At 41.7% G+C, this 72,089-nt stretch overlaps 2 protein-coding genes across 2 annotated transcripts; both read left to right on the top strand.

The window, feature by feature from the left end:
- The first annotated feature begins 13,574 nt into the window (after positions 1-13,574).
- Positions 13,575-16,095, top strand: LOC111155432 (ribosome biogenesis regulator homolog). Its single transcript, XM_022515586.1, has 2 exons — positions 13,575-15,805; positions 16,006-16,095. The coding sequence occupies exon 1, from the start codon at positions 13,674-13,676 to the stop codon at positions 14,769-14,771; it is 1,098 nt and encodes a 365-aa protein (XP_022371294.1). The 5' UTR covers positions 13,575-13,673; the 3' UTR covers positions 14,772-15,805; positions 16,006-16,095.
- Positions 16,096-16,946: 851 nt separating this feature from the next.
- Positions 16,947-52,218, top strand: LOC111155429 (alcohol dehydrogenase, iron containing 1). Its single transcript, XM_022515584.1, has 14 exons — positions 16,947-17,031; positions 24,066-24,103; positions 25,946-25,992; positions 26,719-26,772; positions 26,961-27,115; positions 27,261-27,457; positions 29,024-29,101; positions 30,215-30,320; positions 32,826-32,978; positions 35,238-35,336; positions 38,460-38,538; positions 38,720-38,816; positions 41,418-41,575; positions 48,788-52,218. The coding sequence occupies exons 1-14, from the start codon at positions 16,973-16,975 to the stop codon at positions 48,869-48,871; spliced, it is 1,404 nt and encodes a 467-aa protein (XP_022371292.1). The 5' UTR covers positions 16,947-16,972; the 3' UTR covers positions 48,872-52,218.
- Positions 52,219-72,089: the final 19,871 nt, after the last annotated feature.

Below are 72,089 nucleotides of genomic sequence, written 5' to 3'. Positions count from 1 at the left end.
TAAACTAAAGAATTTGTAAACACCAAACCAGCCCTACAGGAAATACTGAAAAGTGGTCCTCTAAACAAAGACAGCCTAAAAGTAGCAAACCAGAATGGAGAGACAATATCCAGTAACAGTCACCTTACAGGCAATACAATGGCACTAAATTCATATCTTTCAATAGTTACCCTGAATGTAAATGGGCTAAATCCCCCTATCAAAAGACACAGGGTATCAGAATAGATAAAAAAACAAGACCCATCAATACGTTGTCTGCAAAAAATTCATTATAGACCCAAAGACACCTCCAGATTTAAAGTGAGGGAGTGGAAAACAACTTACTATGCTAATAGACATCAAAAGAAAGCTGGGGTGGCAATCATTTTATCAGGTAAATTAGATTTTCTAAATTATTTTTATTAAGATATAATGTATTATTTGCCCCAGGGTTACAGGTCTGTTAATCATCAGGCTTACATATTTCACAGCACTCATCATAGCACATAACCTCCCCAGTGTCCATTACCCAGCCATCCTATGCCTCCCCCTCACCCCTCAGCAATCCTCAGTTTGTTTTGTGAGATTGAGTCTTTTATGGTTTGTCTCCCTCCTGATCCCAGGACAAATTAGATTTTAAGCCAAAGACTATAATGAGATGAGGAAGGACACTATATCATACTTAAAGGGTCTGTCCAACAAGATCTAACAATTTTTTTTTTTAAGATCTCACAATTTTAAATATCTATGCCCCTAACATGGGAGCAGCCAATTATATAAACCAATCAATAACAAAATCGAAGAAACACATAAATAATAACAGAATAACAGTATGGGAATTTAAAATCCCCCTCAATGAAATGGACAGATCATCTAAGCAAAAGATCAACAAGGAAATAAAGGCTTTAAATGACCCACTGGACCAGATGGACATCACAGGTATATTTAGAATATTCCATCCCAAAGCAACAGAATACTCATTCTTCTCTAGTGCACATGGAACATTCTCCAGAATAGATCACATTCTAGATCACAAACCAGGTCTCAACTAGTACCAAAAGACTGGGATCATTCCCTGCATGTTTTTAGACCACAATGCTCTGAAACTAGAACTCAATCACAAGAAGAAAGTTGGAAAGAACTCAAATGCATGGAGGCTAAAGAGCATCTTACTAAAGAATGAATGGGTCAACAAGGAAATTAAAGAAGAATTAAAAAGAATTTATGGAAACAAACAAAAATGTAAACACAACTGTTCAAACTTTTTGGACACAGCTAAGGCGGTCCTGAGAGGAAAGTGTATAGCAATATAAGCCTATCTCAAGAAACAAGAAAGGTCTCAAATACACAACCTAATCCTACACTTAAAGGAGGTGGAGAAAGAACAGCAAAGAAAGCCTAAACCCAGCAGAAGAGAAATAATAAAGATCAGAGCAGAAATCAATGAAATAGAAACCAAAAGAACAGTAGAATAAATCAATGGACCTAGGAGCTGGTTCTTGAAAGAATTAATAAGATTGATAAACCCCTGGCCAGACTTATCAAAAAGAAAAGAGAAAGGACCCAAATAAATAAAATCATGAATGAAAGAAAAGAGATCACAACCAATACCAAAGAAATACAAACAATTACAAAAACATATTATGAGCAACTATACTCCAGCAAATTTGACAATCTGAAAGAAATGGATGCATTCCTAGAGACATATAAACTACCAAAACTGAACCAGGAAGAAATAGAAAACCTGAACCAGGAAGAAATAGTAAGGAGACTGAAACAGTAATCAAAAATCTCCCAACAAACAAGGGACCAGGGCCAGGCAGCTTCCCAGGGGAATTCTACCAAACATTTAAAGAAGAATTAATACCTATTCTCCTGAAACTGTTCCAAAAAATAGAAATGGAAGGAAAACTTCCAAACTCATTTTATGAAGCCAGCATTACCTTGATCCCAAAACCAGACAAAGACCCCATCAAAAAGGAGAATTATAGACCAATAGCCTTGATGAACATGGATGCAAAAATTCTCACCAAAATACTAGCCAATAGGACCCAATGGTACATTAAAAGGATTATTTGCCATGGCCAAGTGGGATTTATTCCTGGGCTGCAAGGTTGGTTCAACATCCACAAATCAATCAATGTGATATAATACATTAACAAAAGAAAGAACAAGAACAATATGATATTCTCAGTAGATGCCGAAAAAGCATCCTTTCTTCATCAAAACTCTTTAGAGTGTAGGGATAGAGGGTACATTCCTCAATATCATCAAAGCCACCTATGAAAAACCCACAGTGAATATCATTCTCAATGGGGAGAAACTGAGAGCTTTTCCCCTAAGTTCAGGAACAGGGCAGGGATGTCCACTATCACCACTGCTATTCAGCATAGTAGTAGAAGTCCTAGCCTCAGCAATCAGACAACAAAAAGAAATTAAAGGCATCTGAATCAGCAAAGAAGTCAAACTCTCACTCTTTGCAGATGATATGATACTTTATGTGGAAAAACCCAAAAGACTCCACTCCAAAACTGCTAGAACTTATACAGGAATTCAGTAAAATGTAAGGAAATAAAATCAATGCACAGAAATCAGTTGCATTTCTATACACCATCAGCAACACAGAAGTAAAAGAAGGAGTCGATCCCATTTACAACTGCAACCAACACCATAAGATACCTAGGAATAAACCTTACCAAAGAGGCAAAGAATCTGTACTCAGAAAACTATGAAGTACTCATGAAATTAACTGAGGAAGACACAAATAAATGGAAAAGCATTCAATGCTCATGGATTGGAAGAACAGATACTGTGAAAATGTCTATGCCACCTAAAGCAATCTATACATTTAGCATAATCCCTATCAAAATACCAACAATTTTTTTAAAAGAACTGGAACAAATAATCCTAAAATTTATATGGAACCAGAAAAGACCCCAAATAGCCAGAGGAATGTTGAAAAAGAAAGCCAAAGTTGGTGGCATCACAATTCCAGACTTCAAGCTCTATTACAAAGCTATAATCATGAAGATAGTATGGTACTGATACAAAAACAGACACATAAATCAATGGAAGAGAATAGAGAGCCCAGAAATGGATCCTCAACTCTATGGTCAACTAATCTTTGACAAGGCAGGAAAGGATGTCCAATGGAAAAAAGATAGTCTCTTCAACAAATGGTGCTGGGAAAACTGGACAGCCACATGCAAAAGAATGAAACTGGACCATTTTCTTACACCACACACAAAAATACACTCCAAATGGATGAAAGACCTCAATGTGAGACAGGAATCCATCAAAATCCTTGAGGAGAACACAGGCAGCAACCTCTTTGACCTCAGTCACAGCAACTTCTTCCTAGAAATATCACCAAAGGCAAGGGGAACAAGGGCAAAAATGAACTACTGAGACTTCATCAAAATACAAAGCTTTTGCACAGCAAAGTAAACAGTCAACAAAACCAAAAGACAACTGAAAGAATGGGAGAAGATTTCACAAATCACATATAAGATAAAGGGCTAGTATCCAAAATTTATAAAGAACTTATCAAACGCAACACCCAATGAATAAATAATCCAATGAGGAAATGGGCAGAAGACATGAACAGACATTTCTATAAGGAAGACATCCAGATGGCCAACAGACACATGAAAAAGTGCTCACTATCACTCAGCATCAGGGAAATACAAATCAAAACCACAGTGACATACCACCCCACACCAGTCAGAATGGCTAAAATTAAGTCAGGAAATGACAGGTGTTGGCGAGGATGCAGAGAAAGGGGAACCCTCCTACTCTGTTGGTGGGAATGCAAGCTGGTGCAGCCACTCTGGAAAACAGTATGGAGATTCCTCAAAAAGTTGAAAACAGAGCTACCCTACGACCCAGAAATCACACTACTGGGTATTTACCCTAGAGATACAAATGTAGTGATCTGAAGGGGCATGTGCACCCCAATGTTTATAGCAGCAATGTCCACAATAGCCAAACTATGGAAAAAACCTAGATGTCCATCAACAGATGAATGGATAAAGAAGATGTGGTATATATATACAATGGACTATTATGCAGCCATCAAAATAAATGAAATCTTCCCATTTGCAACAATGTTGATGGACCTAAAGGGTATTATGCTGAGCCAAATAAGTCAATCAGAGAAAGACAATTATCATATGATCTCTCTGATACGAGGAATTTGAGAGGCAGGGCGGGGGGGCGGGGTTGGTGGGTAGGGAAGGATAAAATGAAACAAGATGGGACCAGGGAGGGAGACAAACCATAAGAGACTCTTAATCTCATGAAACAAACTGAGGGGTGATGGGGGGTGATGGGGAGGGATAGGGTGGCTGGGTGATGGATACTGGGGAGGGTATGTGCTATGGTGAGTGCTGTGAATTGTGTAAGCCTGATGATTCACAGACCTGTACCCCTAGGGCAAATAATGCATTGTATGCTAATAAAAACAAACAAACAAACAAACAAACAAAAAACACTTCTCCATCAGAAACACGGACACAAGAGGGTATAAGCTCCCTGAAGGCCGCTTCCAGCACCTTATGTTCTGTACCCTCCTGAATTCAGAACAGTGCCTGACCCAAAGCCCCCTTAACAACAACAACAACAACAACAACAACAATAACAATAACAATAAAAAAAAAGAACAGGCAAATTTCTAGAAATATATATCCTACTACAACTGTTTTGAGAAGTCAAATGGCTTCATCTTTTAAAATGGAATCAGAACCTTAAAATCTCTTCACCAAGGTAATACCAAACCTAGATAATTTTATAGGTGAATTCTACCATACTTTCAAATAATCAGATGTTCCAATCTTATTGAAATTCCACCAGTGACCAGAAAAAGGAATACTCCCCAATTTAGCCAGTGAAGTTACTATATAATATTGATATCCAAACAAGACAAAGATAGTACAAAGAAGAAAAATTACAGACCCACCTCACCCATGAACATAGATGTAGAAATGTAAACAAAACATAAGCAAACCAAAATTAGCAGTATAAAAAAAGATAATACATCATGATCAGACTGGGTTTATACAGAATGCAAAACCTATGAAATATATAAATATAATTTACCACATTAACAGATTAAAAGAGAAAAAACTATATGATAATTGTTGGGATTAGACTAAAAAGGTTCATATCCTGGTTTACCATTTACTAACTGCAAGACCTTGGGTAAGCTACTTAATGCTGATGATCATCAATTTTCTCATCAATAAAATGAAGGAACTATTAATATCTACCTCTGAGTCCTATTTTGAGAATTTGTAAAGATGATCTGTGTCGAATGCACTGTATCTGCTCCGTAAACACTGGCTACATGTCTTTATTTCTCTTGTTACCATCTACAAGAACATCCACCCGTCTTCCTCCTCCCTCTGTTCAAACCAGACCCAGGCTCAAAGGCCAATTCCAGTTCCTCTTCCTTCATAAAGCCTTAACCATTACTCCCTTTAGCCTTCATTTATCTACCTCTTCTACACAGGATAATAGTTCTTAAACTTCTGAAGGAGGAGTAGAGAGTCACAGATGTCTTAGAGAACCTAATGGAGGATAAAAAGGATCTATTCACATTTGCATAAAACATAAGGGGATTCCTGTCCCTCTGAAGCCGATTAATGGAAACACAATTAAGAACTACTGTCTTGGGGCACCTGGGTGGCTCAGTGGGTTAAAGCCTCTGCCTTCAGCTCAGGTCATGATCCCACGGTCCTGGGATAGAGCCCCGCATCGGGCTCTCTGTTCAGTGGGGAGCCTGCTTCCTCCCCTCTCTTTCTGCCTGCCTCTCCACCTACTTGTGATCTCTGTCTGTCAAATAAATAAACAAAATCTTTAAAAAAAAAAAAAAAAAAAAAAAAAGAACTACTGTCTTGGGGACACCTGGGTTCTTGGGGACACAGTGGGTTAAGCATCTGCCTTTGGCTTAGGCCCTGATGGCAGGTTCCAGGGATAGAGTCCCAGGTCGGGGGGGGGGCTTTGCTCAGCAGGGAGCCTGCTTCTCCCTCTGCCTGCCATTCTTCCTGCTTGTGCTCATTCACATGCTCTCTCTTGCTCTCTGACAAATAAATAAGACCTTTGAGGGAAAAAAATAAAAGGAAAAGGAACCTCGGTCTTCAAGTATATGCTTCACCATCACCCACTCTTTCTACCTGAGACCATCTTAACAAAAAGCACAGGATGCTGCATGGAGCTAGAAGCAGCAGAGAGAAGCTAGTGAAGCTCAATTCACAGATAAGGAAACAGAACACAAAAAGGTGACGTGACTTACCAAAGCCATCCACAAGTACAGAGTAGCAGAGATGGAGCCAGAACCTGTCTCCTGACTCTCTCAAAGTTTCTCTGCAAAAGTGTGTTTGAATAATTTATCTCCAACTCACAGAACTCTAAAACTGAGAAATAATGTTAGCTCATTTTTGAGATGGAGCAATGATCCCTTGGGGAATCCATCCCCAGGTAATCAGGCCAGAAATTACTAAGACTTATTCTCAGAATGATAGTTACTAAACATACTAGCAACAAAATTATATCTTATTCTATTTTACCTTCCTTGTATTGAAATGCTCTCACTAGCTTTATCTGAAGCAACACCAAACCAGGAAACTCAAAACTGCCCCAATTTTATTATGTGAGGGGAGTTTACTTTGAAGCTTTTTAAAAAACTCTTCTACAACTGTAACAATCAAAGGACATCATAAGCCCTAGATCTTGGGCCCAGATAGACACAAATAAAGTCAATCCACGATCTTTCATTCTCATAAATAAATCTTCTATCTTCTTTCCTAGGAGAAATTTTTTCCAGAACAGCTAACAAATAGTAAAATGTACTATACCTTGCTCTACCCTACCTTTCAATTCTCAAAGAAGTTTAATGGTAAGAGGAAAAAAACAGAAAAAAAAAAAAGAAAGAAAGAAAACCATCATGAGTAACTTACAGAACATAATAATCCACCTCCACATTATTAAACACTGATTAGCACTTGTGTAGTCAGTCTCCCTATGCACGCAAGGAGCTGTTTCACTCTGTGGAGTCATACAACCAACCTGGAAATGAGACAATGACTCAGGAAGAGGGGGAGGTTTGTAAAATGGGATATATTGGAAATTATAGGAAAAACAATATTGGAGCATCTGAAGAGCACAGGTTTTTAACAAACGTATCTTAGAGATGAATGGTAAAGGCCACCTAGTCAAAACCTTTAATTTTCCAGGTGAGTAAACTGAAGCCAGAAGCCTGAAACCTAAAAGGCCTCACCTCTAAAATCCATAGGCTTTCCAGAGAAGGGAACCTGGGACCCACAATAAGAAGTCAGCTTGCCCAGCTGAAAATTCATACTATCTTGGATAATGAGACAAGTACTATAATAACTGGAAAATTCCAGGAACATTATTTATACATTCTAAATTCTAAATAATAAGTCCGTCTTAGGCTTTGGGGAAAAGTATACCACAGGCACTGGATCTTCTGCATTACCAAGTGGCTCACAGGGTCCTAAATGAGGCTGTGGTGCACTTCTGGATGCTGTCAAGGACAGTGTCACACTACTTGTCACAAAACAAGTTTTTTTTTTCTTTACTGTCTTTAACAAGGAAAAACACCTAGAAAATTGTAGACTACAGCATTTTCCCTATATGTGGTTATATTTTTAGTGTTTCTATCCATTGTTTTTATTTTTCATAGATCATAGTCTAAAAACAGTGGGGTTAACAATCTTTAGAAATAATTCTAAGTTAAGAGGGACCAAGAGGGACCCAAAAGGGTTCAGTCAGTTAAGCGTCTGTCCAGCCCCACATCAAGCCCCACATCAGGCTCCTCTCCTGCTTCTCTCCCTCTCCCTCTGCCAGCTTCTCCCTCTCCCTCTGCCTGCTGCTCCCCCTGCTTGTGCTCTCTCTCCCTTTCTTTTTCAAATAAGTCAATAAAATCTTTAAAAAAAAAAAGGAAGGACCAAGAATTAATGTTTATTTGGCATAACAATAACTTCATTATGTACTCTTGATATAGCTTATATGGGAAATTAAGCAGAAAAATTTTATTGGCAGATTAATATATGTTCATACATGGGTTATAATTGCAAAGACAAATTGAAATCTGCATGACAATGAAGTTACTTTCCTTAGGGGAAAGGAACGCAGGACTCAACTGCCTAATCTGGAGTAAATCTCTCTAAAGTTTTATGAAAACTGTTCAGACTCTATTAACTAAGAAAAACACAAAAAGATTTCTTGCTCATTGCAATTTTACTCTCGTGAGTTAAAATATAATTTAAAAATATTTTTTAAAACAAATAGATCTAAATTCTGTTGTTAGATTCTTCAAGTGCAAATATCCCTAAAGTTCTGGAACTTCAGTTTTCTCTTTTAAATCCCTCTTTCATTCTTATGTCGCACCTCTTATACAGGTAAAGTCTAGAGCCAAACACAAATCTCATTCCCTTGGGATTTAGTGAAGTCTTATGAAGGAAAACCATCAGCCAGTGGTGCTTACATATCTTACAGGTAGTCATAAGATTTTGGGAAATGAAGCTTTCTTGGAAAACTGCATTTGCCAATTTTTGAAAAACAGAAACTGTTATATATTTCATAGATAGCAAATCAACTTAATTCTAAAGTGCTACCATCATTTTTACTCTCCTCAAATCCAAAGTTCCCACTAGACAAATGTACAATGTTTAGTTATTATTCTATCTGCTTTTATACTATCTATACAAAATCTTGATGCTGTATCTTCTCTTCATTTGTAAAACAAAACAATGGATTTTTATATAGGTTTCTGACTAAAACTGAAGCATATGAATACACAGATTTTGTCTATGATTAAGAAATTTTCAAAATTAAATTTTCCTTCAAGTACTTCCAAATTAAAATTATAAATCAGTAAAAATGAACCATGTGGAAAAAAATGTAAGCATTTGAAGGGCCCCTTTCTGCTATTTTATCAAATTACTGGCACGTTGAACTTCCTAGACAAAAATACTCAAAATAACCATGTTCACAGCAGGATTAAAGATTGAATCATCCCTAACAATTTCCGCTACCAAAAAAGGGGCAACTGAGAATCATTTAGAAAGTAAATCTAAGTTAATGCACCATCAAAAAAAATGAAAAAAAAAATGCTTACAAAAATGTTTTGCTGAACAAAGTAGTTATGTTTTGGGGGAACATAAAAGTATCATTTTGTGCCTTTAACCTTCTAGCCCCTGACTGTACAGAAAAAAAAAAAAAAATCTCAGTATAAGTTCACTTTTGTTACTGAAATACTTCTCAGTAGGTGCTAAAAAAAATAATTGTTGATTGTTCTGTCTTGTGCCTTATTTTTGCCTTTCTTAAGGAATGTTCTCAGCTACCTCTAGAAAGGTAGTTAAGATAGAAAGATAGGAGTGGGGAAGAAATATTTAGAAACCAAGCATAAGGAGCACTATCATGCCAAGGAGTAAAGAGCTATTTGGGGCCAGATCATGACCATCCAAGACCAAGAATAATCACTGTTTTTGTTAAGTAGAGAAGGGAGTTTATGACAAGAGTGATTTTGCCAGATCAGGGGAAGCAAGTCTTCTGGACTGACTTGAAGAGAAAATGCAGGGAAGGAACCATGAAGATGCTTCTAGAATAGTTCCTAGGGTCCTGGCTGGAAATAGGTAGCAGTCAAGCTGGGTAATTTAAGAAAGTCAAAAAGGGACTATTACAAAGATGTGAGCACGGTTTAAGGAAACTCACAAAGAGGAGTAACACAACAGCAAGAGCCATACCAACCTCCAGGCCTGCAGGAACCAGGGGAGCAATTAGAGGAACTAAGAGCTGCCTGATTGGAGCTACGGCCTTTTAGAGGAACCAGCCAACCCACGGCAATCTACAGAGGGCTAGGGGCATACATGCCCTCACCTTGAACTCTTAATTCTTTACCCTCTGATCTCTGTCATTGCTTCCTGCTAACCAAATCCAGCTGGAAGCCAAATAGCAGAGTAGAGAGAGAAGCTGGAGAAATAGATGGAAAAGACCCAGTCTAGGGAAAAGGTAGTGGCAGTGGGAATGAAAAGATACAAGAACAAATTTAACAGAACTTTTAGACTGTTTGGATTTGGAGTTAAGAAAAGCTGGGGCACCTGGGTGGCTCAGTGGGTTAAGCCTCTGCCTTCAGTTCAGGTCTTGATCTCAGGGTCCTGGGATCAAGCCCCGGGCTTGATCTGCTCAGTGAGGAGCCTGCTTCCCCCCTCTCTCTCTGCCTGCCTCTCTGCCTACTTCTGATCTCTCTCTCCCTGTCAAATGGGTAAATAAAATTAAAAAAAAAAAAAAAAAAAGCCAAGGATGACATCATAGTTTCAGGCCTGAGTAGCCATACTAGAATGATGATAACATCAACTGAGACTGTTTTTACTAACCATTGTACTCTCAATGTCCCAGCACAGTACCTTGAGCATGAAAGGTTTTCCATAAACTTTTGTTGGGGAAAAAAATGTGAATGGATGGATGATGGAAGAAAGAAAGCAAATTTTCAGGAAAAGTACGCGTAATGTAGTCTTACATATACTGACTTTAGAGTATTGTGAAAGAGCCCACCAAGTGGTTGGAGATTTCAGTCTGGACCTCTGAAAAGGAAAGGAATAAAGCTGTACCTCTAAGAACCAACTGCACAAAAGTGGCAGCTGATAACAATGAGCGTGGATAAAATGGCATAGAACTGGGTATAAAGACAAAAGCAGAGTCTCATGACCAAACTTGGGCTCTAACTGCCTTATGGGACAAAAGAAGGTAGGGAAACCAACAAAGAGAAAAGACAAAGGGAAAAAAAAAAGAAGATGTACAATCATTTTCTGTACTGTTAAAGTATATTCACATACATTTGCGTATCTTTGGTAGGCTTTCTTTTTCTTGACACTCCAAAATCCTGCCTCACATAAGGATAATACAAATGCAAGCTGGAGACCACCACTCACCTACTTCCCTAAGAGTTTTTTTAAGCCACAAGTCCCAATCTTACTAATCTCATTCACCTTGAATCTAACAGCCAACATTAATCCTTTTTTGAACTTAGAAAAGTCTATTTAATAGGTTTATTAGTTCAAACAATTATGTATTGAATACCAACTATATATCCAGAATTATCATAGCCAAAGTGGAAGTAAAAATCAGTCTTCCATCATAAGGAAATTAAAATTGACTTGGACTGTAAAAAACTATTCAGCCAGCATTAAACAATTAGAGTTCAATTAAGAACTGACATATGATTCAAACCAAATAGCATTTCACACAGTGAGGATTCATTGTTTACCGTTTAACACCTGTTGACATTTACTTTTTTTTTCCCCCTAACTCTGAAGACTGAAAGAGGAGCCAAAACCTACAAATGTGTCCTTCCTGTCAAAAGCCCAATTGTGCCATATTGTAAATTTCTCTTAACCTTTCCTTCTTCCTTACTGTTCCACACAGTCTCAATAATGTTTGTTTCTAATGTCTGGAATATGTCAATCATTCAAATGTTGTTGAATGAATGAGATGCTAAGCCAAGCCCAGAATAACCGTGTCAATGTCTGTAACACTCTCCTAAGGCAAATCACAAAACCTTTTAGTGGTCAAGGCGAGGTTCAAGACAGTTACCTAATATGGCCTTTGACTTAGCCTTGACCCCACAATATGAGTGGTATTAAAGATTTGGTGCTGAGTACATAGAGAGAAAACCCCTGCAAATCCTAAAATGTTTTTAGTTTGTTTATGCGGCTCTATTCATAATTGCCACCTAAAATGCTTTTAGAAAAGAGGATAAAAAAAGATTATAGTATACTGTCTGATGCACAAAATGTGCTCACTAAATGTGTGATAAGCAAATGAACAAAGGGAAGTTGAGGAAAGATAGTGAGCTCCAGAAACCAAACTCAGGGGGGCAGGTACAGTAGATGGGACTGTGCCTAATGCCCTCTCTAGCTGAAACTCGACTGAATCTATTTCCTAAGGGCTATTATGTCCATTTCCATGGGTAATTTTCCAGCATAACCCCCTCTTCACTATTCCCAACTTCCCATTAAAAAACAAAACCAAACCTGTAAGCCACACAATCAGCCATGTGCCTTCCAAACTTGACATACATACTCATCGCCCAGAGATCTTGTTAAAATGAAGGTTCTGAATCATGACATCTGGGTTGAGGCCAGAGACTCTGCAATTCTAACTTCTCAGGTGATGCTATGCTGCTGGTCAACAGACCACACGCTTTTGTGTATAAAGGGCCTGAAAGACATTGCAGAGAATATGCCTGTCATCTTAAAGCAAGAATTAAGATCATTCCTGCTCCCACATTTCCTTGTTGTATGACCCTAGACCCTTAGACAAGTCATTTTACTTCACTGAGCCTCCTTTTGTGGAATATGGTGATTAACAATTGCTAACACTTACTGTTTACTGTATACTAGGAAATAATACTTTCAACTTATGAAATGGACTTAGGTTAAACAATCTGTCCAAAGTAGGTACTGTAAACCTAGATGTGATCCTTGGTAATTTGATGCAAGAACCTGGTGCATAATCACTGTATAAGATTGGGTCTTTAGGGGGCACCTGGGTGGCTCAGTGGGTTAAAGCCTCTGCCTTCGGCTCAGGTCATGATCCCAGGACCCTGGGATCGAGCCCCACATAGGGCTCTCTGCTCAGCAGGGAGCCTGCTTCCCTTCCTCTCTCTCTGCCTGCCTCTCTGCCTGCTTGTGATCTCTGTCAAATAAATAAATAAAATCTTAAAAAAAAAAAAAAAAGATTGGGTCTTTAGCTTACTCCCAAGGTGATTAGAAAGGTAAATAATTGGTATTTAGCTGGTATTTAGCTAACATTTGTTGGGTGCTATGTGTTGCAGACCAAGCTCCCTCAGAGGCACATTAACTCATTTAAACCTTACAACAGCCCTAAAAGGTAAGTACTATTACCACCCCATCTTGCTAGTTTTAAAATAGGCCAAATACCCGAAGGTCCAAGAGCAGTCAGGAGTGGAACTCAGGCAGTTTCACTGCAAAGCCCAGCTATCTTTTGCCACAAGCCTGGAGAGAATGTGATCCTGGGGCTCTGGGCTACCAGACCTAGGCTCGGCGGGATGGACGCACCCCCGTGCCCACTTATAGCAGTCTAAGTTCGCTCGCAAAGCAAAAAAACCTTCCACAACTAGCTTTATGTGCATCTTTGGGAAATGTCTTTCTCGGTCAACACCCAAGACCCCCATGAAAGGGTTCAGACTCTGGTAAAAATAAAATTTATGTAGTTCCAGAAAGCTGAGAAGCGAAACATCTAGTGAACTGATTTACCCTGAAATTGGTAACAGTCGCCCCTGGAACCCCCTTAAATCGCGACGCCCCAAATTTGCACCACCCCCCCTCCGCCGCCGCATCCTGGGAGAGACAGTCCCAATTGCGCCGTGGAATTTGCAGTCTACGCTCCTTGCACCAGCACCGCCTACCTCCGGGCTCACGTCAAAGGGCCTCCGGTCCTCCCATCTGCTCTCCAACACCGCTCTCTGCCGGCCTTTTCTCGGGTTGCCGGGACAGCGAACCTGTTCCGGCTGCCCCGGAAGTGAAGCTTTCTCTTCCGGAACTAGCTTCTAGGCGACCGCACGTGGTGGCGTTTCCCGGGCTTGAGCCGGCGTTGGCAGAGTAGTGGTTTGAACTGTCTCCCCGGAGCGAACGAGCCCAGGGGGGGGAGCCATGGAGGGCCAGAGCGTGGAGGAACTGCTCGCAAAGGCGGAGCGGGACGAGGCAGAGAAGCTGCAGCGCATCACAGTGCACAAGGAGCTAGAGCTGGAGTTCGACCTGGGTAACCTGCTGGCATCAGACCGGAACCCCCCGACGGGACTGCGGCGCGCGGGAGCCACGCCGGAGGCTGAGCTACAGGCCCTGGCGCGGGACAACACGCAGCTGCTCATCAACCAGCTATGGCAGCTGCCCACCGAGCGCGTGGAGGAGGCGCTGGTGGCGCGGCTGCCGGAGCCCACCACTCGCCTGCCGCGTGAGAAACCGGTGCCCCGGCCGCGGCCGCTTACGCGCTGGCAGCAGTTCGCGCGCCTCAAGGGCATCCGTCCCAAGAAGAAGACCAATCTGGTGTGGGACGAGGTGAGTGGCCAGTGGCGACGCCGCTGGGGCTATCAGCGCGCCCGTGATGACACCAAGGAATGGTTGATCGAGGTGCCCGGTGGTGCCGACCCCCTAGAGGACCAGTTCGCCAAGCGCATCCAGGCTAAGAAGGAACGGGTGGCCAAGAATGAGCTGAACCGCCTGCGTAACCTGGCTCGCGCGCACAAGATGCAGGTGCCTAGCGCGGCTGGCTTGCACCCTACTGGACACCAGAGTAAGGAGGAATTAGGCCGCGCCATGCAGGTGGCCAAGGTGTCCACCGCCTCTGTGGGGCGTTTCCAGGAGCGCTTGCCCAAAGAGAAGACCCCCCGGGGCTCGGGCAAGAAGAGAAAGTTTCAGCCCCTTTTCGGGGACTTTGCAGCCGAGAAGAAGAGCCAGTTGGAGCTGCTTAGGGTGATGAACAGCAAAAAGCCTCAGCTGGACGTGACAAGGGCCACCAATAAACAGATGAGGGAGGAGGACCAGGAGGAGGCTGCCAAGAGAAGGAAAATGAGCCAGAAGAGCAAGAGAAAGGGGGGCCGGCAGGGTCCTGGGGGCAAAAGGAAAGGTGCCCCGCCCAGCCAGGGAGGGAAGAGGAACCGGGCCTTGGGAGGCAGGATGAATTCTGGGCCGCCTCCCTTGGGCGGCAAGAGGAAAGGAGGACAGCACCGAGGAGGAAAGAGAAGGAAATAATTTTCACCCTCGGACCCGTCTGTTAACCCTAAAGCTATACTAAATGTTAAGGTCTAGTTACGGGGGAGTTGGTGGGACAGGAGGGTTGTTGAAGAAGGTGGCCGCTGCCTTCACTGAGGTTTAAGGAATAGACTGCCCTCCCTGCCAGATAGTATTATAAATGTTGGACTCTACAGATTGCTTTCCCACAACCAGGAATTTGGCTGGAGATTAAAAGATGTATTTGAGGACACAAGAATCCAGGAAAAGTTGGTGGAAACTGGGAACGAGTTGTATATTTAAACAGACATCTTTTTTTCTTTTTAACTTTGGACATACTGTGGGGGAGAGTTGGTCATCTTTCAGACTTAAAATTGATTTCTGCATTATTTTTATAACAAGGGAATGTATCCGATGGGAACAAAGATTATTTTCAAAACTGGACTTAAAAATAACTCTTCTGAAGGTTTTTTAATAAAAGTGTGTCTGTCTAGTGTGACTTTTGACATTTAGGCCATTGCTAGAAATTCTAAGTAAAGCCAGGGGATACAGGGTTTCAGATTATTTTTATTTACTTTCTAAAAAACATAAAGCAGGTAATTTATGATTTCAGTGACACCAAAAGAAGTATGGGTTTTTCTAATAAGTATCAGATACAATATAGAAAGTGTAGTACAACTGGTGTCTCTTTGAAAAAAGATTTGGTGCTTTTAATACTGTAAAAACATTGATTGGCTGTAAATTATAAATTTGGGTTTCACTAAATAATGGTAATTATCCTCATTAATCCAGAAAATACTTAAATCTTTTTCAGCATTTATGTCCCCAATTTTTTTAAAACTTCAGGTAGAGTCTGTTTTGAGAAGAGATAAACCCACCAAATCTTTACTCTGTTATCTTTGATTCATTTGTCAAACTGCCCTTAACTGGTTTGATTAGGTCAAATGTTGATAGCTTTTATGGATCTCTTTCCCTAATTGATCTCTGAAACTTGTCTTTGTAAAAATGAGTATCTCCTGAGGAGGATTCATAGTAGATCTAGAATCCAGGAGAGCCTTTTTTTTTTTTTTTTTTTTTTTTTTTGACAGACAGAGATCACAATAGGCAAAGAGGCAGGCAGAGAGAGAGGAGGAAGCAGGCTCCCTGCTGAGCAGAGAGCCTGATGCCGGGCTTGATCCCAGGACCCTGGGATCATGACCTGAGATGAAGGCAGAGGCTTTAACCCACTGAGCCACCCAGGCGCCCCCAGGAGAGCCTTTTTGCTGCTGTTACATGCCCATGAGTTACTCTGCTCAAGTTTTTGGTCTGACCTTTGATAGTATATTAAAGTTGGGAGTTAATCCTTTTTCAGTGTTGCCTCATTTTTATGTTATCTTTAGAAATTGCTATGGAAGAAAAGATTAATTCAAATTTCATGGTATGTTACTAAAAATACAGATGTTCAATTGTTCTGTCTTAGGATACTTTCTGATTAAGTTAAAGTTGAATTTTTGCCACCATTGATCAACTCTCCCCCTGGGAAGTGGAGCCCTTGTCCCTGCTAAGCCCTAGAGTATAGTATAATCATGGAAGATTTGTAACTACTGATGAAACCATTTAATAGTAACTTAACTTCATCAAAGGCTATTCTAGAGCACTTAACACCTTTTAAGTTCTCACCTGTCCAGGATGTTTTGTTGTTACTGTTTTGTTTTGGGATTTTTCTGTGTTTTTTGTTTGTTTTTAGACTTTAGATTTAGCAGTTGGACACAACACTGGCCCTGTTATAAAACAAACAAACAAAAAACGGACTTTTTGCAAGGTCCTTATTTACTATTAAAACAGTTTAAATGCAATGTCTTAATTTATTTGTTAACAGGAAGGCAAAGTAGCATTTTAAAGGCATCAGTGGAAAAAGAATACCCTTTTTTCCCTTTCCCCATATCCCCAGTATGTGAAATAAAGGGTTTTAAGTAGGGACACAAGGAAGCACCCACGATCCTACAAAGCAGTTACCTTTACAGCAATTTCAGAGGTGGTTGGTGGGACTGCTGGTAAGGCACTTGAGATTTTGACTCCTGGGAAAAAGGTCCTGATCCAAAGAGGGCTAATGCTGGGGCAGGAAAATTAGCATGGGGGTGGGGGGCCAGTCTCCGCCGAGAGGGCGGGAGCCGGAGGCCGGTGGCCGGGATTGGCTGGCGGAGGGGCGGAGGAGGGGCTACTGGAAGGAAGACTGTCTGGCCATGGCTGCAGCCACCCGAGCCCGTGTCGCGCACTTGCTGAGGCAACTGCAGCGAGCAGCGTGAGTGCAGGGCCGACGGGCGGGCGGGGGGACCAGAGGATGCCGCCGTGCCCACGCAGTCCTTCTGAGTGCGACCTGCCGGGCCCCGCGTGGTCTTACTCAGGTTACCTTCAAAAACTCGGGGAAGGAGATCCCACTGCGCGTGCCCTCTCCACGTCAGAGCCGTGCGCCAGGTGGGACCGCATTGTAGCGGGGTGCCAAGCAACCATGCACAGGGCAGCGAGGCAGGTTGCACCCTGCTTGTTTTATCGTTAAGGAAATTGGCGCAGAGAGGACAGTGCCTGGTCCCATGTCATGGTAGACATTGGAGGGCTTGGCACAGTGACCAAGACAAATGCATATATCCAATCAGCACATTTGTATTGGGTGTATGTTATGTGCCAAAAACTATCCAAGGTGCTTGAGATACAAAGGTGGAAGACTGGAGCAGTTTAAACTCCAGTGGGTAATTGGATGAGGGGACAGGGTTTGTGAAACGGGCCTGTGAGGAACAGAAGGGACAGGGAGTGCAGAGAAGAAAAACGGATGTGAGAAATTGCCAGGAGTTCACTCCCTGGTATGTACAGGACGTTGGGGTATTAAATGTTATGACATGGCTGATCCCGCCCCCGTCCAGAAATGGAAGGTATATCATAGACCCCTGATAATATTTGTGGGATGTACAAATGCACAAGTCAGCCTGGGAAAACATGTAAAATTTTGATCTAATAGAGATAAGAGGAAAGGAGGGGGACTAGAGAGGAATTTGAGGTAACTGGAAGGAGTAATGCTGTTGGCAAGAGATGTAGTTCCAGGATCTAAAAGAAGTTAAAATCTGGACCTACCTTCATGGAAGGAGGGGAGGGTGGAGAAGACAGGCCCTGAATAATAAGAATAAGAATATAGCACTTATGAGGCACTTACTATGTGCCAGGCACTGTCCTACATGCTTTACATATGCTGTTAATGGTAACTGTAATCCTTACAACCCTATGCCATACTATATTATTATCCTTAGACTACAGATAACAAGAAAACAGCATGAAGAAAAGGAGTCTGTCCAGTGTCACACAGCTAAGCAAATGGCACAGCCATAATCTGAACCCAGATATTCTAGCTTCACGGTCCTTGTTCTCAGTCCTATGCTAAAGAAATTGAATTATGTCCTGCAGATAATAGGGAATTATGGAAGCTATAGTTCTAATACTTTGAAATGCCCAATGGGGGGCAGGGAATTCCATGGCTAAATAAATAGGAAACTACCGACTGTTGCATACTGCTTTTAGGGTCAGGATAATTAGCATACAAAAGACTCTGAGAAGTCCTACAGAGATGGAGGGGGAAAAAAAGGTTAGCTGTATTTAAACTCTTTGTTCTAAATCTGTGTTACCACAAAAGTTTTTATCAAGCAACACTATTCATATCCCTTGGAACCAGTGTCATGAGAACATGTTTTTGGAATGGTTGTGTGACAAAGGAAGGTGGCATCATTAGAATATGTCCGTGCTTTCTGGTGGCAGTGTACAGTCAAAGGAAAAGCTAGAAGTAATTGTAATGCTCCAGCTAAAAGGTGATGGCTTTGGGTACCAAGGAGAGCCAGCTGGTACATGGGGTAGATGTGAGAAATACTGAGTCTGTCAAAATCAGCAGGATTTTGTATCTGATAAGTGAGATGGGAGGAGAAGTTGAAGTTTCTAGATGGGGTATTAGGTAAACACTGGGGTCATTTACCAAGATAAGACTATATGCACATTAGCTGTAGGAGGAAGATGATAACTTACCTTAGGAACTTCAAATTGGACATGTCTCAGGTGAAAAAGACCGTCAGCAGGTAATTGATTACATTGTTCTGGAGCTCAGAAGTGAGTTGGAACTCACCCACGTGTATAGAGGACAGGTGAAACTGTGGGTGTGGAAGCAAAGGCCTTAGCAAACTGTAAACCTAGAAGGGTTGAGAATGAGGTCTCCAGGAGCAGCAATGTGTTAAAGCAGGGGTGGCAAAATGGGGCTTATTTTTTAAATAGGATATGCATTTAGAAAGTTGGAGATTTGAGATAAAATTTTTGGAAAATTGGAAATGGCATCATTGGGCCCACATTTCATCTGGAAGGTCTGCCAGAGCTGACATGAAGTGGTGGCCACCTCCTCTGAACAGGGCAAGAATTCCGGCTTCCCAAGAGACCCTAGCACATAGCCTGCCACTCATTTGGCACACCGGCTACAGAGCCAGCCAGGAGCTCTGACCTCCCATTTACATTATCTACCAGCCGCCTTATGCACTTGCATTTGCAAATGATTTGCACTTTGAATGAAGGAAAAGGAGCAAGTATTAAAGGACAGGAACATGGCCAGAGAGGCAGGAGAAAGCCCAGGAGGGAAGGACTGCACAAGCTACAGATTTGCAGTGTTCTCATCCCTGGGAGTACAGCAAGAAACAAAACAACCTGATATCCCTGGTGCCTAACTGTGTAGGTGGGGCAGGTGGGGTAGACAATAAACCAGTAAAATTTAGGGTATATTACATGTTGATAGGTATTGAAGAGAAAGTAAAGGAGGATGGCTCGTTGCAGGAGGGGATGCAATTTTAGAAGACCAAACTATTAGAATCTTATTGCTGATATAATAAATTACCATGAACTTGGTGGCATAAAACAACACACATTTATTCTCTTACAGTTCTTAAGTCCAAAATCAGTTTTACTGGGCCAAAATCAAGGTGTAAGAAGGCCACACTCCCTTCAGAGGTTCTAGAGGAGAATCCATTATCTTGCTCTTTCCAGCTTCCATTGCACTTCTCGCAATGGTAAATCGTAGCTCCTTCCTCCGTCGTCACAGCCACCAATGTAGCCACTTGCTTCAGTGGTCACATTGCCATTATGTCAAATCTCCTTCTGCCTCCCTCGTATAAGGATGCTTCTGATTACATTTAGGGCCCACCCAGATAATCCAGGGTATCTTTCCATCTCAAAATCTTTAATTTAATCACATCTGTAGAGTCCCTTTTGCTTTATAATGTTCACAGGTTCCAGGTTATTAGGACCTGGATATCTTCAAGGTCTCAGCCAACCACACTTGCTGAGAAGGTAATGGTTACAGGAAGACCTGTGGAAGGTGGAAGGAAGAAGCAAGCCATGTGGCTCTCTGGGAAGGTACTCGGAGGTGGAGAATACCAGCATGGTTTCAGAACATGGTGAATGGAGCAGAGTGGGTGAGGGGGAGATGAGGTCAGAGATGCTGGGGGCTAGAGGGGGGCGGCCAAGGATGAGCCCAAGGTGTTTTGCCCTAACAAGTGGAAGGATGAAGTTGCCATTAAACTGGGGTGGGGAAGAGGCTTTAAGGGAAGACCAGGAGCTGAGTCTTGGGCAGGAGCTGAAATGCCTAACAGACATTCAGGTGGAGGTGTCGGAGGAGGCAGCTAAATCTGGAGTTTAAGCAAGACATGTAAACCAGAAAGATAAGAGCACAGAAGTCACTCAAGACCACGAGACAAGGTGAGTTCACTCAGGGAGTGAGAGTGGAAAGAAAAGAGAGGGATTCACAGGCCAAACCCCAGGACCCTCCAGCATTCAGAGTCAATGGCATGAAAAGAAACTAGGTGAGGAGCAACCTGGAAGCCAAGGGAAGAAGTTTTCCAGGGAGAAGGGAGTAGATAGAAGGATGCTGCTGACAGGTTGTACAAGATGAGGACTGAACTCAGAACTGAGTGGTATATTAGCAAGATGAAGGGCATTCGTGACTTGGCAAACTGTTGGTGGAGTCACAGGGCAAAGGTCAGTTGGAGGGGGTCCTAGAGAGAATGGGAGAAATTGGAGAGCCTTTACAGGACTATAGGCAAGGAGAGCAGTGGGGGCAGCATCAGGAGAGGGAAGAATAAGAGAAGGTTGTTGTTAATATAATAAAGGGAAAAACATGGGACGTCTGGGTGGCTCAGTCAGTTAAGCATCTGCCTTCGGCTCGGGTCATGATCCCGGGGTCCTGGGATGGATCAAGTCCCACGTCAGGCTCCTTGCTCCCCTGAGATTTAGTGCACAGGAGAGGTGCTGACCTTTACTAAAAACTTGGCCAGTGGGGCACCTGGGTGGCTCAGTGGGTTAAAGCCTCTGCCTTCAGCTCAGGTCGTGATCCCAGGGTCCTGGAATCGAGCCCCGTATCGGGCTCTCTGCTCAGTGGGGAGCCTGCTTCCTCCTCTCTCTCTCTCTCTGCCTGCCTCTCCACCTACTTGTGATCTCTCTCTCTCTGTCAAATAAATAAAATCTTAAAAAAAAATTTAAAAAAAAAAAAAAAAAACTTGGCCAGTTTATCCTAGCCAGTGATACTGGGAGGAAAGCCAGAATAATCAGGCCAGAACCAGAGGGTGGGTAAATGAGAGCCTTGCTCTACCTATGGTTTCCTCAGCTTCTCAAGAGTAGAGAAGCCCATCAGTGGTTTCAGGCTGTCCTAAAACAGTGGGGGAACCCACAGTCCATTCTTCTTACCCAAGCTCAGGTTCTCTGTCTTGGTACACCAGGAGATGAGAGAAGAAGCTCAGAGGATTTTAAACATCTGCATTTACTTACTCATTTCTTCAGTCAGTATTCCTTCAGGTGGTATTAGTTTGTGCCTGTTGCAATGCTAGCCATTACAGATGAGGTTGTGATAAATGGCAGATCTTATTTTGCCACCACAAAATTTACAATCTAGAGGCAGATGCAAACAGAAGAAGAGTGATAATGGTTCTAATCGGGAGGGAAGCATAGTACAGACCACAGAGGGAGAGTGCCTACCTGGGCCCAGCCTTAGGGAGGACTGCCCAGGGTAAGTGACATTTCAGCTGTCACTAGAAAGGATACTAATTACCTGGAAGAAGAGGCGGAAACATGTTTCAGGCAGAGGAAATAACAAGGACAAAGTTCTGGAGGCAAAAAAGAGAATGGGTGGCCCTCCCATTCACAGAAAAGAACGAACTTTCCAAGAGCTCCGGAGATGGACAGAGATGAGATTACCAGGCTAGAAAGATTAGCTGGGCCCATGAGGCAGGGCCAAGTCTGAACTTTATCCAAAGCGGGTGAGGGGAGAGGGCATCATTGGAAATAAGCTCCTGACCCCTGTGTGGCAAATGTGGAGCCAAGAGAAGCCTGTTAGGGGCTCTGTAGTTATTCAGATGAGAGAGGACACTGAAACCAGAGATTGGCAGAGGACCCACGAGAGGTGATGGATTTGGCTAGAGAAATACTGGGGGGCCTTGATGAGTGTTTGCTATAAAGGGTGAAGGGTGAGCCCAGGATAGAACCCAATATTTAAGAAACGAGCAGAGTGGTAAAGGAGCTGGAAAAAGAATAATTAGAGGAAGCCCAGGTGAGTAGGTAGTCCTGGAAGCCACGGAAAGCATTTCACCCATCCAAGGAGGGGGTGGCCCAGTGTTCACTCCTAGGAGAGCAAGGTGCTGGGGGGGGGGGGTCCTGAGAACTAGGAATACAGCAGGAAAGCTGGAACTTGTTGAGACAGCAGCCAGATTTCAGGGAGCCAGGCAATGTGTGGGAGGCAAGAAAATGGAGCCAGCAGACCTAGGCCAGGAGGGGAGACCTAGAGAAGATGAGCAAGCCAGAGGGGACAAGAGGTTGAGACTTTGAAGCATGAAACTCTTAAATACAATGACAAAGATCAAGTGAGGAGGAAGACTAGGAAACACAGGACAAATGGAGGCCCCAAGAAGGCAAGAGAGGATGGGACTCAAACCACAAGTAAAAAGTAGAAATGATTAATCAAGGCAGCCTCAGAACCTAAAAAATATAAAATAAAAAGGGGGAGGAGTGTAGGAAAGCATGTGCTCCCACATTCCTGGTCATTGGAAAGTTTAGAGTCTGGAGATTTTCTTCCCTTTGCCTCCACTTTCTTGTCCTTGGAGGGTGTAAAGCAGGGAAAGTTCTCCAAAGAAAGCCCACCGGTGAAGGACAACACCTTGGCGTTGCCAACTGTGTTTTCCCTGTGGCAGCCTGAGAATGGCTCACGCCGGCTGGGATGGTGGGGACTCTCAACACTTGGCATTTTCAGCCGTGTCCAGGAGGTGGCAGTCTTGACTCATGGTGGTGCTCACACCGGTTTCCTGGCGGCTTTGACTCAATCTTTTTGAGGTCTTGACCATTGAGTTGAACACTCTTCTTTCCTTCTCCACCTTCCCCCTCAGATGTTTTCACTCCAAATTTAAAGGGGGGATGGAGTGGTTGTCCACTCACGTATCTACTGGGACCCCACTAGGACAAGGTCCTCTGGCAAAAAAGAGAAACATACAACCCTTTGGTGCTGCTCAAATGCACAGCGAACAGGAGAAGAAAGGGACTATGCAGGAAACAGGAGGCTACCAATACTGAGAAGGGAAACGGAGCCAAGGGCAGAGAAACAGAGTGGGAACTGAGAAGAGGTGAGGGATTCGAGGAGGACAGAGTGACAGGCATGAGCCCACTTTAGGCCACAGGGGAGCGGGGAGAGGGGGACACAGCCACAGGCCCTGGGGAGGGAACCAGCACAGGGAGGCATCCAAGGGGCTGCAGGTCCCTGGAGCTGGGCTGAGAAAAGATGGAGGCGTGAGGTGGTGACCAGTGAGGACTGCAGGCCCACTGAGGGCTTCTCAGAGGGCCAGAGTCTGTTTCAAGAAAATAAACACATTGAAGACAATGAGAAAATACAAATTCCCCTGGGTGGGAGGAATGGGAGAGGAAGTGCATTGAGTAGTTAACCTTGGGTAAATTTGGTAGAAGTTCCTAACCTGGTACAAGAGCTGGGACCTCATAGACACTAAGACTCCATCTCAAACTTCCTTGTATCCCCAGAGGACTTATCTCAGCTTCCCATACACATGTATTGAGCACCAACTGAATAATTCCTGAAAGAATGATCCTGCAACACTGGAAAGACTCTGAGTGGACTTCTTGTCCATGATGATTTCTGGGTTTTCCTATGGAGCATTTGCCAAAGCTACTACTTTGATAGCATCTCAAGAGTAGAATGCAGTGTGAGTCACATTAAAGCATCCTATCTTCTGGCTTTCTAGTTTCACATTTTTTTTTTCTTTTCCCTAGATGCCAGTGCCCAACTCATTCTCATACTTACTCCCAAGGTAATAATACATTTTGTGTTTTTAAAGTGGCCAAAATTTCCAAGCCCTCCATTGGCACTCATAATACATTTGGGAAAATGATAAATCAAGGAAATCAAGGGATGTGAAAGTTGGAATGGTTGCCTTTTCACTTGCAACTGGTAATATGTAGTTCTAATTATATGACGGTAGCTGGACGTGTGCTGATTGATTATGTTTGACTCAAGTATATATTTAATGCTATTTATGATAATTTTCTATTTCAAATAGCATTATTTGCCAAAGCTAAAAATGGGGGCATAGATGAGATTTTAAGATCATCTGAGTTAATCAAATTAATCAAGATGAAATCTTTGGACAGTCTTAATACATCTCAGTAAAGAAAGAGGCTAAAGAACAAAGGTGGTTCCTAGAAGGAAAAAACTTGTTTGTATCGATTTAAAAAAAAATTATATTTCTTAGTAATTAAAAATAATGACAAAAGTTTTCAGTTCTCACAAACATCTTACTCCTTCCCAACTCCATTGTCCACAGAGCAGCAGGAAGCTCATTGTAGCTTCAGCGTGTCCTCAGAATGTCACATGAATTACTGACACAAAAACTGATTTCACCTCTTAGAAGGAAAGGTCAAATCTAAACAGCACAGTGAGAATGGAAACAAGGGGGGCTGCCCGTACAGGAAACTAAGCAGAACCCACAGAGGAGCCTGTTGGGGAGTAGAACAGAAAGAGTGACAGGGCTTTTTCCTGCCACGGGTGTGGTTCACCATTCAAGACAAGCCAAGGGACCTCCCAGTCATTAATGACCGTCTGCTAGGTGAAAACATGGCCAGCCTTTAAGGTCCTCGTGAACATATGCAGAATTTTGTCTTTAGCTGGTTCTTTCCAATTCTTAGTTGATTTCAACAAAGAATTAGTAGTCTCCTGTTTGGGAGCATAATATTAGTAAATTAAAGAAAGATAATCTCACTGTTTTCTAGATTCAATTTATGTCTTTTCCTAAACTTCAGTAGCAAGATTAATAAATTATTTCTTTACAGTAGATAAGGATCAAAGAAATTTGAATTTTGATTAAGGATACCCTTGCTCTCAAGAATCCAAAGGTAGATTGTTGTCTAGTTTTGGTCTCTTGTTCTTTAAAAAAAAAAGAAGAAGAAGAAGAAGAAGTAGTGGAAATTGTTGCAGACTTTTTTTCAATCTTATGACTGACGAGGAGTGATGAAAATAAGGATAAAACTCATTAAGTGGGGCTGTCTTGTTCTGATATGACAGGAAATCATTTCTGCCATAACTAAAACCTGATATTATAAAGAAGTATCAGTTTATAAAAATTTTTATTAAATCTTAACAAACAGAACTAAATTTTTACATACTTTAACTTGAAAACTATAAACATCTTACTGTGATAATTTTTTCTCTATGGAAAAATATTTTAATTCAAACTGATCACAGTTGTTATAAGAAATGTAAGCAGGACTCTAATTAATTAATTTACTAATAATTGTTCTCTAACAGTAATCTAACTCCAGAGTCTAGAGGGTATTTTTTCTAGAGGATTTTTAGACATTGTTTCAAAAGTGTATTTTATTTTCAATGAAGAAAATATTTTAAATAACTATTTTCACACAATCAGCATCAAGTTAGCATTACATTCTCTTAAAATGCAGATTTTAATTTCAATTTGATAGGCAACAATGAAACTTGAAAATACATTTGAGCTAAGGCTTTTAATTTTCTTTTAAAGGTAAGTCTTTTTAAGGTAGATGCTTATGTTCACTGCTGAAATACCAATTTACTATCAAAAACTATTATTTTTGCTTTGTTTTTGAGGCCTACTCTAACGCTAATTTCTACATTTCTGTAGCTCCTGGATTTGCACCTTCTGGGAAAACAACAGATTATGCCTTTGAGGTAGATATAATCAATCCATTCTTTCTTTTATGAATGACTTGAAAAAATACTAGAGTATTTTGCTAATGCTTTTTTTTTTTTTTTTTTTTTTTTAATTCATGAGGAACAGAGAGAGAGGCAGAGGCAGAGAGAGAAGCAGGAGGGACTTGATCCCAGGACCCTGGGAACATGACCTGAGCTGAAAGGCAGATGCTTAACCAACTGAGCCACTGAGGCGCCCACTAATGCATTATTATCTCATTTGAAATCTATTATTAATTGGTGTTCCCTAATCTCATTATTTGATCATACCCCATTTAGCAAAGTACCTTGTTGGGGTAATGGAATACAAATCTTCAGATAACATGAGTAATGTTAAGATATTGTCTGTCTTTTGTTCAGCCATCAAAACAGGACAAAGTCCCAGTTCTACAAACTCTCCAACTTACATATGTTGTAGGTTACAGCTTAGATTTGTAATTATAACAATTCTAAAAGAGGTCCAAGCAATCTTTTGAAGCAAGAACAAAGGAGCAATGAATTCTGATGAATTTTTATCACACTATAATTATATAATTATTTAAATCTCTGTCTCCTCCTAGTTCAGGAGTCATAAATTAAAATGAAGGACATGCTAAGGAATATATACTTTATTCTCTACACAATAAGGAACGATTCATTTCATTTATAGGTTTTTAGAAATGAAACACACATATATCTAAGTCTTTTTTTGTTGTTTTTCCGCAGATGGCCGTTTCAAATATTAGATATGGAGCAGGAGTTACAAAGGAAGTGGGAATGGCAAGTATTTAAGATTCCTACAGTCTTTTTGTTAGAAATGTTACCTGTCTTTTAAAACAAATGCAAACCGACAATAATTGAGTCCCTTGTTTTTAAAAATGTGCAGTGTTAAGTTAGCCAGAGAGAGAGAGTCTATTGCAGTTCTCGGGCAATGAAACCTAACTTATAAATTATTTTTGTTGTTTTAGGACCTACAAAACATGGGTGCTAAAAATGTTTGTTTGATGACAGACAAGAACCTCTCCCAGCTCCCTCCCGTACAAATGGTTATGGACTCCCTAGTAAAGAATGGCATAAATTTTAAGGTTTATGATAATGTGAGGGTGGAACCAACAGATAGAAGGTATTATTTTATTGCTGCTATTTACTTTATGTAGAAGCCAACACATCTCACTGTTGCTTAAAACTTGCTCCAGGCCTTTAATGGTGTGGCAGTTTATTTCTGAAAACAATAATGACATGATGGCTTTTCTTTTCCCTTCTCTAAGCTTCATGGAAGCAATTGAATTTGTCAAAAGCAGAGCTTTTGATGCCTTCGTTGCTGTCGGTGGAGGCTCCACCATGGACACCTGCAAAGCCGCTAATCTGTATGCATCCAGCCCTCACTCTGATTTCCTAGACTATGTCAATGCCCCCATTGGGAAGGGAAAGCCTGTGTCTGTGCCTCTTAAGCCTCTGATTGCAGGTAAAGGCTGTTTGTATGTTTTATTTTGCAATTGGCAAAAGGTCTTAGGAAAGATGCAAGCCAGGAATTTTAGGGTATGTTTCCAAAGCTTTCTAATTTCTTCATTTCAGTGTAGTACAGTGTTTGGAGAGCAGAACAGATAGCAGTTCATTTATGTTTTAAAATTCTGATCATTATTGCACAGACGGACAATTTGGGTCAGTGGTGGGAAAGTTTGCAGATTTATGCTAGGCAGTCATTGTGTGAAGGAGGAGGGAAGGTTATCGTTTCCATATTATTAGATCCCTCTGTTGGCAGGTTTGTCTTCTAAACCCCTCTCTGCTTTGTCCCATTCTGCCAGCCACCGTGGAGTTTAAGGGGAACATTCGCTATTATTTTTCTGGTGTTGACTCAACCCTTTCTTCCACACAATGGCTCTTCAGCTGACCTGGGGCTTTGTCTCTTCTCTAGGACATGTGGCCAGCATGCCCACATCTCTCTGGGCAACATCTGCTCTGTGGCTGCCCTGGGGACAGACACACAAGTCCAAGTCAGAATAGCTTTTCTGTCCCGCACAGAGCTTGGGATCTTTGGGTCTTTTCTTCCCTCCCTCCTATTTTATGGCTGTTAGCGTATTACTGCTTAAAGTTTTATAGTGAAAATGCACTAACTGGTAACTGGACAATATCTGTCTGAAGTTTTGTCCTCTCTCTTCTCCTCCTCAACTGCCCCCACCGTGAATGGGCCCCATGATGGTATAGGAGTAAGTTGAAGGCAGATGAACTGCTTTGATGTGAATGAGCAATCAGCAGGGAGCAACATAATTGATGTCTGGCAAACGGAACCCTCTGGTGAAACTGTGTCAGCATCACACAGAGGGGTGATTAGTAAAGTTTAGAAAGTTGACAGAACTACAAAACCATGGAGCCTAGCAAAGGCAGAACGTTACTGTGCTTGCTGCCAGGAGGGAATAAAGATGTCTTTCAGAGAAGGCATGTATGAGTTTTCTAACCGAGATGCCGAGCAGCCTCCTCTGAATGCCCGGCTGCAGCTGCATAAGCTCGGGTGCTCGAGTTCCTGGGGTTCCTAGCTGTTGTTGCAGAAACAGGACACATAACACATGGTAAACATACACACGTGTTAGTACAGGCATGGACACCATACATACATGTCATGCCTGTATACATGCTGGCGCAGGCACTGACATCATACGTATGTGTTAATACAGGTAAAGCTATCACACATACTCATCAAAGTGCACGTAGACGTTAGACATGCCTACACGTTACGCAGACATGAACACCGTGCACGTGAAATGTGTGCATATTAATGCAGACACTGCCATCACATATGCATAGGAAACGTGTTAATGCTGACAGGCATGCTATTACGCATGCATGTAAATGCAGACACGGACAGACATATGAAGCATACATGCGGATTAACATAGATACGGACCTCACGTGAGCAATAGGGGGATCAGTGCTTCCTTCTCTAACTTTGTTCCTTGCTTCCTAAGGGTGAATTAAGTATCTCCACTGACCTTTACTTAGATGCATTATGTAAATTAATGTTATTTTATTCAAGTCCCAACTACCTCAGGAACTGGGAGTGAAACTACAGGAGTTGCCATCTTTGACTATGAACACTTGAAAGTAAAAACTGGTAAGAACTGTGCCCATAAAAATCATGTTTAATTCTCTCTCTTACCTTTCAACCCCGCGGCCTTTTCTTTAATCCTAATATTTAAAAATCAAGGAGTTATAGAGCTAAGGGCATGTATATACACACATTTTCTTTCTTTTACCAAGTACATGTAAAAATATGAAACAGTCTAATCAACTTCTTTGAGAATTACCTACAAAGCATATTGAAATGCCATAATCTTGATTGGCCATTTCTCTGCTCAAGTTAGTAACTGTGCGTCAGTGCTGAATGATTATTCCCTTTCTTGGACATCTTTTCAACACTTTTTTCCTTTCAACATTTTAAATCAATTTCATTGAGATACAATTTTTATATAATAAAATGCATACATTTTAAGAGTCAGTCTGGTGAATTTTGGCAAATAGATATACCCATGTAACCACTATCCCAACCAAAGTATAAAACATTCCCATCACTCCAGAAAGATCCAAAGGTCCCAGGCCTTTGTAGCAGAATAAATTGATATTTGGCTGCACATTTATAGTAACTTCTCTTTTTAAAATTAAATGACATTATCCTTTGATGTTACTGAAGATAACAGTAGCCAATACTTGAATTTAATCTTACAGTTTTTCAAAGACTTTTACATAATACTTTCTAATAAAAGCCTTACATTAGCTATGTGGGATAGAAGCCCTATATGGTTATGATCTAATGGAGAACTCAGAGAGACTAAGTGACTTGGCCAAAGACACATAGAAGCTGCAGAACCAGCACCCAAACCACCAGTGTGCTAGTAAACCAGCTCTCTGGCATTCAATCAGTAAATAAGCCCCAGTTTCTAGTATTGGCCAATTTCTTTGGTGTAAATACTCCCACCATTGCCAGTGACATCATTCAAACCAGAGTTGGGAAGAGATGTGCACACTTGGCTCCTTCAAACAAGGAGCCTCAGATCCACTGAAAAACCCAGGTTTCTGACTCCAGATCTCTTTCCACTATTCTTGTTGCCTCCCTTCATGAGAATGAATCTCATATTTTTAATTTAAGAATAAACTGTTATCCTAAAGTAACTTAATTTCTTAAAATGGTGTCCATACCTTTGCCTCTGTTGAAAAATCCCTGTTTTAGGCATTGCTTCCCGAGCCATCAAACCCACACTGGGACTGATCGATCCCCTGCACACCCTGCACATGCCTGACCGGGTGGTTGCCAACAGTGGCTTCGATGTGCTTTGGTAAGTACCAGTGCCAACTGGAGGGGCTTTTCCAGGCCCTGTGTCTCTGGACTGTATTTTCTTGCTGAAAGTACTTGCTAAGCATACCTCAATTAGTGTTCCACAACCACCCCAGCTTTGGCTGTCATTATCCCCTTTCCTAGATGAAAACATGGAACCTATAAAGGATGGTGTTAAGATGAGCTCCTGGATGAGCCTTAGGCCACTGTTCTGGATCCACTGTGCCAGCCACAGCTGCTGCCACAGGGACACAGGGAAAGGAGTGGGTGGAGCTGCCGTGCAGCATCTCAGACCCTGCGTCTAGGGCTACAGGGAACAGGAAACAGTCAGGGCTGCCATGGCATGGAAGAGGGCAGGAAAGGGAGCTGACATCCCCTGAGCGGGATTGTGCTCACATGTCAGGACTTCGCACACATCACCACCTCACTACAGCTCTGCACCACACAAGAAAGAAACCTGCCGTGGAGATGTTCAGTAACTTGCCAGAGTCATGCTGCATGTTCCCTGGGCTTCAGCTGCCATGGCTCCCTGATCCGTGTTCCTTCCAGGGGCCTCAGGGAGACCCACAGACACCTTTGCATTCAGCATGTCCCAAACTACCTATTTCATCTACTTGCACATGTACATTTTTTCAAATTCTAACATCTCTGAACTCAGAACACGTCTTAAGATCTGTGGCGCAACGGTACGATTTTCTTCCTCAGTGGTATTTTTAATGATGCGTCTTATAATGCATGACATCTTAAATTCGATGAAATTCCAATTTATTCTCCACCTCCTCCCACCACCTCACAGCTTCTCCTGAGTCCCTTAAGTTAGTGAGCAGCAGGGCTTGCTATGAACTTCTTTCTTATGTCCGCACATGGCCCAGTACCTCCTACCACTTGTCTTGCTGGGCTCTCTCCTGTCTGCTCCCTCCACTTGAGCCTCATTGTTCCCACCGTGGTTCAGACCTGCCCAACTCTTGCTTGGATAATTGCAGTGGTTTCCTCATCAGCGTCTCTGTTTCCATCCCATAGTCCTTCTATCTGTCCTCCATACCGGCCTCAGCAAGTTTTCAGAATGCAATATAATCATCACATATACACATATACACACACGTCTACCTGACAAGTCTTTTAGTGCCTTTCCACGCCTACTGCCAGACGGCCAAATTTCTTTGCCCTGGCATGTCCCCAATGCTCAGCTCTTTATCTCTTTGGAGAATTCATATTCCAGTTCCACTGGAGCACCCTACCCTTGATGGAGCCTTTGCTGACAGCCTCTCCACCTTTCTTCTCCTCAGGTACAACTGACCACTCCATCCTTTGCTCTTCCGCATTGGGTGGACTTCCCTTTCACATGCTCATCTTCACTGCACTGTGAGCTGGATGAGGACAGGACCATCTTACTCCCCTCTCCATCCCTGCCCCTTGGCACAGTGACTCTCACATCATAGGTATTTGGTTAATATCTCCCCACATGGATACTCCATTCTTGCACTGCCCACAAATTGGACAGATTAAGAACCATAAAGCCATAGCATCCATCCACCAACTATTTAAAAGAATTTCCAATGGTTTGTTCAAAAGATGTTAACAGCTTCTCAGGTGTAGAAGAAATTCTCCATTCTAAGACCAAAAACCATACATAATTCATGCCTGAAACAGTTCATCTTACATTGTGTTCCCAATGCATCACTGATCTAGATGGTTATGTTTTGTTTTGTTTTGTTTTCTCTCTTCTGCATTTGATTCATTAGAATTGATGGCAGGCCATTAGGTGGAGGAAATTCTGAAGCTTGGTCCTTGAAATAGCCAACCTTTAGTTGAGGGAATATCAGAAAAAAGAACTGAATTTTATTTTTCAGGCCAAAATTTAATAATAATGATGAACTGTAAGTTTTACAATGTGCTGGTCATTATTCTAAGTACTTTATGTGTACCCCCTCATTTAATTTTTACAGCAGCACCAGGAAGGCATACTATTGTTTGTCCTTGTCTTAGAGGCACAGGTTAGATAGTGAGTTACCCCACGCCTGCTACAGGAAGGTCTGGTGCTAGGATTTACAGCTTACCCCGGCATCTGTGCTCTCACCCACTGCACTGTACTCTTAATAGAAGGCTCATGTAACTATGACCCTCCCTAGGTAACAGGAGTTTAATGGTAAATATATTTTACAAGGAAATCATTTTTTAGATTCAGGGCTTTTCTTCATGACCCAAATAATGTAAAAATTCAACATCATAAAGATTTATTTGCACTAGAAAGGGGCCATATGTAATCCAGCAACATATACTGGTCAAAAAATAATGCTGTTAATATAAACTTCACTGTGAATTTCTGTAATAAGCAATGACTATTGTAGGCAAGAGTCTGACCTGGTGGAACACACTGTGATTATCACTGCCACGGAGCTTATCTGCAGTGGAGTGAGTACTGAACATGTCCAAGAGAGTCTGTAATCTGAATGGAGGGGAAAAAGAAGGTGCTTTCAATCTGTGTGTTTTAAATATGTCTTGTTAGCCATGCCCTGGAGTCCTACACTGCCCTCCCCTACCACATGCGGAGCCCTTGCCCTTCAAATCCTATCACCCGGCCAGCATACCAGGGCAGCAACCCAGTCAGTGACATCTGGGCCATCCACGCACTACGGATCGTCGCTAAGTATCTGAAAAGGTATGTGTCCCAGAGGAGATAGAAACGGAACAGAACAGGTACCTTGCTGGCTCAGTCAGTCAAGCATGCAAATCTTGATCTTGGGGTTGTAAGTTCAAGCCCCACATTGGATGTCAAAATTATTTAAAAATAAAATCTTTAAAAAAAAAAAAAGAAAGAAACAGAACAGGAAAACCACATTCCACCCTCACATAAAATGTAGTGTGCCAGATCCTGAAATAGCCTGAGCACGCCTGTTCACCAAAAGATTAGTCAGTGGATATAGAGGAGCACCAGAGACCAGCAAGCTCTGGAAGGATGAAAAGATGGGGAGGGATGCATGTGAGGACAGATGAAACGTGAGTCCTTCAGTCTGAAAAGGCAAAGGCAAGGGAACAAAATATGAGCCCCTGATTTCTGAAGGATGCATCTAGAAGGATTATTCATCAAAGCCTTGAAACCAGAGCTCAGGTGAGGGCAGATGTCCTCTGAGATTTGGCTACACCAAGAGCTGAAATGAGACCCAGAGAGGCAGATGGCCAAGCCCATGCAGGCCCTGTCTGAAGGCAGAGTCAACCCAGTAAGCAAACTCACATGAAGTGAATTTAAGAAACCAATGTCTAGAGTTGTCTGTCCCAGGAGATATAAAAAGCTTTCTGTGGGGTGGCTGGATGACGGACATTGGGGAGGATATGTGCTATGGTGAACACTGTGAATTGTGTAAGACTGGTGAATCACAGACCTGAACCCCTGAAACAAATAATAACATTATATGTTAATAAAAAATAAAATAAAAAATGTGGCTTTCCTGAACTGAGATATAAGTACAAAATACACATCAGATTTTAAAGATAGTATGCAGAAAAAGAATGTAAAAATTTCAATAATTTTTATATTGATCATATCTGAAAAATGTTATAGTTAAATATTATTATGGTTAAAAAAAATAAAAATAAAAAGCTTTCTAAAAAATTTCAAAGGATTTATAAATGCTATAGCCACGATTGGCTCCTAAGAGAGCAAAGATGTACTTAGAGATAAAAGCTGATCCCTGAGACATTAAGACCTACGCAAACCCAGACTCACTCTTGTACACATAACAGAAGCAAAGAGCATGGCAGGTTGGACCTAGATGTAAACATGGTGCTTCCTCTGGCCCCAAGCTGGTAGCTGTACTGGAGAAGGAACTCAGACTGCATTTTGTCATAAAGCAAAGGGAAGGGACACAGAGCTATTTCAGGAGACCATCAGGGAGCAGGGAAGCACTTGCCTGGGTAGTCGCAGATACAGATAGTGGTCAACCAACATGAGACGGGGACAGAAGGCTTGGCAGAGCAGAGTGGAAGGTGAGGGGGTGTAAAGGACAGAAGGAAAGCTAAAGCCCCATCATCTGCTCTTTCATCTTGGCATTCAGGGAATAAGAAACGAACGCTGGGTTTGGAAAGGAGCCACAGATGCCTAACCATTCCAAATGAAAGGAGATAAAAGGCTGTAGCACGCTTACTGCATAACAGGAGCCCTTACTCCAGGCAAAATCGTGAAAAGCAAGCAAGGGGTGGTTTGTCATTCTTGGCAGTCTTCGGCTTCCTCCCTGGGGCAGGGTTTCTAAGCCAGCATGTGCAGGATGGCTGAGCTGCATGTGCAAGGGGCCTTTGAGAATTTGCTTTTACAGAGTGGTGTTGGGACATCTAGAGCAAGCAAAGGCTCATCCTGCAATAACATCCCACTTCCATAAGGAAAAATATTAAAATAGTACATGTGGTTTCAACAGATACTAAAAGAGGCTTCCAGAGGGTTCTATTTGGGGCAGTGTCACAGAAAGAAAGATGGCCGGGCAGGCTGCTTTTAGCCTGCAGGTAGCCCCAGGCGACAGGGACTCATTTCAGAGAACCAGTCTGGGCCCTGTCCATTCCGAGTGTGTGTTTACTCGCAGTTCATTCACAGCTGCCGTCAAGCTCACTGACAAATGAAGAAGAAGAATGAGTCTTGGGGCACTTTTCTAGAGCAGCTCACAGTCCAAGGGTCAGTGCCTTGCTTCCCCCAGCACTTTCATCACATGAGCAGCCCGACAGCATATTTATTATGCCTTTGCCCAAAACCATTGATAAGAAAATATGTTTCCCTTCAGTTTTCGTTGAGAAGACAAGGTGTCGTTTGAATAAGTTGCCTAATTTTTCTTCCTACCAAGTAGAATTTCTTTCTTCCCAAGTCTTTCCCTACGGCAGCTCTTGATTCGATAGGAAATGCCAATGTTGATGTAGGTATTTATATCATCCACAGGGCTGTCAGAAATCCTGACGATCTTGAAGCAAGGTCTAATATGCACTTGGCAAGTGCTTTTGCTGGCATTGGCTTTGGAAATGCTGGTGTTCATCTCTGGTGAGCAAACTTGAGATTTTATTTCTTCACCTAAGCTATTGCTTTTAATTTAAAAAAATGTTTGTAATTTAGGACAAAGGGGTAAGACCTAAATATTCTATAGAAAAAAGAAATTTAACTGAGGGTCCTGGAATGTTTTCTTAATTCAAATGTAATTTATTGGGTCATAGATTTTTGTTTAAGTTTTATTATATTTTTTTAAACATACTCTAACCCTAATGTGAGCCTCCAACTCATGACCCTGAGATCAAGAGTCACGTGCTCCACTGAGCCAGCCAGGTGCCCTCATAGATTTTTTCTTTTTTTTTTTAAACAGGCTTGAGATACACACTATAAAATTTACTGACTCAAAATGTATAATTCAGTGGGATTTAGCATATTCATGGAGTTGTACAGTCATTACCACAATCGATTTTAGAACATTTTATTGCCCTGAGAAGAAATTCCATACCCTTTGGCTGTCATCCATCAATCCTCCTACACCCCCCAGTCTTAAGCAACTACTAATCCACTTTCTGTCTTTATAGATTTGCCTGCTCTGGATATTTTATATTAATGGAATTAGATAATATGTGGTCATTTGTGCCTTTAACTTAGCAAAAGGTTTTCATGGTTCATCCATATGTGCATCACTATGTCGCTCCTTTTTGTTGCCAAGTAACATGCCACTATATGGATATGCCACATTTTATTTTCCATTCATCAGAAGATGGACACTGGGCTGTTTCCACCTTTTGGCCATTATGAATAATGCTGCTATGAACATTTGTGTACAAGTTTTTTGTGTTGATATACGTTTTCATTTCTGAGTATATACTTAGGAGTGGAACTGTTAGGTCATATGGTAACTCTGTGTCTAAATTTTGAGAACTACTACTGTGATCCACAGAAGCTCTACCATTTTATATTTCTATAAGCAGTGGATAAGGGTTTTGATTTCTCCACATCCTCACCATGTGTTGGGGATTTTTAGAACCTCAAATGCAAGATTTTTTTTTTCCTCCTACTAATCTCTCACAAAAAAAAAAGGATCAGAATCATTGTCTGTAGCCCAGAATTGACTTGTTTGATCAGAACTTTTTGGTATGATGCCTTAACATTGAATACCTATGATCACTGAGAATTAAGAATAGGCCTTTGCTGTGGAGGGTATAGTGGAGTCACCCCAAAACTTGGCTGCTGAGAACATAGATTGATAACACCTTTCTAAAAAGCAGGTGAGTGGGGTGCCTGTGTGGCATCACTCACCTGCTTTGTGGTTGGCACAAAACCAACTCTTGGTTTTTGAGTCTGGTCATGATCTCAGAGTCATGGGATCAAGCCCTGTGTTGGGCTCCACACTCACTGCAGAGTCTGCTTAGGATTCTCTCCCCTTCTCCCTCTGTCCCTCCTGCTAGTTCTCTCCCTCTCTCAAGTAAATAAATAAATCTTAAGAAATAAATAAATAATAAAATAAAAAGCAAGGGAGCAAAATCTCCCAAGAGCCTGAAAAATGTTTATATCCTTGGGCCCACTAATTTTAGTTCTATGAATGTAGACAAAAGAAATCATCATCATATGATCAAAGAATTTCTTTATAAGGATAGTCACCTAAGTGGTATGTATAATCGAAAATTTTAGAAACAATCTAATTTCCAACAGTTTGGGAATGGTTAACTGAAGTGCAGTACACAAAGAATAAATATGGCTATTAAAAATAATGTTTTAGGGGCACCTGGGTGGCTCAGTGAGTTAAGCCTCTGCCTTTGGCTCAGGTCATGATCTCAGGGTCCTGGGATCAAGCACCCCATGGGGCTCTCTGCTCAGCAGGGAGACTGCTTCCCCCTCCCTCTCTGCCTGCCTCTCTGCCTACTTGTGATCTCTCTCTCTAACAAATAAATAAATAAATAATCTTTTTTAAAAAAAGAATATTAAGTAACCAAAGCAATGTTTGAAACTGTATGCACATATGATCATAAATTGAAGATATGCATGATAAGACTAGAAGAAACATTGTATAATGGTTATCTTGAAGAAATAGGATTGTGGACCGTTTTAATTTTTACAAAGAACATACACAACTCTTAAAAGAAATCAAACTAAGATGTTGGATATCACTAGAAAGTTACTTTTGAAAGCTACATGAACCCTTTCACATCATGAAAGCACACTAAGCAATAATTTTCCACATGCTGTGAAGCCCAAGAAAGGTCAAGCATATTCCCAAATAGCAATCCAGAGAACCAATAGCTTCTGATCCATCTCACGAAAGGGATAGGCAAGGGATACCTTTTTGGTATCCCTTATACCATTCACCAAAATACTTGGTCTTCCTATGAAATGTTAAGTCTTTTGCTGAATAAGCCCAAAGTCATCCAGTAACCCACAGAAAAAGACTTACGGACCATTTTACTATTGTAAAGCCTTTCATTTACAACATATCAATTATAAATACATAAGCTTCTCACAAGATATATCTTCTGGGTCATCTAGTAAACTAAATTAGTCCTGTTTGTTCACCAAGAATTCAAGAGTTTATAAAAAGTGTTTTTTCATCAAAACAAATCAAACCCCACAAATAAAAACCATGATGCCTTTTCTTGATAGCCTTTCAGACTACAATAATCATTTATGAGTCAACTCTATTAGTATGTAACATTTGAAAAGATGTATCAATTATCGATGGGACAGATCACTGGAGGGTCAAGCTTGCATGTCTAACACAGCACATCTTGGCTCTTAAGACTCCCACCCATCGTCAGCTGTGCAGGGGCATGCTGCCAAGCCAGTGCAGAACAAAACCCAAAATGCATGCCCTGAAGCTTATTAAAGAAACTTCAAAGTACATTCTCGATTTCTTCAAGATCATCAAGTTAATCAATGTGTTTGGGAAGCAATTTCTGCATTTGACCTACAACTCTACGAGCATTTAAATTTGAACATTTCAGAGGTTTTGTTAGCGAATACACAAAATGTCCAATGCAAGAATATATTGTTGTATCAAAGAAAACAGAATGTATCACTTTGTGAGATAACTCTTTTGTCAAGAGACTGTGAAGGGCTCTCCCATAAAAGTATGTGTGTTTTGTTACTTTGAATTTCTGATAGCTATATGTCAACATAAGGACTTTTTTTCTTTTCTAGCCATGGAATGTCTTACCCAATTTCAGGCTTAGTGAAGACATATAAAGCAAAGGATTATAATGTGGATCACCCACTGGTGGTAAAATCATAACAAATTCTTTATTTAAATTTCATGTTCTTTGCAGTTGCCATAAATGTATTTGTTATGTGGATTTGTCAATTCTTGATTGCTTGGAGTATAAAGTAATTCAGTATCTAGAATAATGCAGGCTGAAGACCCAACTTTGCCCCAATGGTCACCACATTTTGTTTCTCTTCAGCCTCATGGCCTTTCTGTGGTACTCACCTCCCCAGCGGTATTCACTTTCACAGCACAGATGTCTCCTGAACGGCACCTGGAAACGGCAGAAATATTGGGTACGAACCATTACTCATGAATCTGTGACCTGCATATGTGGAGCATTTTGTAGGGTTGCTTCTGCGGATAAACTATAAAGGATAATAATACCCATAAAGTTTCTCTGAAAGAGTTTAATAATAAAATGTGAATGACCTGCCTAAAGTCCTATCTAGCACTAAAATTCTGTAATTTTGCTTCTAATAGTCTATTAACAATGAAATGGAACCAAATATTGCTTATGTTAAGGTTATAGTAATGCTATTTATCTTGTTTTCATCCCTAAGGAACATGAAACTCTTTACATAATATTAATATTGCAAGTGCCTTTTGCTACATTTAATAGGTAATAAAAAGAATCTTGTTTCAGGAAGTAACAGTACATGCCCAATTATAGAAAATCTAAACCACCAGAAACTTTATAAAAAGATCCCAAAAGAAGAATTTGTTTTGCTGCTCTGTAGAATAAATAATGTCTATAACAAGACACCCACAGTGCTTTCTGAATCTCACAAGCAATAAAATTATATGCAGCCTAGCTTCAATGTTAAGTAAAAATTTAGGGTATTTTTCTAAGATGAGAACTCTTTCAAGTAGACTTTGAGAATCTGATTAACTTTCCAAACATTCTATTCCCATACTTATGTTCAGGGTAGGAAGGGAAAAGCTAAAAAGAAACTTCATTATGCTCTTCTAGCACCAGCCATTGGAGAGGTTATTTCCAAGAAGATAGGCATGACCACAGACTGCTTCCATGTGCCCTGCTTCACCTCCACGTCTCACACTGATGGGTGTGCTTCCGTAGAGTTCCAGGTGCTGGGCTGTGCAGGGAATGCTAATGAGAGAAGTTCAGGGTAGAGAAGCAGAGCAGCGGCTCGATTTCCCAGCATGGGCTACTGGAAATATGGTGCCCACCTTACCAAGGATCTTCTGTCCCTTTCCCTTTTGGATCGGGGGTGTTTTTAGCCATTCTGGGCACTCAGGTAGAAGCCTGGTAAATATGCAGTGGCGAGTTGGAAGGAGCCCAAGTAGTAGGCTTGATGTATGGTAAATGAGAAAGTCTTAGAGAACTCAAAGCTAAAATTCCAGGCAACCAACAATGTTACTGAGAAAGTAATTCCTCCAGTAGACAAAACTCAGAGTAGAAGAACCCACCAACTCTTCTCCCTTGCATAGGAAGATTTGTTTACTGTGATTCCATACTTAGCCATTAAATATTTTAACTCCCAACGTAATTTTAGGTTTTCTCAGCTTTATACCAACTTACTCTCTTTTCTACCCTCTCTTTTTTCTAAACACTTCACAGGAAAACCCAGAGGCTTTGATGGTATGTTTTATGGCAGCAATCCCAGGAACATAAAAACCTCACAAACCTTATATCATGTGTCACCTTTCCACTTAATCCGTATTTCAGCTGCCACTGTGTAATACAGACTGGTCTTGTCAGGCAAGGTTTACCTTCCATCCAGCCGCTCTGCCAACTAGTCTCATATCGGGTTCTATTTATACCTTTTCCTGGATTACTAAAACAGCTTTTGCTGTCATAGAAGAAAAAAGTTAAAACTAATTGAATAGTGTGCTTCAGTAGGGACATAAACTATACATTCTAGTCTCTTTTTGAACAATACAGAGAAAGGCGGCTTGGACTCAACATGACGTGTTTGGGATAATGACTTACGCCACATCTGTTTGTCAAGGCTTCACTTCCTGGCAGTGAATGTGTTCGACCAGAACGGCTGAGGGGCTGGAGAGCTAAGAGTCTGGGGACTCTCATTGCTACCCTGCCTGAGGCCAGCACCCCTAGCTCTTCCACACTGATGTCTCTCAGATTTCATGTATCGATTACTAATCGTGTCCAGGTTTCCACCCCTTGGCACCCGCCTTTCCCCTTCACCAACATCATTATTACCTACATAGTAAATACTGTTTTCTGAGAGTCTTTATGTTCTTAGTTCTGTCTGACTAGTTCTGCAATATTTACTTAGAGGAACCTGCCCTGCCCTTTGGCAATGAGGCCCAAAATAAGAAGTTTAATAGCTATAGAAAGGAAATACTTCCTTCCCTTGCCACACATAATCCATTTTTGTAATTTTCCTCCTATGGGGCAATGTTGGAGCTTTTCTACCTCTATGTCCTTGCCTCATAAGGTGTTTGCAAGGGGTTGGTCTTCTCCTAAGATGTTGCTGTGAGAAAAGACACTGAACACATATACCTCTAGATGTCAGCAAATTCCAGGCCTTGAAAGTTACATAAGCTGTGCTTTCTCCTACAAGTTCTCCTTCCTCCTCATCCAAACACCAGCCTTCTTTTTTGGTCTCCTCCCTGTGCTTCTTTGCTTGGCTGAGTTCCTCTTCTTCCCACCACACCAGGGGCGAGCAGTCCATTGCAAATGTGAAAGCCAGCTCAGCCTCAGCCAACTTCTCTACAGAGGACCTCGGGGTTCTGCAGGCTGGCCTGGCCCATCTATGTTCTGTGGGGTTGGTCGCTGGGCTGGCCTCCATGTGGAGGCACAACAGTGCTCTTGTCCTTGGTGGTAGGGAAGCAGCAGGTTATATATTCAGCTATCTTGTGACTGAATGACACCCTCTCTCTCTCTACAGTCAGCACTTTGTGTCTTCTAGGGGCTGACACCCGCACTGCCAGGATCCCAGATGCTGGGCCTATTTTGGCAGACACACTCCGGAAATTCTTATTCGATCTGGATGTTGATGATGGCCTAGCTGCCATTGGTTACTCCAAGGCCGATATCCCTGCATTAGTGAAAGGAACGCTGCCCCAGGTAAGAGATGCAGTGTGTCCTCACTCCCTTCCGAGAAGTACAAAGCTGCTGGGAAAACATGGTCCATTTGGGGTGTCTTGGGGGAAAGGAAAACCCAGGGGTCCTCCAGCAGCTTTCAGGTCCCCTCCACACCAGACAGCAGCTCTTCTCTTGCCCTTTGGGAAGAGGCCAGGCTCCCCCATCTTTATATTCTTCCATAAAACTGGCTCTTTTTTTTTTGAGCTTTTATGATATAACTATAAGGATGTTTTATAAAAACTCAAGGCAAAAGCAATCACATTTGTCTTGAGGTATAGCAAAATTTCCCTTTTTACCAGTTCTGCTCTTTTAAGAGTCTTCTATAAAACCACCTGAAGCCGTTCCAAAAGGACTACTAATATTATTTTATATTATAAACATTATAAATTCCTACTATTTTGTGGAAAAATAGGCATAGCCTTTAAATCAATATTAATACAAAATCACTTTTTAATGTATCTGGGAGAGTCTATTTTATACACATATATACCAATCTGTGTCACTTTGGGTCTTATTTAAATGTTGCTTAAGAATTTAAACTGAGCTGCCAACCTTGATTAGGTAGAATCTAATAGATGTAGAGATTCCCCTCTAAATTTCTTACGAAGAGAATTTACGTTCCCATTGCACCTCTCTCACATTTTGATCAGATACCCTTGTGCTGTATCAGAATCTAATAGGCTAAGACCCCGCTCACTGTAACTCACCATAAAATAGAGCCAGAGCCACAAGCTTTTGGACCACACCATGCTCACCGTGCCCAGAGTGCTGATTTAGTCCCCCTGTCTAAAATGGGAAAGACATGGATCACTTAAACACAGTAAGGATACGAGGGCAAGGCACTTCTACCCAAAGTTAAGGCAAACATAGATCTTATTGCTGATTCTGAAACAGAGTTAACTAGACTATCCACCCTGCACACACTCCTGCTTACTCTGAGTGCTTTTCCCTCACCCCACTCTAGTTAAACAAAAGCCTCACACTAGCTTCTTCTCCACTTGGCAACTGCTTAGAATGCTGAAGACCTCACCACTCACATAAGTTGATACTAGTACAGACTGGGTCAACGGACTCACATGTCCTAGGAGGTAGGTAGGTAATAACAATGAACAAAGTAATTTAAAGCAGCAGGGAATGATGGGACTTTGGTGAACTGGGAAGTTCCCAATCCATCTTATTGCGTGAGTGCCTTTTCAGCTACAATGCATTATCCCCCCACAGAAATTCAGGTCCCCTCGCTGAGTTTCCAATTTCCAAAAAAAATAAATAAATAAATCCAATTGGTAGAATTTCCAATTTCCAACAAAAATCAACAGTATGGATGTTTGTATTGTATTCCCTGATTACCCACTGTACAAACCAAACATGGCCCATGGGCCAGCAGGTTCCCTGATTTAGACCACAACCCAATGGCCTCAGCTGCATCTAAAAATATATAAATGAGGGGCACCTGGGCAGCTCAGTCGTTAAGAGTCTGCCTTCAGCTCAGGTCATGATCCCAGGCTCCTGGGATCGAGCCCAGAATTGGGCTCCCTGCTTGGCGGGAAGCCTGCTTTTCTCTCTCCCTCTCCCCCTGCTGGTGTCCCCTCTCACATGGTGTCCCTCTCTGTCAAATAAATAAATAAAATCTTTAAAAATAAAGTAAAATAAAATATAAATAAATGAGAAAAAGAAACGTCTCTAAGTGTAGCTGAGCACTTGGGCTAACTCACAAATGCTTAGTTCTAAGCAAAAGTCCAAGGGACTAAATAGCCAAAAGATAGGACCAACACAGTTATTTTATCCAAACATACTAGGCTGTAAATTCCATGAGTACAGGGACATGTTTTGCTCACCCATCCTCAACTGCACCAAGCACAGGCTAGGAAATGTGTCTAATGGACATATACCTGCAGCCCTCTCTCTTCCAAAGTCTTCTGTGCAGATGAACATAATAGCTGAATGGTGGTAACTTTTTCAGAAGTTTCCTTATACTTAATAAGGCCCATCTAATGACAAAAAGCCATGAAAGGCTGAGACCAAGTGATCACCACAGTTTTGACATGGCCTTTGGCTCTGACAGCACGGTTCCAGTGATAGTGTCCGTTCTGCAGGAGGGGTTCGGGAAAGTTCTGCTGCCTCAGGAATGTGTGTTTGTCAACCTGCAGGGATGGTAGCCATGATTTTCGGCTAAAACTGTGTGATATTCTTGGCTATTTCATTGCTAGCGGCAACGCATCTTCCAGCCATCGGCACATGCTGGCAAGTGTTTGCTGTTTAAATTCTACTGCACTCAGTCTTTTACTTTCAGAAACTGTTCCAGAAAGCAACAGATCCAGATTAACATTTGAGACCATCCGCTAACACAGCAAGCTAATTAGGTATCATATTAAATGCCTCAGGGCATGTATCATACAGGGGAAATCACAGAGAGCAAACCCTTAGACAAAACTAATTTCTTAGTTTCACAAAAGATGCAAGGTAAACTGGATCTTTTGAATACAAGTCCTGTCTGTAGAGGAGGCCAGGATCTCCTCACGCCGTATTCAAGAGGCAGCCCCAACACGAATGCTGCTTTTTCCATCACGTGTCTGCGATGGGGGGGGGGGGGGGGACGTAATTTTAATAGACTAGCACTAGTTCCATTTTGGAGTCCATGGAGTTGAGTCCGTGTTTCCATATACAGAGAGGGCAGGGGATTCACAGGACTTCCGGAGGGATCTCCGCCATAAGCCTGTTTTGCAGATGAAAAATGATTATGGGTTTTTTGTTTGGTGTTTTTGGCAGCGGTGAACATTTTACAGGAACGCTATGGCAACTTCAGAGTTTTACACACACAGCAGGCTAATCTTCACTTACTAGTATCTACAGGATTTAAGGTCATGAGAGGAATAGCCTGGTTGCTGCGAAGAATATTGCCAGAAAGATTATTTACATAGTCAACATTTGATAAAGCTTCTTTTATGTTCAGCAAGGAGGGATCAGTTTTCTCTGGAAGGAACAAGCAGGCCAGTATTCTTGACCAAACACCACATCCCATACCGGTGGCAGCAAACAGCAGCCCTGTGTACGGAGGCTTCCAACCGCCATAGCCAGGCTGCAAGGGGAGCAGGCAAGAATAAATTAATCTTCCAAGTGGGGTTTCTGAAACCTCTGGAAAAAAACATTTACATTTCGAATCAAAACATTTCATTTCTGAGGAGAGCTGTCTACCAAAATGAGCACTTCCACTCCCTGGCTGACAGGCCAGCCGAAACGTTATTTTATGAATGTGCTAAAAGCAGTAGTGAGGATTTATTTCAGTGCCCATGTTAATCAGTTGTCCTTCGGTCTTACACGTCTATAAATAATAGCGCATTGCTGAACACATCTTAATTTCAGGGAGTTTAGCTTTTATATGGCATAGAGGATATGAGTGGGGAGAGATCACAAACTTTATGTCCTCATCTAACCTATCGCGGGGTATTAGATATGTGAGGGAGAAACTCAGATCAGCTTGGCCTCCAGTACTTCTGAGACTCCTCAACTACTTCTCCAAAGATGAACAGGATCGTTTTAAGGGCCTCTGAGCTCATCAGAGAAGATTCTTGTTATAAACAGAACAGCGTGGCAGGAATTGTCAGCCATAGTCAATGCTGAACTTCAGTCCTCAACCCTGCCAACACAGATGTACGCCACCATGAACAAGTCTCTGCCTTGCTATGGATTTTAAAAATTCTTTAGAGTCTCTGAAGATCTGCTGCAGTGTAAATATTTACTTTGGCTTTACCCATACTCCTCAGCATGTCCCGCCATCCTTCTCCCATCTGTCCACCCATCCATCCTAATTATTTTTTTTAATTTTATTTATTTGTTTGACAGATAGATTACAAGTAGGCAGAGAGGCAGGCAGAGAGAGAGAGAGGAGGAAGTAGGCTCCCCGCTGAGCAGGGAGCCCAATGCGGGGCTCAATCCCAGGACCCTGGGACCATGACCTGAGCCGAAGGTAGAGGCTTTAACCCACTGAGCCACCCAGGTGCCCCCCTAATTCTTTTTTTAATCATGGTAAAATATACTTAACATAAAATTTACTATTCCGACCATTTTTAAGTGTACAGTTCAGTGCCACTGAGTACACTTAGTGTTGAGCAACTATCACTACTATGCATTTTTATAACTTTTTAATCATTTCAAATAGAAGCTCTGCTTTATTGCTTAATGGTGAAATAATAACTCTCCTTTCCCAGCCCCTGATAAACTCTATTCTATCCTTTGTCTGTATGAATTTATCTATTGCAGTTACCTCATATAAGAGGAGTCAAACATTTGCCTTTTTGTGTCTGCATAATGTCTTCACTTAGCATCGATCTTTGATGTGTCTGAATTTCATTCCTTATTATGGCTGAGTATTATTCCATTGCATGGATATGCCACCTGTTGCTTATCCCTTCATCTGCAGAAGGACACTTGAGTTGTTTCCACCCTCTGGCTATTGTAAATAGGGATACAATGAACACTGGTGTACAAATATGTTTTAGTCCCTGCTTTCAGTTCAGTCGATTATATACCTAAATAAAATTATAGGATCATAGGGTAATTCTGTTTATCTTTTTGAGGAACGGCGAAACTGTTTTCCATAGAGGCTGCATCATTTTACATTCCCATCAACAATGCATGAGGGTTCCCATTTCTCCACATCTTCACCAAGATTTCTTATTTTCCATTTTTTGTATAACTGTCCTGATGATGGGAAGTGAGAACTCATTGTGGTTTTTTTTTTTTTTCTCTTATTTATTTGACAGAGATCACAAGTAGGCAGAGAGGCAGGCAGAGAGAGAAGAGGAAGCAGGCTCCCTGCTGAGCAGAGAGCCTGATGCGGGGCTCGATCCCAGGACCCTGAGATCATGACCCGAGCCGAAGGCAGAGGCTTTAACCCACTGAGCCACCCAGGCGCCCCCTCATTGTGGTTTTGAATTGCATTTTGCTAATGACTAAAGATGTTGAGCATCTTTTATGTGCTTACTGGCTATACATCTTCATTCAAGAAATATCTAGTCAAGTCTTTTGCCTAATTTTTAGTTGGTTTGTTTGGGGATTTCTGCTGTTGAGTTGTAGTAATTATTTATATATTCTAGCTATTAACCCCTTATCAGATCTATAATTTGCTAATACTTTGCTCATTGAGTTGTCTTTTCAACCCTTGAGAGTGTCCTTTGATGCATAAAAGTTTTAAATTTTGATATAGTCCAATTTACCTATTTTTTTAATTGCCTGTGCTTTTGGTGTCATATCCAAGAAATTATTGCCAAATCTAACATGAAATTTTCCTGTTTTAGTTTTAGTTTTTAGTTTTAGTTTTTAGAGTTTTAATTTTAGCTCTTAGATTTAAGTCTGTACATTTAGGCCTATTTTGAGTTAATTTTTAAATACATCCTTCCTATTTTCATTCTCCCTTTTACCTTACAAATGCTTACTGAGGTCCTACTATATACCATGCATTGAATGGGATACAGGAAGGAGGAAAATGCAATCTCTTCATTCCCTCAAGGAGCTTACATTCTAGTGAGAAGACAGACAATGGGCATCTAATCAAATATACAAATAAGATACAAATGAAATCATTTCAGATAATGATTAGTGGTATGAAGGGAAACCTGGGTAATGGGATAGTGATTTTACCTGGGACAGTGTGGCAGGAACTCCGGCAAGGTTGGTCACAGAGGTTTCTGACTAGAGGTGAAGGCAGCCATGTTAAGATCTAGGAGAAGAGATGTGGGAGAAGCGCTCCAGGCAAAGGGAAAAGGACCTGAGACAGGGTGAAGATGAGCATTTTTGTGGGACTGAGAGGGGATGGTGGGGTTAACTGAGATGAACTGATGGGAGAATAATCAGCGCTGAGGTGAGCCGCAAGGCAGGAACAGAGGGGCATTGGAGGCCATGGTCTTGTCATTGCAATGGGAAGCCCCAAGAGAGCATTTAAGCAAGTAATGATATGAACAAATTTATACTGGAGGGAAGTTATCACTCTGGGCTGTATGGAAATGGCCTCCAAGGGAAGAGAGTAGAGCAAAAGTGGAAACAGACTTTTGGAGGCGGGAGTCAGGATGACTTAGACTTGGGTGTGGTGGAACAGGAGGTGATAAGTGGTCATATTGGGGATTGACTTTGGAGGTAGATCTGACAAATTTGCTGGTGGATTAGAGAAGGGAAAGAGGAATCAAGAGGACTCCTAGGCTTCTCCCTGAGTGACTGGATGTCACTGCTGTGATGAGAAAAATGGGAGGCAGGTGGAGTCCGTTCTGTCTTGATGATGTGAATTTTGAGATGCCGATATCCCCCCTCCCACCATTTTCATTAATTCGAGAAAGAACTGTCGAGCACCCTAGCAGGCACTGGGCACGAAGAGTGGGCACAGCCCTGCCCTCATGGAGTTGCCTCACCTACCAGCTATGCTCCCACACAAGTACTTATCCTAAGAAAACAAACCAAGAGGCCCAAGAGAATGGAACCCAAACTCTGGCATATACCTTAATTTCATTTAGGCCCAGAAATTTGGACACAGGGTAGTCATTATGGTATCTTTTAATCTCCTGTCCCATTGGGATTAAGGAGACCCTGCTGGGGGTATACATTGCAAGAGGGTGTGCCATCTTCGCTGATTTCACTCACAGGAGAAATTGAGCAAGTCACTGAATTCATTTAGGAAGGTAGAAATAAAACCTTAGTTAATATTAAAAAGGAGTCACTTATTGTCCACAGCCTGAAAGATGATGTCCTAGTGAAGTCTTTTTGAATATACCTTGAGTCCAAGTTGCAAAATACTTTGTCTTTGAAGTGAAGGACAACCCAGTTCTATTTCCTTGGCAGCACCTGCTGTGCCTGGGACAGTGGTTTCTGCACAGAGACCCTCCCCTGGCCGAGGCTGCTGTCCAATGGAGTTTGGTCAGTATTGCACTGTACCCGAGGTTCATTAGGTTTTGTACTTTGGGCAGAAGGCTACTGGCTTCTGAACATAAGGCAAAAGCAATGGCTTTTGAAAGCTTTGTGGGAAAGCGGAGTCACCTGATAAACTTCTGAGTTGGGGGACCAGCTAGCATGAAGCAAACAAGAAATAAGATTTTTAAAGATAGGACCATTCCCAAGTTTCTTACTGCCAAGTTAACTTACATAACCTAGTAGCTTTAACAAACTATCTTTTCAAAACCCTGGGTAAATCCTTTTTGCTTCCTGTTTCAGGAAAGGGTCACCAAGCTCGCACCACGCCCTCAGTCAGAAGAGGATCTGTCTGCTCTGTTTGAAGCTTCAATGAAACTATATTAATTTTCATTCTCACTGATAGAATTACCACTGGCCATCACAGTCCTAACAACAGAAGCCAAGCTAGCCAGAACTGTCTTTTCAACTCCACATAAAACATACCTGTTACCAGTTTTGAATGTGATACAAACTTATCCTGCAAAAGATTCCCTGTGCTCAAAGTCAAGCTACTTCCATAAAACGGTGGGAAAATGACCACTATGTCAGACCTTGGGCTAGACTTTAAGGATCCATGTTCCTGCCCCAAACCCCACAGATTGCCACTGCTCTATTTACCAAATAGGCAAAAACTCAGTATCTATCAAAAACATAAATGTACATATCCTATGCCCAGTAACCCCAGTCTAGAAATTTATCCTATAGAAATACTAGCACAAGCATGTTAAGAAGTATGTCAAGGATGTTTCTGGCAGCACATTTCCTAATAAAAAATACGAAAGAACCTAAATAGTCACTAATAGTATAGAGATAAATCACAGTATATTAAGTAATGGAATGCTATAGTGCTATCAGTAAGAATGAGATAAATCTATTGGAAATATGCCTGTGATATACCACTAAACTGGAAAAAAGCAGAACAATTATATCTTTACATGGTCTGACTTTTACTTACTAAATTATATATAAATATATGTCTAGAGAGACAGAAAAGGAGACATGTCAAAATATTAAAAGTTATCACTGGAGAAATGGAATTTGGGGTATAGAGAATTGAGAAAATAGTCACTTTGTTTTATACTTCCTGTTTTTATTTCATCAACATCTATATTGTTTGGCTTTGTTACAACAAGCACATTTTCTGATTTTAAAAGGGCCAAAGAAATAAAGGGGCAGAACAGAAAAATTCCACCTCATTGTTTTAGGTCAGATTCATCTTAATTTATAAAAGTACTAGTAACTAATATTTAAGGATTAAAACAGACCCAAAGAGGTAAAATATTAGAGACTGATCCTCAGATAAATAAATTGTTCCTTTGAGAAAAACACTAACATCCTACACGATAATTCCCTCTTTGGAAAGATATGTTTGGTGCTCAGAATAAATTAATTCAAAAGGAAGCAGTGTTGCAGTTTATAGACTTCAGCCTTGCAAGTAGAATCTAAGGATGGTCGTCTGCCTGCTATCCCCAGCCTCCAGAAACTTCTACAGCTCATTTCTCCTCATAAAGGTTCCCACACTGATGTTTTTTGCCTGCACCAGCTTTAGCAATCTGGATCTCGGTGTACTTGGGATTTAGTCATGTTTTAAACTGAATTAAAGTTTTAATCGAATAAGTTATGTATATATAATAACATCAGGACTTTTAAAAATGCAAGAGAAGTGCATTACTTGCCTTCAGCCTGGCCAGGCCCACTTTGTCTGTATAAAGTTATTTCCTTAAGATCTTTTAAATAACACTGAGATAATGTTGATAGGTTTCTCTAACTATAAACATAAAATATGGTCAGTACCAAAAACTGGTAATACAGAGATAAACACAAAAGAAAGTATTTGTTCCTACTGTACCATCCAGAAGACAGCCACTGTTAAAAATTTGGTTTATGTTTATTATATGCATGAATGTATTTTTGGCTTAGAAATGATATCATTAGGGTATAGTTTTAATTCCTACAGAACACTCAAATCATTTATACCAAGTGGCCAAAAGGCAAGCATAGGACAGTACCAACAGAATTTCAGTTATACCTTGCAGACCATAACTAGCTAAAATTCACTCCAGCGTTTCATGAGTATCATGGGTTGTGGAGGCAGAAGCTGTGTGACTGATAGTACAGCTAAACTCTCTGGCCATCTGAGATCCTTCAGGAAACTTGAGTAAAAGTTGTTAAGGTCTCAAAACAGCTTTGGCACAGCAAAAACATGTATGCGTCTCTCCATCAACCCACCCTCCCAAAAAAGTCCAGTCAAGATCTAGAACCCTTATATTCTACAAGGTGATGTAGCATCACTAGAATGACATTAGGTTAGGGGTCAAGGGCTGTGGGCTCCACTCCAGTCCCTTGGTCTTCCTTGAGTTTTACTCAAGAGACCAAGGCCTCTTCCAGCTTGAAGATTTTATGTATCCCATAGTCCTTACTGTGTGATTTTGAGTTTAGGAAATGTAAAATAATTTGAGATATAAAAATGCATTCTCGATCTCAAATGTTCGATGCCTTTACTACCAGTAGCCAGATGTCTAAATGTGACTCACCAGGAGGAGTGTTTGGTATTCATACCGATGATGACTCTGTAGAGGAAGGATTTAAAGGTCAGGCATGAAGAAACAGATTTAGGAAGACTTCGTGTTTTTTATCTTAATACCCATCATGTTGGTCCTTACAATTTCAGAATATGGAAAAGAGGTGTTTCTTGACTAACCAGCTATTAAAAGAGTGTGAGAGAAGAAATTCAGCCCATTTCTTTAAACCAAACACTTTGATATTTCTGAGACAACAAGTATATTTTTCTAAGTCAAATCCTAGTTCTTATTACCTTTAAAAGATGAAAAAGTTCTTAGGGGTTATAGCTCCATTTATATGGATTAATTTATTTGCTACGGCAAGAAAAATTAGAATAATATTCAAAAGTTTGTATAATATCACTTTCACAAAAATACCACATTTGGTGGAATTTTCACTTAAAATATATGTGTATCCCTAACTTGTTTTATGATATAGAATACTGATTTGTTTCAAGCACATCAAGTTTATGATTTTTGTCAAGTGCCACAATAAATAAATACTCCTCTCACTTCTCCATGCACCAGAACGGCTGTGCTGGGCTTGGCATTTCTGCATAGCTGTGGACACAGCTGTGGGGTGTTTTCCAGTGGTCAGTGAAGTCAGTCCACTTTTGTAAAATACAGACAAGTACAGTATCAAAATAGAGAGCAAAACTTGCTTTCCTGGCCTTTTAACCCAGAGAAAGATTAATGGTTGTTTGGATTAGAAACTGTACCCTAATGAGGGACTGTTGCCTCCAGGGAGTGGGTCTGAGAAAGGGGACTGTTCACCTCTGGGTCAACATTGCACATACTGCCCTGTCTCTGATGACCAGCAACCCCAAGCTGAGACAGCTGTCCAGGCCCTCCATCAAACGCCTGACCCTCAGCTGTAGCAGAGACTGGCCCACATCCCCGCCATCACCATCACAATGGTCTGCCCAGGGTAGTCTCCAGGGATGAGCTGCAGTTTGAATGGGCAGAAATTGCTTCTTGAAGCCCTACGTTCAATTACCAGCGCCTGGGGGTGGGAGGGTCTAATTTCTGTTGCTATTATTCCACTGTCTTTCCAACCACTCCACAACTCTTAGAATAAATGCACACCCCCTGCAAACTGCAGTAACTGTTCGTGATTTTGTCCCATGTGAAATCCCTCATGAAGCTCCGTGCAGAACAGCCAACTTTAAAGTAACCCTACTTCATTCTTTCTGGCTTTAAGTACTGACTTTTTAATTTGGGGATTTTTAATTGGAAATTGGAAAACTGATTAAAATAATCATGAGCGAAAAAGAGAAAATAACTACCATCATGCCATTACCCAAACACAGCTGCTATCATTTGATATACTTCCTTTCCATCTTTTTCATTTGGGTGGTGTAATTTCCAGCTCATTTCCCTTAAGGCATGACATTTTAAGTATTTTCTATGTTGCTACATAATCTTCATAATTATTCTTTTTAAAGGTACACAACGTTTTCCTGAATAGAAATTTAAACACATCCTTATTAGGGGCATCAAGATTGCTTCCAAATTTTGACCCCTACTAGTGACATAGCAATGAATAATGTGTATATGGCTTTTTTTTTTTTTTTTGAATCATATTCTAAATTAACTTCTTAAGTTAACCCCAAACTGAATTTTTATATTACGAGTATGGACATTTTTATGACTTTTGATTCATACTACCAACTTGCTTATACTCTACTATTGTCTTAACTTTGTGTCCCTTCTCCTTTAATCCTCTCTTCAAAATACATAGTATAAGCCAGCAAGAAATGAAACGGAACTCACATGGATGACCAGGGCTAGGCTATTTGTGCAGACCTGCAAGAGTCACCTGTGGTTTTTTTTTTTAATATCAGTGTACCTTAACAGTTCACATGAACACAGATTAAAATTTTCAAATAAAATTATGAGACTTTAGTGTTACTTAATTCAAACCGTAGATCACCAAGACGACTCTGTCACTTTTTTTTTCCTTCTAGAACCTTCCATGCGACCCTAAACCTGTGGGCTTGTGTTATTCATTGCCCCCCGTTTTCCTGGCCAAAAACAAACAAAAACCCACAGGGACATTATAAATATCCTTTTCTATAAGGCTGTTCTAGAACCATCCAGGCCTATGTGCAAGAATTGCTACACTGGGAGAACATAACCAACAACCATCTCCACCAAGATCCCTCCCACGGGTCTAAGTTGCCCCTTTAATCAAAAACCTCTCAAATCTTTGCAATTATGCACATTGGTCCCATGTGGCTTTGGCAACATTTACCAGAGACCAACGTGAACCATATACCAAGCATTGCATTGGAGAAAAGAATGTTTGTGAGGCAACATACAAATGGAAAGAGGTCCAAAGAGAACCACCAGGCTGGAGTGGCCACCTGAGTAAGGACAGGCCAATTTTCGTTCATTTTCTACATCTCCTTTAACTCCTATATACTCAGTACACAGCTCAGCACCTTAACAAAATATTTTCCCAAAGGAGGAAGGAGATCATGTATTTGGGAAGAGGAAGATTGGGGTTCTGCAGGTAGCGGTGATGGGGGGGCAACAAGGGAATGATTACAGGAACATGACATTTAGGGGTTTTTTAGTAATATTTAACCAAACCAGTGTCACTTTATAAATATCAACACTTAGGAAAAGTGGAGGCCAATTTACTAGGGCATGTACTACAGCTGGCAACAATAATAAACTAAAAACAGTAACAGTTTCATTATAACAGTTTCAAGTAAGAGTCATTTACTGGGTCCTCAACCTGCGCAGTCCCTTGATCAAGGAGTTGCCCACTATGAGAGAGGCATTACTGTGTCCTTTTTGCACATATGAGGAAACTAGGTTTAAAACAAAACAAAAAAAAATAACCAAAACAAACAAAAACCAACTTCACACAGCTAGTAAGGGGTAGGACTAGCACTCAATCCCAAGGTCATCCTGACCCTGCATTTCCAGCCACCAAATTCACTACCTTTCAAGTGCCTTCTGTTGTCTGAGAGCTTCTTGAATTGCATTTAAACACTGTACACCCCTGTGTACAATGCAATACCTTGAACACAGTAGGGGACCCATAAGTATTTGCAGAATAGAGGATCTTATTTCATTAAAAGGGAAAAAAGAAAAACAAAAGAAGGTCCTGCAAACCTTTGACACGTCAGAGAAAAGTGGAGCTGGCCATGCTGGAGGTCACACAGAAGGGTACTGGGGGTGAATCCCAGCCCTGCTTCTTACTGAGTAACCTAGGGTAAAGACTTAGATTTTCTGAGCACAAACAACCTCATAAGGTTGTTATAAACATCAACAGGAAGTAACATATGCGAAATGTCTACAACAGTGGCTGGCCCACAGTCCTTGCTCAGTAAATGTTATTTCTCTTCCCTTTCCTGAATGCTAGGTTCACAGGAAGACTTTCACCCCAGCAGCTGACTAGCAGATCACTACAGTGACATCAGCTGTACACTAAGGGCTTCCAAACTTCCCTCAGAACAAGAAGTACCTGGGATGCTAGTTAAAGATATAGGTCAGTCCTTTCCTCCTACCCTGGAGAAATTCAAATCCTGTCAACCTGGGTTGGAACCCAGGAGGCAGCTGGTAAGTCAATTTGGTTTAGGAAAGTTAAACAGCACCTGGGCCTGTCTGGTGGCTTCTTGGCATAGATGGTGATGGAAACAGAGCGGCAGTCTCATCCTTCAATGTGCATCGGAAGCTTCTGGAGAGCTTAGTAAAATACAGGTTGCTGGGCCTGGTCCCCAGGGTTTCTGATTCACTAAATCCAGGTGGGAAGTGAGAATCTGCATTTCTAACTGGTTCACAGGTGATGCTGCTGATCGAGGAACCACACTTTGAGAGGATGGCAATTTTCTCACATTTCAAACTTACCTGGCTCAGATTTCAGCTGGAATTGGTTCTACATAGCATGCGGTAAGGCGATGAGCCCCTGAGGAGTGTCAGGACAACACCAGAAACTTACCTCAGGACTCCTCCACCAGACTGGGAGACCATGCCTGAGCGCTGTCCTGCCTCTTCCCCACCATGACTGGCTTGCCCTGCAAGCTCCCGCCTCGAATATCCACCTTATTTTCAGGCTAAGACCTTTCAGGATGTGCCCATCAAAGCCTGAACAGAAAGAAGATGCCGCTTGCTTATGACTCTAGCCTTGATGGTATTTGCTTCAACCACAAGGAGACTATTAAAAAGTACATGAAGTAACAGTACACCAAGTCTCATTTCAGTATAATTGGTAGAAAGAATATAAGACTCCCTGCTATGAGGTTTCCAGACTGATAAAACCGCTCTAATTTGTTTAAAAAAGAAAGTAGCTGGGTGCCTGGGTAGCTCAGTCATTAAGCATTTGCCTTCGGCTCAGGTCATGATCCCGGGGCCCAGCAAGGAGCCCCACAATGCGCCCCCTGCTCAGTGGGGAACCTGCTTCTCCCTCTCCCTCTGCCCCTGCTTGTGCTCTCTTGATCTGACAAATAAAATTTTAGAAAGGAAAAAAAAAAAAGAAAAAAAAAGAGAGAGAGAGGAAGGGAGAGAAAGACAAGACAGACTAGGGGTGCCTGAGTAGCTCAGTCAGTTAAGTGTCCAACTCTGGATCTCAGCTCAAGTCCTGATCTCTGGGCCTTGAGTTCAAGCCCCATACCAGGAGCCCACCTAAAATAAAAAAAAGAAAATGAAAATCCTCCTTGTTAAATTCCTATTTTAAAAGGTATGTTGTAAAAAGTTTCCAATTTAATGTGAAAAGGGATGTAGAAAGATTGAATACAGAGAAGTGCTTGTAATTATTGGTAAAGTAGGTCCTTGGATATAAATCAAACTAACTGTGCTTCAAGAGCAAAAGTGCCAAGGTGAAAAAAAAGGACAGCTACTTACATCTAATTAGAAAAAGGCAACGCAGTGGTCGTGCTGCTCACTCATAGGCACCACAGGGTGCCTGTTCTGGCTCTTGTCCTTGACATCCGGCATTAGTTATCTACCACATACCCTTGTTAGCCTTAGAAAATAAAACTGCCTGTTATTTTACCAGCAAAACGTGGTCTTATTTTGAAACAGCAGCGAACTGCGATCCAGAGTAAGCACGCTACCGCAAAACCATAGGAGAACACCCGGATCAAAGGAGAAGAAGGCAGTTGGAAGGGCTGATATAAACAAAAAGCCCATTGGCCTAACCTGGGAGTTTAAAGGATAGCGGCTTCTCATTGGCTGTGTTGTGACTCTTTCTTATTGGCTGGGCTGTTGCCGAGGCAGGAGGAAAGCCTCTCCTCCTCCAGCTGTGATAGAAAAGTTCACCCCAAGGTGCGGCTCTTCCTATTGGGTCTGCAATTGACAGCACGTGGTAGGGCCCAGGAGCGCCCCCTGCTGGCCTCCAACTCCATTCTAAATGAGATATCCTTTCATTAATTTTCACGGCCTTGATAAAGGGTTTTAGATGATCTCACCAAAAATGAGCGCAGGCAGGGAGGACTGGTCCCCTGTCATGTTACTGAAACACCAAAATGTATAGATTTAAAACGTTTGATTTAAAATTGAGTAGAAGGGCGCCTGGGTGGCTCAGTGGGTTAAAGCCTCTGCCTTCGGCTCAGGTCATGGTCCCAGGGTCCTGGGATCGAGGCCCGCATCAGGCTCTCTGCTCCGCGGGGAGCCTGCTTCCTCCTCTCTCTCTCTGACTGCCTCTCTGCCTACTTGTGATCTCTCTGTCAAATAAATAAATAAAATCTTTTAAAAAATAAAATAAAATAAAATTGAGTAGAAAAAGATATTCCCTAACTTTGTGAAGAGAGAGAGATGGAGCACCTCCCAAACTTTCATTGATTCCACCCTATGTCCCTGTCTAGCCAATAGCAGGGTATTATCTTTGTTAGCCTGGATTCCCCCACCTTTCTTGGGTAGCCTCAGTTACCCAGTATGATGTACTGAATTGTTTCCCCCAAATTCATATGTTAAAGCCCTAACTCCCTCCACATGCGACTGTATTTGAAGGTAGGGTCTACAAAAAGGTATAAGGTTAAAGGGGGTCATATGTGTGGACCTTAGTCCAATCTGACTGGTGTCCTTCTAAGAAAAGGAAATTTGAACACAAAAGAAATACAGAGATGCATGCACACAAAAGAAAGACCATGTGAGGACACAGTGAGAAGGTGGGCCAAGGAGAGAGGCCTTGGGAGAAACTAAACCTGTTGACACCTGATCTTGGACTCCTGGCCTCCAGAACTGTGAGGAAATAAAATTTTGTGTTTCAAGCTGCCCAGTCTGTGGATTTTGTTATGGTAAACCTAGTAACCTAGGATTTGCTGGCAAATGACAGAGTCTCGAAGGATTTACATCAGAAAGGGCTAAGAGCCACTAGCAGAAAATAAAGTAGTAAATCCAGAGGAAAGAAAGAGAAGAAAAGACTTGAGGCAGCAACATGAGTGTAACAAGATTCTTAGGTGAGGTGAGCAGAGAGGAAGAGATGAGGGGCAGCCAAGAAGCAGGCACTGGAAGATAAATAGGGAGAGAGTGGTTTGGTTTTGTTCTTAAACTTTGTCTCTGTATTATGAATGGAATCCCCTTTGGAGTGTCTCAGGAGACGGCAATAATGACATAGATTGTTTTAAAATTCTTTCTGCAAGTCAGACTTGTGCTGTGATGCTTTTGCAAAATGCAACACCAAACCAAGCCTGATTCAAACTATGGAGAGTTTAGGTTATAATTTTAAATAAGTACAGCAAGAGCAGTGATCCAAAAAAAAAAAAAAAAAATTGGAAAGGCTTCATGAAAGAAGTGATTCCTTGTTGAACCATGAAGGAAAGATGGAGTTAGATAGGAGGTAGGACATTCCAGGGACAATGAACAGCAGGAACAATAACACAGAGAGTTTTCAACAGTTCAGCATTGCTGGGGTGTCAGATGCAAAGCAAGAGTTGGCAAGTTGAGGCTGGAGAAGTAAACGTGGCCCAATCCTGGTGCCTTGCTGGAACTTGGAACATATCGAGAAAGGTGGTAGAAACCATCAAGGATGAGCTGGGTGTCAGAGACAGAAGTGTATTATAGATTGGTCACTTGGACGTGTGATAACAATTGATTCTATGATAACAATTATAGAATAACAGAAAAAGATCATTACAAATAAGCTTATATTTCTTTCATCTTTCTCTGTATTTTTATTTTTAAAAATTTTTTTAAAGATCTTTTATTTGACAGAGAAAGAGAGAGACAGTGAGAGAGGGAACACAAGCAACGGCGAGAAGGAGTAGGAGAACAAGGCTTCCTGCTCAGCAGCCCGATGTAGGGCTGGATCCCAGGACCCTGGGATCATGACCTGAGCCAAAGACAGACAGTTAACAACTGAGCCACCCAGGTGCCCTCTCTGTATTTTTAAATTTTTATTTGGAAATAATTGTAGATTCAGATGCAATTGAAAGAAAAAACACAGAGAGAGATCCCATACACCTTCACACAGTTCCCCCCCCCATGGTAACACCTTGCACAACTGTAGTGTAATACCACAGAAATTGACACTGATACACTGCTTCTGCCTTATTCAGTTTCACAATTTTACATGAACTCATTTGTGTGTGTACTCAGTTCTGTCACATTTTGTCACATGCGCAGATTCATATGGCCACCACTACAGCCCAAATACAGAACAATTCCATCACAAGGATGCCCTGTGCTACCCATTTAGAGCCAGAGCCACTTCTCTCCCTCCCCAATCCTTGGCAACTACTAATCTCTTTTCTATTTCTATAACTTTGTACATTTTAGGCACAAAACCTTTTGAGATTGGCTTTTTTTTTCCCACTCATAATTCTCCTGAGATTGATTAGGCTATTGAGTGTACTAATAGTTCCTTCTTTATTCCATGATGTGGATGTGCCACAGTTAACCATTCAGCTGCCAAAGGACATTTTGACTGTTTACAGCTTGGGACTATTACAAATAAGGCTGCTATGAAAGATTGTGTACAGGTTTCTGGATGAGCATAAGTTTTCATTTCTCTGTGTTAAATGTCCAAGAATGCCATATGGTTTTGTTTAGTTATGTAAGAAACTGCCAAACTGTTTCAGGGGGCTGCACCATTTTACATTCCCACCAGAAACGTGTGAGTTTCTCCACATCCCACCAGCATTTGCTGTTACCACTGTTTTTTATTTTAGCTGTTCTGGGAGGCATGTAGTGAGCTCTCATTGCCGTTTTTCATTTGCATTTCTCTAATGGCTAATGATGTTGAACATCTTTTCAAGTGCTGATTTGCCATCTGTATATCCTCTTTGCTAAAATGTCTGTTCATGTCTTTTGCCTATTTTCTAATTAGATTATTTTTTTACTGTCGAGTTTTGAAAATTCTTATATATGCCAGCTATAAATCCTTTGACAAATACGTGGTTTGCAAATGTTTTCTCGCAGTCCACTGCTTGCCTTTTCATCTTTTTTAAAAATAAACTATTTTTTAAGATTATATTTATTTATTTGACACAGATAGAGAGACAGCAAGAGAGGGAATACAAGCAGAGGGAGTGGGAGAGGGAGAAGCAGGCTTCCCACTGAGCAGGGAGCCTGATGCTGGGCTCCATCCCAGGACACTGGGATCATGACCTGAGCCGAAGGCAGACGCTTAATGACTGAGCCACCCAGGCGCCCCAGTCTTTTCATCTAATTACAGAGTGCCTTTTCACAGAGCAAAAAGTTTTGATTTGATGAGGTCCGATGTATCATTTTTCCCCCTATCTTGCTTTGGTGTCAAGTTAAGAACTCTGATTAGCCATAGAGCTCTATGATTCTATCCTAAATTTTTTCCTAAAAGTTTTAATTTTACATATAAGTCCATGATCCATTTTGTGTTAATTTTTTTTGAGAGAGAGAGATTGAGAGTGCACTCATGAGTGGGGGCCAGGGAGGGGGACAGAGGGAGAGAGAGAATCTTAAGCAGGCTCCAAGCCCAGTGCAGAGTCTAATGCACATGATCTCATGACCCTAAGATCATGACCTGAGCTGAAATCAAGAGTCGGACACTCAACTGACTGAGCCACCCAGGTTCCCCTCCACTTATTTAGATCAACATTTCATTTCATCGGCATTTGTAATTTTTAGGACACGGTTCATAGGCATGTTTTGTTACTTTTTTTTGTTTTGTCAGTTTTATACCTAAATATTTTGTTTTCTTTACAGCAATTATAAGTGGTTTTTTTTTTTAATTTCTGTTTCCACATGTTCGTTGTTAGTATACAGAACTGTGATTTTTGCACATCTATATTATATCCTGCAACATCGTTGATTCCTTGAGAATCATAGGCAATTATGCCATCTGCAAACAGGGACAGTTTGATTTCCTCATTTCTAATATGTACACCTTTTATTTGCTTTTTTTTTTTAAGATTATTTATTTATTTATTTGACAGACAGAGATCACAAGTAGGCAGGGAGGCAGGCAGAGAGAGAGGAGGAAGCGGGCTCCCTGCTGCGCAGAGAGCCCGACGCGGGGCTCAATCCCAGGACTCTGGGATCGTAACTTGAGCTGAAGGCAGAGACTTTAACCCACTGAGCCACCCAGGTGCCTCTTATTTGCTTTTCTTGATTTATTGCATTGGCTAGAACTTCCAGTACTATGTTCGGTAAGAGCAGGGAGAGCAGATATCCTTGCCTTGTTCCTGATCCTAGGGAGAAAGCATCCAGACTATAACTATAAGGTTAGCTGTACAGTTTTACAGGTGCTCTTTATGAACTAAAAGAATCGGTGTCATCTTTTGAAAATAAGATAAAAAACATATCTAAGGTTTTTTTTAAAGATTTTATTTATTTATTTGACAGAGAGCGATCACAAGTAGGCAGAGAGAGAGAGGGGAAAGCAAGCTCCCTGCCGAGCAGAGAGCCCAATGCAGGGCTCAATCCCAGAACCCTGAGATCATGACCTAAGCCAAAGGCCGAGGCTTAACCCACGAAGCCACCCAGGTGCCCCCATATCTAAGTTTATGCTTAGGTAGTTTATTGGAGTTCAGTTATTTTTATAATTAATAGACAAAGCAAGCTTTTCCATTTCCATTATAATCCTGTTAAGGTGCTGTGCAGGTATTATAATTTCCAGTTTTCAGATAAACCTTTTAAAAATAGAGACTCCAATAGAGTAGATTGTCTTGCCTAAACTTACATCCAAATTAATAAACTTACACTAAGTCCTAGGGAATCAGTTCAGTAACATTTACTGTAAACCTAATACTGAGGGCATGGCTGAGCTCTTATGAGCCAGGCACTATAAGTGCTTCAGGTGTGTTATGTCATTTAATTGCTCAAAACAGCCTACTGAGGTGGATATTGCTATTAACTCCATGTTATAGATGATAACATCAAGCCTCAGAGAGCTGTGTAAGTGACCAAGGTCACACTGCTAGCAAGTGGTAGCAAGTAATTTGGACATAGACACAGATATCTTCCTTAACCACTCAGTGCAAAATCCTGTGTCAGGTTCTGGGGATACAAAGATGGATAGAAGAGAGACCCCTGCTTCCAAAGGAGCACATAATCCAGCAGGGGAAACAGATCAGCATATTTGCAGCTTGGTTCCTGAAGAAGCCACAGCCCCCAGTCAGTAAATTATCTCAACGGTGTTAGAACAGCTCAGTAACATTTGTTGATTAAATAGCTAAATGGAAGGAAAGAAGGGAGAAAGAAAGGAAGGAAAGAAAAGGAAGAAAGTAGGAGGGATGGAAGGAGGAATAGAGTCATCATTCTGGTTTCTTCAACAAATCTAACATTGTTTGTATCTTATACAGAAGCTTCTAGTAGAAAGTACTTTCTACTTTCCACAAGTAGATTTCCTTAAACCAGATCATCTACCTGCGTCAAACAGCCTGACCTTTGCACAATTGTGCTGGTAACAGTGACTAAAAACTATCAAATATAAATATCATGGAATAACAGAACAGAAAAAAATGGCAGGAGCTGGTCATCCAGAAAGAAAAGCAAATCCCTCACACACAGCTTTATGGAATAGACAGGTTCAGCCATAGCAGCTGCCCAAGGAAGGTAGGCTTTCCTGTCTGAGAAACTTTGACCTCAGGTTCCCCAAACTCCCACCACCTCACAAGACCTCCAACACCTCCAACACCAAGCTCGCCTCTCCTTCTTCATACCACAGGTAATGTTTCCTGCAGGGCGAAGACTCCAGGAGACACACAGGCAAACACTCTGTTCTCAATACAGTGTCCTTTCTCCCTTCCCATTCCCTAATTCTCCTTCTCCTCCTCTTCCTCTGTGCTATGTTACGACCACTGGGAAGTACTAAATCCCAAAGAAGAACAAGAAATATGAGTTAACAGTAACTGAGTGTAGATTATACAAGTTCTGTTCAAACACTTTACATATTTTTCAATGTTGTCATTTTAACAAACTAATGAGTCATTATTACACCTTCCTCTTCACCCCAAACATATACAAAGCCCCCTTGGTCTGGGTCCACCACCCCCCACCTGGATCACCACAGTCACCTTCTTGATGGCTTCCCTGCCTCCATTTCTTAACCTCCAGCAATCCATTCTCCACACTGGGCCCAGGATGGTTTTTATAAAACCCAAATTGTCTGACCATGTTTTTGTTTAATTAAAATCCTTCAAGAGAAGGCACACATCCCATAGTAGACCAGCAAGGCTATGAGGATCTTGCCCCTGCCTCCCTGACCAGCCTCCTGTCCCCACGTGGACCCTTCACTGCAGCCTCACCCTCCTCCCTAGGGGCATCAAGGAACACTTGTTGAGGTCTCCTCTGCCCATGACATTCTCTTTGTGCCTCTAGCTATCACTCTGTGGCGTAAATATATCTTATTCTTTGTCCAATCATTTATTGCCTTGTCTAGCTCCCCCTCTAGTCTGTTAACTAAGGGTAAAAGACTTTGTCTTAATCATCTCTAGAACCTTATCACCTCGCCTGACAGCTGGCATACACACCATTAAATTATCAATAACTTGGCAGCAAAGAATGGGAAGGAAAGAATGAAACAACTGGTCTGATTTTTTTACTACTCAATCTGATTTTTCATTGGCTAAAGTCTTGAACTTTGCAACCAAATAAATGCAAAGCCTACATTGCTTCAGATCCTCAGCTACAACTACTGAGCAGAACAAACATGTCTTGCCGGTTATATCCTGATATAAAAATAACCTGCCAAAAAGCAAAAAGTGTTCTAAGATATGCCTTCTGAAGTCCAGGTCAACTAAAAATGTTGGGAGGGCAGCCTTGAGGGGTCCACAGGATTTAGAAACCTTCCCTCTTACAGATCAGTGCACAGAGAACCCCCCCATCTAGGCCAATGAGGGACAACTTTGTAAAGAATAGACAACGATTTATCTCCACAAAAGAAAATCTTCCTACCATTAGTAACACCATTGACATCTTAGCAGCTTTTCCATGATGAATCCAACATTTCCTTTTTCTTCAAAGCCCAATTTGAGTGCTTTTTTTTGGTAAAGTGAAATAAAGCCATCAACAGACAATAAAAGCTATGCAATATTTATAATTAGAGGTCTCCAGAGTATATTTTATGTTACAGAAAAGATTGAATTTCTAGGCCTTCCCTTTTAAATCCCTTAAAACCTTTAGAATGAGAGACTCAAACTCTTCTCTCGGGTCTTAACTTTTTATGTGGCTTATTACTTTTTTATCCCCTCTAAAACTCTAAATCCCTTCAACGTAGCTTCGGTTCCTCCCATGGCTGGATTGGCAGTAGGCTGATCTTTTTATTGGTGGGTAATGGACTTAGTTTGATTGCTGACACGGGAACAATGAGAGGATAAACAATTCCATTTGTGGCCATGAAATTCCCCATCTGTTGAGTGCGTTCATGACTGAAGAGTGCTGGGCAGAGACAGATGAATGCGCCCGCCACGCCTGATGTTAATGACATCCGTCATACAAGCTGAACATGTGGCTTCATAAATCAGGAGCTAATAGCAACTCTGGTTGCTCATGTCATTAACTCGCCAGCTGCTTAAATACCTACAAACGCACCATAACGTGGAACATAGAGACCTGAATTGCAATTCTGATCTCACTAAAAAAAAACAGAGGTAGCAAGGGAAGCCATTTTTCTAAGTTTAAAAACAAACAAACAAACAAACACCTCTTTCAGATGCATACTTAAATATGTGTAGATTTTATCTCAGATCTATACTATCTGGAATTGGTTTCAAAATACAATGGGTGGGGGGAGTGGGCAGAGACATAGATGAAAAAAGATCAGCCATGAGTTGATCCTTGTTAAAGCTTGGTGATGGGAACTTGAGATTTCTTTATACGACCTCCTTCCCTTTTGTATGTTTAAAATTATTCATAATGAAAAGGTTTTTTTTTTTTTAATTTGAAGACATGTGGAAAATGGGAGTTTCCATTGTTGAGCATGAGCATTTTTTGCCAAATTCTCTCTTAAAGAAAAAGAAAAAAGTTATGCTCACACAACAGTTCAAGCATGCGACAAGGCAAGTAAGCCCTCATCACCAAAGAGGCAAGAAACACGTTTCAGAGGGAGAAGATAAGGCAACACCCACTGCGGGTTTTCAGGTACCCACATCACTTGCAGTCCAAGCTCTAATGGCGGGAGATTATTGTGTTTGAGAAGTTTCAACAGTTTCTCCACTCCTCACCCTTTTGATTTCCCACAACAGTGAGTTACCTATTGTCACCATCACTTCTGCATTTTGTGGCTTTTTTTTTTTCATGGACGTTCAGTCTTGGGTGCTTAAATTTGAGGGCTGTTGTCAAAGTCATGGGAAATGAAAGAACAAAGGGAAAGGAAAATAACAAAAGGAGAGTGGTAGTGCCCTGTTCAAAGGACTGTTCAGTCCATTTCTGTTAGGTAAAGCCTCTTAATGCCACCCAGGGCACACCGTCTCAAGTTCAGCCGGATTCCCAGAGGAAGGTCTAGGTACGTCTCCATCAATCCTGATATTGTTGCAAAGCCAGAAGAGAAGAAAGAGAAAAATCTGTGCCTCTACCAGCCTCCTGACTCCTAAATTATATACAAATAGAGTGTTGCTATAATTTATTCATGATAAAAATCACTGAGTACACACTCTGTGCCCAACACTTTGCTGGGCGCTGGGGTTACCACAATGAATAGGGCACATGCTTTTGTTGAGCAGGCAGACAAACAAGCAATCACTGGAATATGGCCCCCCTGACCTGCCTTGGGAATCTTCCAGTAGAAGTGATGCTGAAAGTGAGAATGTCAAGTGCAAAGCCCAAGAGCCAGTGGAGATTTGGCAGGTTGGAGAACCTCTCGAGCTGTGCTGTCTGATATGGTGACCACGAGCCACACATAGCTATGGAGCCCTTGATACAGGACCAGTCCAAGTTGAAATGGATTGTATTATAATGTAAAGTATTATAATGTAAACATACCAGATTTTGAAGACTTAGCATAAAAAAAGACAAATATCTCATTAGGATTTTTATGTTGATTATCTATTAAAATGACAATATTTTGGATCTTTTAGGTTAAATAACGGATATTATTAAAGTTAATGTCACTTATTTCTTCGAACTTTTTGAGTGTGACTACTACAATGTTTTAAATTAGACATATGGCTAGAATTACATCTCTATGGGACAGTGCTGTTCCAATGGTTCAGGGTAAGTATGGGAATAGGATGGGTTGAGAGCCATCTTGAGGGAACGGAGAGACTGTACGGTCCCCTGGTATCAAAAAAGGAACAAGAGTCATTTACTATCTCCCTTAAATATCAAACTTCAGGTCTGAAATTGAGCTCCTGACCAGATTCTCCTCCCCCAGCTGCTGAGCGTTGGTGGCTGACAGCTCACCCCTCGCTTCCCACCAGAGCTTGTCCCACTGTAGAGAACAACCTCACCCAAGACCATCCCCTTCTCCAGGTGGTCTCCAACTGGTACCAGTCAAGTAGGAGGTCAATTAGGAGATCTGACCAACTACCTTGACCCAGTTTGGGTAAATCTGTAGGCTGCCCGGCCTCCACATTCCTTCCTGGGGTTGGCTGGGTTCCTCGTTGGGACTACATGGCATCCCAGTAACTTCCTCCGCCTGACCCCACTTCCTTCACGTAACCCCTGGGTGTTGATCCTGCAAGCACTGGCCAGCCAGCTTGCTCCCTGCAAATTTCATCTCAAAGTCAGCTTCCTGGGAACTGGATCTGCAACAGGATCTGCCCTCCAAATCGCTTCCTTTTCCAGCCTTCAGCTGTGCCATCTTTAACTCCTCTCTTTCTCTCACACCCACAGCCTATTGGTCAGAAATCCTATTTACCTTAAATCACATCCAGAATGTAACGAGTTCTCACCTCCTCTTCCACTGTCACTCTGATCCAACTCCCCACCAGCTCTTACCTGTGGTTCTGCAAGGGCCTCTCACTGTCTCCCCCTGCTTCTACCCTTGCCACCCTTCAGTCCCTCTTAAACCAGTAACTGGAGTGAAGGTCTCAAGCCAGGTCATGGCCCAGCTCTGCTCAAAGCCCACCAGGGACTTCCCATCTCACTCAGAGTAAAAGCTAAATCCTTGCTATGACCCAGCATGCCTAAGACAATCCCAGTTTATATTTGATTGCCCAGAATAATTTAGTAGCGCTTGCCTTCCCCCTCAAAAGCAACCTACTTTGGATTATAAATTACATAGTTACCCTATCTGTAAAGCCCTTTGTGTAGCTTCCTGCTGCCTTTTGGGCCTCATCTCCTATCATCTTCTTGTCCACACTAGTCCAGTGACTCCAGAATACTCTGCAAACAAGTAGATAAACTTCTGCCTCAGGATATTTGCACTTGCTGTTCCCTTGCCTAAGATGTTCTTCCCTCAGTTATTCACAGGCTAACTTCCTCATGCCCCTCAGGATATTCAAGACCATTTTTTTGGATGAGGTCTTCCCTGGCCACTCCTTTTAAAACTGCAAATATTTTACTTACTTATTCTGGTGTCTTAGTCCATTCGGGCCTGTAATGAGATACCACAAACTGGGAAGCTTATAGACAATAGAGGGGTGCCTGGGTGGCTCAGTTGGTTAAGCATAAGACTGTTGGTTTCAGCTAATGTCATGATCTCATGGTCATTAGATGAGCCCTGCACTGTGCCCAGAGCTTGCTTGAGATTCTCTCCCTCTCCCTCTGCCCCTCTCCCTACAGCCTGCACATGCACACCTGGACATTGTCTCTCTCTCTCTCTCAAAGATCTTTTCCTTTTTTTTTTTTTTTTTTTTTTAAAAAGGAGTCTCTCTGGGCCCTTGGGTCACTCAGGTGTTAAGCATCTGCCTTCAGCTCAGGTCATGATCCCAGGATTCTGGGATCGACCCCCACATTGGGCTCCCCACTCAGCGGGAAGCCTGCTTCTCTTTCTCCCTCTCCCTAGCTTGTGTTCCCTCTCTCACTGTCTCTCTTTGTCAAATAAATAAATAAAATCTTAAAAAAAAGTCTCTTGTAAAAAAATTAAAAATAAAAATAATAAACAATATAAATTTATTTCTCACAGTTCTGGAGGCTGGGAAGGCCAAGTTCAAGGCACCAGCTGTCTGTGTTCTTGTGACTCTTCCCAGTCCATATGTAGCTGGTGCCTTCTCACTGTGTCCTTATGTGCTGGAAAGGGTTAAGGAGCTTTGTGGGGTTTCTTTTATAAGAACATCCATCCCACTCATGAGGGCTCCAACTTTGTGACTTAAACACCTCTCAACGACTCCATGTCCTCATACCACCACATTAGGCACTAGGATTTTAAGATATGAATTTTGGTAACACAAACATTCAGACCATAGCATCTGGTTATCATCTATCCCCTTCTATAGGATGCAAGCTCTGTGAGTTTACGCTTCATCATCCCCAGTGCTTGGTGCATGGTAGATGTTCAATAAAGAGCTGCTGGAAAAATAAATAAATGAAATATGGATGGCCTTCAAAAATATCAGGCTAAATGAGAGAAGCCAGACACAAAAGTTCACAAATTGTGGGACTTCATTTATATGAAATACCAGAATATATCAGTCTTCAGAGACAGAATGCAGACTAGTCACTGCTAGAGGTTAAAAGGGGGAGCAGAGGATGACTGATGGGTACAGGGTTTCCTTCCAGGGTGAGGAAGTATTTTGCAAGTAGGTAGTGCTCATGGTAGTGATGGTAGCACAATACTATGAATATACCAAATGCCACTGAAATGTATGCTTTAAAGTGGCTAATTTCAGGTTATGTGAATTTTACCTCAATAAAAAAAGAGCACAAAAACCCAAATATGAATGAGCAAACAGTGACAGAATGGTGAGGTTGGGCAGTGTCCTGGTTTTGCTGCCCCCGGTGCTGTATGGGGGCTGAGGGCTGGTATTCATTCCTCAGGTTCTAGAAGGACTGAGAACTAGGCATGATCCACTCTGAACCTTACACAGCTCTGATAACAGCCCAAAGCAGAAATCAAGCTGCAGTCGTAATGGTCATACAAAAGTTCTGCATATCATTTTTCAAATGATTTCCTTCCAAATAAATGTGATATGCTAGATTCCTCTTGATTCCTGAACTTCTTCTCTTGTCAAAGATCATAAGCTTTGGGTTCTGATGCTGGCTCGATATCTTAACAGTTATCAAATATTAGATCAATGGTTCTCCACTGGGGTGAATTTGCCCCCCAGGGGACATTTGGTAACATGCGGAGACAAGTTTGATTGTTACAACTGAGGGAATCCTACCGGCAGCTAATGGGTGAAGACCAGGGACGCCATTAAACATCCCGCAATGCCCGGGAAAGATGGTCCCCACAACAAAGAACTATCTGGTCCCAGATTCTGATGATGGCACTCTCGCAAAACCCTGTCTTAGACCAATCGCCAAGCTGTTGTGGGCCTCAGTATTCTCATCTGTTAAATGGTGATACTAGTGCTGGGCCTACTTACAGGGTTGTGATATAAAATAAAAAGTGAGCAAAAGGATCATAGCACAGTGCTTGGCACATAGTAAGTGCTTTTTTTTTTTAAGTATTATTAGACCAAGACTGCTTCTGGTTATCTCGATTATTGCAGAACCTAATAAGACCAGGTGAATTTGTCTTCTCCCCTTCTGCAACCTTCGCTGTGAGCATCTAACACAGGAGCAGCACGGATCACAAGGAGATGGAGTGTGATCATCACCTGGGTCAGAAAACCCACTGCAATAGGCTTGCCTGACTTAGCAAATAAAAATATAGGACGCCCACTTAGATTTGAATTCCAGTAAATAATAAATGATTTTTCATATAAGTATGCCCCGTGTGATATATGGGGCACGTACCCTATGCTAGGAAACCAATACTTATACTACACCAGAAAGACTCTTTGTTAATTATCTTAAAATGTAACTGGGTAACCTGTACTTTATCTGATCACTCTACCTCCAAGCACCTGCCCTCTGACAAGGAGAGTCTTTTTCACACACAGAGAACATCAATTTGCCTAAGTTAAAGATTGAAACCATCTCTCTCTCCCTCAGAGGAACTGAAAGGTAAATGTTATATCCGTTAAAATTACGAACATATCTCCAATTTCACAAAATAAACAACTGAAGATTGAACATAGAGGCCCTCCCTAAGTCTGCACAGATTAGCACTGGGGGAGGGCGTGGTCAGGACTTTGGAGTCATCATGACTGACCAGGGTTAGGGGCTCTCTTCTGTAAAGTGGTAGTGGGTCCACCTTGCCAGACTGTTGTAGGACTAACATATAAAATGCCTGGGACATAATAGCAGTTCAACAGGGATATCTTTGACATAGTGTTGGCACATGATGGGCTTCAGTAAATGGGGGGCGAATGGGCCAAGGTTGTACCTCACGAGCCAGGGGCCATAGACCACCATTCATGTTGAGAGGTTACCATCCCTCTGCTCGGCCCCTAAATCCACATCCCCCTGGTGCTTTTAAAGCCACACACTCCCAGAAACCACTCCAAATCTTTGGAATCAGAAAAAGATGGGGGTGCAGCCCAGGCTTTATCAAGCCACGTAGCAGGTCTGATGCGCAATCAGCATTGAGAACCACGAGTCCAAATCTTGGAGGATGGCTCTTTCAAGAGGGGTTCTCAAACTTTGGCGAAGGTCAGAGGCCCCCAGAGAGCTTGTTAAAATGCAGATTGCTGCGCTCTGGGAGTTTCTGATTTAGGAGGCGGGGTGGGTCTGAGAATTTGCATGTCTAACATTTCCCTATTTCCTTGCTGCTGCTGCTGCCTGAAGACAGTTTGAGAACCACCTCAGTCCACCCAAGCCCCAGTCAGATATTATTATCATTGTTTATTTTTTAAGATCTTATTTGTTTATTTGAGAGAGAGAGAGAAAGCATGAGCAGGGAGAGGGGTAGAGGGAGAAGCAGACTCCCCACTGAGCAGGGAGCCCGATGTAGGACTCGATCTCAGGACCCTGGCATCATGTCCTGAGCGGAAGACAGATGCTTAACCAACTGAGCCACCCAGGCACCCCTCATCGGAGGGGTGTTTTTAAATATCTATGCCTTGGCCCTGGAGAATCATATTTAAACCCTCTAGTGAGGGACCTGAGCTCCTCCTATTGCTAGTGCCTCTGGGTCAGGAACATCTGCTTTCCTAAAATGAACTTTTTGCTCTAATTCCAAAGTGTGCCCTGGCACCAACAATCAGAAATTTCATAGGAGCCCCTTAGAATCTCAGTCTCTCAGGGCCCACCTCAGACCTGTGAAATCAGAATCTGCATTTTAACAAAGCACTAATTCCTATCACATTAAAGACCGAGAAACATTGCTTAGGATTCAACTGAAATGAAATTTTTTCTAAGAGGCCTCCTCCTAGCATGTTTGTGATGGTCTTTCTCCAGAACTCAGGTTGGAGACACACAGCTAGCACCACTCAGCCCTCCCCAGTAGCCAGGCAGATAGGTAGCCAAGCCTGCAATAAATAAGTAAAGTCTTCCATTGACATTAATTGCCTGCTCTTTGAGACAGGGTAGAAACAAAATTTTAAAATTGCAAGTAAGTGGGCATCTCCGTGCCAACAGTGTAGAATCCTCATCACTGACTTCCAGAACCTGAGAGAAGAGGAACCCAGGCCAAGACAGACTCTACCTGACTTAGGCTTTGGCTGACCCTGGCAGGAGTTGCCACCAGGACTCACAGGCGTGGTGTGTACTCACTGTTGCATACAGGTGATAGAGTTTATATTCCAAAACAAGGTCTCGGCCATACACCCCTTCATGGACTGTAAGGTATCTGGGCAAGGAGCCCTGTAACTATCAAATGTGATCAAGATACTTGGCTCAGAGCCCAAAAGCCAAACAGTATAACTGTGACCAAAAAAATTAGTAATAACATGTATTGCCTAAGGTGTGGGGAATACGCCCCTCATATCCTATTAGTGAAAGTGTCAACAGATGCAGAATTTTGCAAGGCGATGTGGAAAAGCCCTCAAAATGTTAAACACTAATATGCTAATGACCCACACTCTCACAATTAGAAACATAGCCTACAAAAAAGTTAGAAGACATGTATAAAGATATATATATTTGAATGTTCTCTGCAGAGCTGTTCATAACTTTTTAAAATGGAAATAAGCTATAGGTCTATCAAGAAAGGAGTAGATAGGGGCTCCTGGGTGGCTCAAGCTGCTAAGTATCTGCCTTGGGCTGGGGTCATGATCCCAGACTCCTGGGATCAAGCCCTAAGGCAGGCTTAACTCCTGCTCAGTGAGGATTCTGCATCTCCCTCTGTCCCTCACCCTCCTCATGCTCACTCTCTCTCTTTCTCAAATAAATAAATAAAATCTTCTTTTAAAAAGGAGTAGTTAAATGTGCAGTAGTCTTCTGCACATTTATTTTAAATATGGGAACTATAAATGTTTACACACGAATGCATACATGCATATCTCTGTGTATATGTAGTATGATTCCATTTCTATTTTTTAAAGTATATATATATATACTTATAAATGTATAAATAAGGACAAACAAATCTGGAAATGTACCACCAATCTGTAAACAATGATTGCTTTTAGGAAGTGAAGCTAGAATAGGGGAAGTAGATTTCACTTTTTCTGTATACCCATCTTTAATTTTTTGATGTGTTAATA

The sequence above is a fragment of the Enhydra lutris genome, unplaced genomic scaffold (genome assembly GCF_002288905.1).
Source record: "Enhydra lutris kenyoni isolate GAN:26980312 unplaced genomic scaffold, ASM228890v2 scaffoldscaffold41, whole genome shotgun sequence".
Taxonomy (NCBI): Eukaryota; Metazoa; Chordata; class Mammalia; order Carnivora; family Mustelidae; genus Enhydra; species Enhydra lutris.
This window is presented reverse-complemented; position numbering and strand designations above follow the sequence as displayed.

Excerpts from the sequence above, each read along its gene's own strand:
- LOC111155429 (XM_022515584.1), top strand. The coding sequence starts at position 16,973 with ATGGCTGCAGCCACCCGAGCCCGTGTCGCGCACTTGCTGAGGCAACTG. Across the intron at positions 29,102-30,214 it reads ACACTTGAAAGTAAAAACTG|GCATTGCTTCCCGAGCCATC; the intron begins GTAAGAACTGTG and ends TCCCTGTTTTAG. Across the intron at positions 38,817-41,417 it reads GGAAACGGCAGAAATATTGG|GGGCTGACACCCGCACTGCC; the intron begins GTACGAACCATT and ends TGTGTCTTCTAG.
- LOC111155432 (XM_022515586.1), top strand. The coding sequence starts at position 13,674 with ATGGAGGGCCAGAGCGTGGAGGAACTGCTCGCAAAGGCGGAGCGGGAC.